The sequence below is a fragment of the Haliotis cracherodii genome, unplaced genomic scaffold (genome assembly GCF_022045235.1).
Source record: "Haliotis cracherodii isolate W230 unplaced genomic scaffold, xgHalCrac1.p SCAF_17, whole genome shotgun sequence".
Lineage (NCBI taxonomy): Eukaryota > Metazoa > Mollusca > Gastropoda > Lepetellida > Haliotidae > Haliotis > Haliotis cracherodii.
Window position 1 is genome coordinate 18,419,050 of NW_027266272.1, and position 62,675 is coordinate 18,481,724.

General features: G+C 40.8%; 4 protein-coding genes across 4 annotated transcripts; 3 read left to right on the plus strand and 1 right to left on the minus strand.

The window, feature by feature from the left end:
• Positions 1-9,750: 9,750 nt before the first annotated feature.
• On the plus strand, positions 9,751-17,376 carry LOC139464483 (carbonic anhydrase 2-like). Its single transcript, XM_071246010.1, has 7 exons — positions 9,751-9,871; positions 11,520-11,684; positions 12,506-12,651; positions 13,620-13,712; positions 14,455-14,521; positions 15,990-16,141; positions 17,266-17,376. The coding sequence occupies exons 1-7, from the start codon at positions 9,751-9,753 to the stop codon at positions 17,374-17,376; spliced, it is 855 nt and encodes a 284-aa protein (XP_071102111.1).
• An 8,148-nt stretch (positions 17,377-25,524) lies between these two features.
• LOC139464659 (uncharacterized) lies at positions 25,525-26,829 on the minus strand. The gene has a single exon (XM_071246181.1). The coding sequence runs from the start codon at positions 26,827-26,829 to the stop codon at positions 25,525-25,527; it is 1,305 nt and encodes a 434-aa protein (XP_071102282.1).
• Positions 26,830-38,960: 12,131 nt separating this feature from the next.
• Positions 38,961-45,077, plus strand: LOC139464484 (carbonic anhydrase 2-like). The gene is made up of 7 exons (XM_071246011.1): positions 38,961-39,081; positions 40,670-40,834; positions 41,246-41,391; positions 42,336-42,428; positions 43,009-43,075; positions 43,757-43,908; positions 44,967-45,077. The coding sequence occupies exons 1-7, from the start codon at positions 38,961-38,963 to the stop codon at positions 45,075-45,077; spliced, it is 855 nt and encodes a 284-aa protein (XP_071102112.1).
• Positions 45,078-51,569: 6,492 nt separating this feature from the next.
• Positions 51,570-60,088, plus strand: LOC139464486 (carbonic anhydrase 2-like). The gene is made up of 7 exons (XM_071246012.1): positions 51,570-51,690; positions 54,618-54,776; positions 56,434-56,579; positions 56,800-56,892; positions 57,986-58,052; positions 59,466-59,617; positions 59,978-60,088. Exons 1-7 carry the CDS (start codon positions 51,570-51,572, stop codon positions 60,086-60,088), a joined length of 849 nt encoding a protein of 282 aa, XP_071102113.1.
• The last annotated feature ends 2,587 nt before the right edge of the window (positions 60,089-62,675 follow it).

Sequence of the window (62,675 nt, forward strand, 5' to 3'; positions counted from 1 at the left end):
CGCGCAAAGCGAAATTAATAAATAATTCAAATATTTATCCGATTAAAACATGGGCACTAGTAGGAGTTGCTGGTATAGCGGCTGTATGGTTCTTTTATAAGACCGGAGAAGAGAAAACGTCACCCCCGATGCAACAACAAGTTCAATTAGAGGTTAGTCCTCATATAATGCTATAAGAAGCATGACTACTCCAGTTACAGACGGTAAAATGTTGGTAAACGCAACTTATCATTCAGCGGTGGTCACCGGCTTGGCCATTGGCTATGCTCGTATGGCTAAAATGATTACTAAAGCCACACCTCCCAAGCTAGATTTTAATAGTTTTGTCATCGGTATGATGGTTCTGGATATTGGATTGTCTATGGCAACGAAGGATATGCTCATCAAACAAGGGCTTATCCCGGAAGACATAATGAAGTAATTAAACATTTGAATATTTTATATTATTGAACATTTGAATATTTTATATTCATATAATATGGCAACAATTGCGATGATGGTCGGTGGAGCTATTGTTAATGCTCTAGCTTTTTCGGGGAGTAATTATTTATTTTCTAGTATGAGGGAATCAAACGCTAAAGAAGTTGAAGAGGAGCGTAAACAACATAATGAAGCAATGGAACAACTCCAAGCAGCCCAGTCACAATATACGCAGCAGAGAATGAAGAGATTAGACTTTATTCATGAAAAACTGCTTCAGAAAGGACATTCAATTCAAACGTTTAAGGATGTCGAATCTGCCATGCACGAATACTTCCTCATTTATGGGAAAAAACTCGACCCAATACCGAGACCAACAATGAGTCAGATTTATACACCGTCAGAGGAACAAAAGAACCGCGAGGTCACATTTGTGATTATGGGATTATCTGCTCTATTGATTTTCAGCTATACAATAGCTACGCAGTGACAGCTGTGGCTATGCATCACTACTGTAGCTGTGATTTGCATTTAGACAAATGATATGATAGATGTATAAACCATGAATAATTGCAAGTTTACACTCATGGGTAAGACGACTCTATGTAATCGACGCTGTGTTGATATTATTTACTGCGGCATACACAATTATTACATCAGACGCGGAAACATAAACTATACATGTTCTGTATGCGGGATAGGGGTCAAAGGTCGTTATTGTTTATGTAAGAAACACGGTGCTGATAGGGTCAGGAACCAGATTATTTATGCTAGGAAGAGAGATTACATCAATGAGAGGAATAGGTTGGGGAGAATACGTATTTAGATATATGAAAACAACCAATTAGACATTTGTCTCATTTTGCATATACCATTCAACCACAATGGTTTTTGTCAGAGAGTTAAAAGCTATGGCAAAGCAACGTGGTCTACGTGGATATTCTCGAATGAGAAAAGCTGAATTGATTACCTTACTCGGTTTGGAATACAACAAACCCCAGACTGTTAGAGAACTCAAAGCTCGAGCGAGAAACAGTGGGCTGAGAGGTTATTCTCGAATGAGAAGAGATGAATTGATTGCTTTACTAGATAATAATGATGATGATGATGATATTCAACAAGAATTAATATTTGTACTCACATCCGCCGGCGTTGGTAAATAGCTAAGAGCTTGGAAGATGGATATTAATTCCAACATGGAAGTTAACGATATTAAGCCCATCATATCCAGCAAAATTAACGAGGAGTTAGATGATTTACATAGTATAAAATACCAGCTGACGATTAAAATGTTATTGAGTAAAAGTAACACAGACGATAGCATCGAATATACCGAACCATACTTCCGTAGCAATCAAGAAGTTATAACCGAATCCGATACTATAAACGCATCATTAGATACATCAATTCAGAGGATACAGGAAACTTTAGAACGCTGGACTAATAGAGGTTCGGGTTGGGGTGTGGATAGAATCGATAGTTTATATTTAGATATAGCAAATTATATGCCCTTCAAAGGTGGATCTTATATAGATTTACCCCCGTATTATAAGAAGAAAAAAGCCATAATTAACGTAAAAAATAAATCAGATGACTGTTTAAGAATGATGATAAGATCTGCATTGTTCCCCGTAGACAAGCATCCGGAAAGACGTTCTAGCAATCCCCAAAACGATGGACTCAACTTCGATGGTATAGACGAACCTACACCAATATCACAAATTGATAAGGTGGAAAAGCAAAATAATTTAGCTATAAATGTTTTCGGACATTCTAAAGGAATTGTTGTACACAGGATAAGCTCCGCTCCGGAACATATTCCTAGAATCAGTTCATTTTTGATCGAAAAAGATGGAAAATATCATTATACGTGGATAAAGAGTTTAAACAGGCTATTATACGATCAAACAAAACATGCTAGAAAGAAATATTTCTGCGAAAGATGCCTACATGGGTTCAGCAGACAAGATCTATTAGAAGAGCATAAAGAAGACTGTAGAGGTGTTGGACAGACCGCTATCAGGATCGATATGCCTAAAGAGGGGAAAAATATATTAAAATTTGAACATTATTGTAATCAAATGCCAGTGCCGTACGTAATTTACGCCGACTTCGAAGCGCTTATCAAACCCATAGAAAATACCAACCAAGATAATAATCAAGGTAGTAGTTTTACGTACAAAACTCAAGAACATATTCCTTGTGGGTTTGGATATATAGTTGTAAGGTATGATGGGAAAACAAACACTCCTGTGATTTACAGAGGTCCCGATGCAGCGGGAAAGTTCCTAGAATATCTACAAAACGAGGAGAGAATAATCAGGGAAAAATTATCATGTAAGAAACCCATGTGTATGACTAGGGATGATTGGAGGGCTCATAAGAAGTCAACGAGTTGTCACGTTTGTAATAAACCCCTGGATGGGGATTCCGTAAGAGATCATTGCCACGTCACGGGTAATTATCGGGGAGCCGCTCATAACGAGTGTAACTTGAAACTAAAAATGAATTCTCAAACAATACCCATCCCCGTTGTGTTTCATAACCTTAGGGGATACGATTTACATCTCATTATGCAAGCTATCTCAAAGACCGACGGCAGTTTAACGTGCATTCCTAACAATATGGAAAAATACATATCGTTCTCGTTGACTAAACCTATACATTATAGGGACAAGGATGGGAAATCTAGAATAAAGCAAAGTAATGGGCTTAGATTCATAGACTCCGTACAGTTTCTGTTATCTTCCATGGACAATTTAGCTAATGCGAACAATCCCGATGACTTCGCGGTAACAAATCAATATACCGATAAGATAACTCGTCATTTGTTGCTGAGAAAAGGTGTATATCCTTACGAATATATAGATGATTGGTCTAGATTCGACGAAACTAAACTACCACCCCTCGAATCATTCTATAGTAACTTAACAGAATCTAAAATAACAGATACCGATTATGAACACGCTCTGACGGTCTGGGATAAATTAGGTTGTAAGAATTTAGGTGATTATCACGATCTGTACTTAAAAACCAATGTACTGTTACTCGCCGATATATTCGAAATATTTAGAAAGACGTGTTTAAAACAATACGGCTTGGACCCGGCATGGTACTATTCCAGTCCCAGACTATCGTGGGATGCATTGTTGAAGAAGACCGGTGTAGAACTAAAACTACTCACAGATTACGATATGCACTTGTTTATTGAGAACGGATTAAGAGGTGGTATATCGATGGCAGCGAAAAGGTATTCTAAGGCTAATAATAAATTAGTGGAAGGATATGATCCGAGTAAACTTGACACGCACTTATCATATCTCGACGTTAACAATTTGTACGGATGGGCTATGAGTCAACCTTTACCCACGGGTGGTTTTGAATAGGTCAATGAGGTCAATAATATCAATGTGAATGATATCCATAATATCCATAATAATGATGCGAATAAAGGGTACATACTAGAAGTTGACTTGGAATATCCAAGTTCGTTACATAAAGATCATAACAGTTATCCGCTAGCTCCCGAAAGATTAATGGTTAATAAAGATTGGATGTCGGAATATCAACGTTCATTGATGGGTAATAGTAGGTTAGCTAACGTAGAAAAACTCGTACCAAATTTGATGGATAAGACAAAATATATAGTTCACTACAGAAATCTCCAGTTGTATCTATCGTTAGGTATGAAACTAAAGAAAATACACAGAGTTCTAAAGTTTGATCAAAGCCCTTGGATGGAGTCCTATATAAGGCTGAACACAGATTTAAGAAAGATAGCGATTTCGAAAAGAATCTGTATAAGCTCATGAATAACTCAGTAAAACTATGGAGAATCTAAGGAAGCGTGTTGATGTTAAATTAGTCAGATCTAATGAGGAAGAAAGACTCAGGAAACTTATAGCCAGTCCGGCTTTTAACAGAAGCAAGATATTCGATAACGACTTAGCCGCGTTGCATATGCAGAAAAGTAATATAAAATTCAACAGACCGGTGTACGTCGGTATGAGTATTCTCGACTTGTCAAAACACTTAATGTATGACTTTTATTACAAGGAACTTAAGAAGGAATACGGCGATAGATGCGAGGTGTTATATACCGACACAGATTCTTTGTTGATGGAAATACAAACCGAGGATGTGTATAAAGATATGGCAGAAAAAATAGATATGTACGACACGAGCGATTACCCAAAAGATAATCCACTGCACAGCGTAGTAAATAAAAAGGTGTTAGGTAAGATGAAGGATGAATGTGCTGGGACCCCTATAGCGGAGTATGTAGGATTAAGACCTAAGATGTATTCTATAAAAAAGTCCGATAATGGAGAGATAAGAAAAGCTAAGGGTGTTAAGAAGTATGTTGTGAAAAAGCATATCAAACACGAACAGTATAAAGAATCATTATTCAACGGTAGAACGTTCAAACATGAGATGAACTCTTTAAGAAGTTACGATCATAGGATATATGGATTAAGAATGAACAAGACATCATTATCCCCCTTAGATACAAAGAGATGGATTGATAATGATGGTGTAACTACCTATGCTTATGGTTATGGTGGTAATACCGTACCGTCGGGAACTATGAACAATTCTTCTCGTACAAATGCCCTACCCGGTCCATCTTGAAGATAATAAAGAATAGGCTCTCCTTCTTTCGTAACCAATCGACTAATGTTATACGTCTTAAGGGACCATATGGGATCGGTTGCGCGACGTAGGCCTCCCTCGAGTTCACCGGGCTGGTATAAATATCTTACCCTTACTCTATCCGAAAGTTTTCGTTCTTTGCCTCTCCTCGGTGCTGAAGATTCGGAAGTCACGGATTTCATTTTAATCGCATCGGATGGCTTCTTCCCTATTAATCTCGTTACTTCATTATTCAGCGCTGATACAACGGCTGATAATCGTGTCACCCATTCGGTTGATCTCAATCGCTCAGATTTCATTTCGATCCCATACTGATAGCCAAACAAACGTTCCGGTAATGTCCTGTTAAATCTTTCAACGATAGCTTGACTGCGGTGGGCCTCTCTTTCACCAGGGACGAATCGTTGAATCGCATAATCATTTTGGCATAAAAGATTCCCCCTGTAGTGGTGGTATAGGTATATAAATCCGGCTCCAGTGGAAGTGGTCCAGAACCATCATTACCTATACTACTGAAGGACATTAAGAACTGAAACACACAAGGAAAAATATTTATGGATGTCAACGGAGGAACACAGCGTTTCGGAGTATATACTTTCTCCTTCATCAGGTGAATATTATTAAATGCTATGAAACAGAGAACATATATCTGTACCTGTAAGAACAACAAAAGTAAAAAGATAGCAAAGAAGGAATCTCAACAAGAGAAGCCAACAGATAATTGGCGCTGATTACCCCGCCTCCCGTTTGCCCATTGTCCATTTCCCATTACCAATCATTCATAAGTTAAGTTTTGGCTTTAATTTGTCCATCGATAATCAACCATCAATGTCTATTATCTCAACCCTAAAAGTACGAGAATATGTAGTTTACTGAGAAAGAGTTATCCAAATTAATATAATAAGTGTTACTGTTGACCACTTTCTTAATGGCATTGTGGGTTCAAAGCTTTCGGCCATAGAAGTCGTGCCATTTTTCACTTGTCAGAGGAGTACACAAAGTATATGTCATCTGGACTAACATTTTTGGTTCGGTGGCTGGGTTAGATCGCTGACTTTGTGTGCTTGCGATTGGGTGCCTCACTCACAGTGTGGGTTCAAATCCCGGGCGGAGAAAGTACGAGAATCTGTTCTTCACTCAAAAAGTGTTATCCTAATTATAACATTTGCTGTCAAGAAAGCACAATAAATGTATATTCGGCTAGGATGGGTAATAATATCACAGACATTTACGAATATTGATGATGACTTGGAGGAGCTTCGTAACGCACGTCTTCTCAATTCAGGGATTGGTAAATCAAAATGTGTGTGCGCGTGCGTGCGTGCATGCGTGCGTGTGTAAATGTGGGCCTGTTGGATGTCACATAAAACATTCATCTAGAGCGGGTTGGTAGTTCGAGTTGGATTAGCATGTTAACTATATGATCTCCTTGAGGCAGAGAATGCCGCGCATGAATGTATTGATGAGATTCCTAGGTACATGTACATGGGGCCTTTTCGTCCCCAGGAATACCCACAGTGGAAACTTCAATGGGGATAGGGTGTACACAATGTGCTACCTGGTAGATTGTGTGTAATCAAACCGGACAACGTTGGTCTTTGACTGATTGTGGCGTAAAACACAATTATTCCTTTACTTATATCGGCAATTGAATGTTAGTCTTAATTGTTATTGATGAACAAGTAATATATTTTTAAAGAAATCAAACAGTGACATAAGAACTACAACTCTATGTGAGCACGAGTAGCTCTATTGGAATGAGATGAATAAGTCTTAAAGAGTTGTAAGCTTCTTCACAACCGTGTAACTATGAATTGACTTTATTGGGTAATCAAAAAAGAGATAGGACCTAAAATAGCCAAATTTCATACGATTTCACTTGTCCACCATCTTGGATGCAAGGCGAAAACATTTCAGCGCTTTTGAAGCCACTGAGAATGCCCCCTGCAGAGTTGGACGAACATTCTGCGGTAGCGCGGCTGAGTTGAGCAGAGGCTATCAGCAGTATTTCCTGTCCAGGTTATTTAGGTCCGTTGTTTGTTTGTTTGTTTATGTGTGTGTGTGTGTGTGTGTGTGTGTGTGTGTGTGTGTGTGTGCGTGCGTGCGTGCGTGCGTCCGTGCGTGCGTGCGTGCGTGCGTGCGTGCGTGCGTGTGTGGGGGGGGGGGGGGGGGGGGGCGTGGGGGTAAGAGTGGGGGGATAGATGATAGATTTAGCAACAAATAAGGTCATCTTGAGTGGGACGGTATTCGGTGATGGCATAGCATATGAACTATGATTCTCTTTAGGCAGAAAATGAGGATCCACGATGTTCGACCTGGTAGAAGTGTGTAATCAAACCTAACAGCATTGTTGTTTTGACTGACAGTAGCGTCAAAACAAACTCATTCATGTACTTGAACTGAAAGTTCATCTTAATTGTTATGGATAGTCACGGAGCCATTATCCAGAGAACAGGGTGTCATTAGATAGAAATAAAGTAATAATAAGATTACCAGAAAAACGGGATATAACACCCAAGTCAATAAACTTCGCTCATTAACACCAGAGTAAGTCAGTACAAGATTGAAAACTGCCCCATAATTATGTATGACATGCTTGAGTAATTAAAATGAAGAGCAAAACTGATGAAAGTTACCAATAAAGGTGTATAAGTGTTATATCGTCACTGCATAAATAATGAGTGTTTGTCTTTAGTATTAACATTCAAATACGTTATATCTGTTTTAGCGATATTGTCTTCGTTCCACCCGTTAGTCAGCGTTTGTCGTACTATCTCGTACTATAATTGTATTTCTGAAGACATCCCGATACAGTTTTTACGATGCATCACGTCTGCACTAGCGCTTGATAACAGCCTTGTGTTTGGGTGTTTCAGTGGTTTAAATCGCTGCTCTTGATATTGTTGATTAAACTTTGATAGGTATTACTGTGAACAATATAATGTTATATGAGAGGATGACTTTAGAGCGGTAACATACTAATAGTATATAGGATGACATAAATAGAACAATGAGTAGTTCGTACAGATTAGTGTATAGGCAACATTTAATAATTAAAATAATTAAATACAACAACTCCCCTTTTAAGTCCATTTTCCTGATTTATAAGTAAATGCAAGAACACAATCGACCGGAATACAATGTACTGTATAGTTCTTGTCCACTTCCATATGACTATATTGCATACAATAAGCTTTCGGGTCTTTAGATTTGGTTGGCAGCCTAGATATCCATAGAATAGTTTCCCCTCGGAATCTCCCATATCACTGGGGCTCCTCTTCAATTTAAATGGAGTTACTTGTTTCGATTCCGAACCTTCACGTGATTGTGTTTATGAATCATTGTCAAATAGTGGTGACATTAAATCTAGGAAACAATACGCGAAATCGCGCATGCACAGAACTTAACGGTCAAGGCATTAAGTAATCCGCATGCGCAGAACGGTTGATTCCAGTACTTCCGCTAAGCGCTTCGAGTCCAGCGTCAAACGCGGGCCTGTAATCTAACACGCGAGGACTGACCAATGAAATCTGAGAAGAAGAAATACCGGGAGACGCTGTTGCTCGATTGACAATGTCAATCAAGAAAGGGAGGAGCTTAACGGTATCGTTCGTCTCCCAGTAATTTCCGATGTCAAATGACGACGTTATTTGGACGGGAAAACGATGATTTGAAAACGTCCAAATAACGTCGTTTTTCCGTCCAATGACCATATACGGAAAAAAACGACGTTTTCGTGTTTGCAGTGCATGATGCCATATTACCTAGAGACAAGCGACTACACAGCTTATTAAAAGGCTCCATATTTACTATAGACACGGGACTATTTAGCTTATTTGATGATGCCATATTACCTAGAGACAAGCGACTACACAGCTTATTTAATGACGCCATATTTACTATAGACACGGGACTATTTAGCTTATTTGATGATGCCATATTACCTAGAGATAAGCGACTACACAGCTTATTTAATGACGCCATATTAACTAGCGACAACGGACTGTGTAGCATATTTAATGACGCCATATTACCTAGAGACAAGCGACTACACAGCTTATTTAATGACGCCATAATTACTATAGACACGGGACTATTTAGCTTATTTGATGATGCCATATTACCTAGAGACAAGCGACTACACAGCTTATTTAATGACGCCATAATTACTATAGACACGGGACTATTTAGCTTATTTGATGATGCCATATTAACTAGCGACAACGGATTGTGTAGCATATTTGATGACGCCATATTAACTGGAGACAATTTACATTGCTTCTGATGTTGGAATACATTTCTCTGCACGAAATTGCACAGCAATCTTTTGCTGCAGTTGCAAAAATGCAGACGTCTAAATCATATTTGCTGCACTGAGAAAAATAGCAAGGTGATTGTTGATTTACAAGTCTAGTCTTACCTTCAAATAAATATGTACGAATTCGGATCGCCTCTACCTGTTGACCCGAAAAATGTATATTTCGTGAAATTTGATCTAAGAATATAAACGGTTTGATAAATGAGTCATATTTCATGAGGATATTATTTCACAATCTACTCAAGTCAGCCAAATGTATAACCAATCTGTTGCAGAATCCATATTCCCAACTCTCTGTTGTATATATACCCCTGCCTGCACCGTGCTACTCCATTAGACACAGACACTGACGAGTAAAGATGCTGATTCTGATTGTTGTCCTGGTTGTCGCGACCAACGTCTATGTGGCTGCCGAGAGCGCCCTGTGCCCTGTACCTCAACATAAAGTGCATTTCGACTACCACATTGGATCGGAGGATGGTAAGTTGATTTCATCCGACAATATTCTTGTAAGGTAGACTAATTCAACAATGACTTAAATTATACATTCTGATTGGTCTGCCAGCCGTATCACATCGACGTTAGGCCATGATTCATCTTCCCGAGGCAAGAGACTTAACTGACTGTAAAAGTCCAGGCTCGCTGACTTGGTTGATGCATGTCATCGATCCCAATTGCGTGGATCGATGGCCATGATGTCAATCACTGGATTGTCTGGTCCAGACTCGATTATTTTACAGACCGCCGTCATATAGCCGGAATATTGCTGAGTGCGGCGTTAAACAACAAACAAACAAAACAAAAAATCAAATCCCAGATTCGCCCTGATTATTTTCGTGATTTCTCCTCACCATACCCGTGCTGGTGGGTTTCACCAAAGTGGTAAACGTCTAGGACCTTCATTAATTAGGGTTTCCTCCCGCATCCAACTGATACGCTGTGATATGACTGACATACTGTTTTATATGGGGTCTTATATATTGGTCTTCAGCAACGGGATCGAGTGGTCAGGCTCGCTGACATGGTTAATGCATGTCATCGTATCCCAAATGTGTAGATTGGTGGTGTTGATGTCAATCACTGGACCGTCTGGTCCAGATGCGATCATTTACAGACCGCTGTCAAATAGATAAAATATTGCTGAGTGGGGCGTTAAACAACAAACAAACAAACAAACAAACAAACCAAACTCACATTCCGTTGGAAATGAGCAGAACACGCTTACCCTTTTCGCGAACACCTGGTGTTAACACTAATTTTCAGTGACCCATTCATATGATTGTTCTTTACTTATGAACCGCCACCGTGGTCTAGTGGCAGAGCGTCCGCCCGGAGAGCGGAAGGTCCGATGTTCGATCCCGGCCGCGTCATACCAAAAGACCTTAAAAGATGGTACTTGTTGTTACCCTGTCTGGCGCTCGGCATTAAGGGGCTAAAACAAGTACTGGTCAGCTATACTGTGTCTAAATGGGGTATTCATGTTAAACTGCGGCATGGTATCTCAGTGTGCTAGCACTATAAATCGGCATCAGTCCGGACTAGTACAAGCAGCCACACGTACATGCACGTCGCTATATATGTGCAATTGTCTTGGACGCGACGTTAAACCCCATTTCACCTCACCTTACCTCTTTACTTATGAGCAGCAGAAACTCTGAACTTATACACAGCAGACGTAATTCCAACTTATAATATCGTTTTTAGTTTCAACAAAATCTGTAAATGCGCTATTGTGTCACTGGATTGTCTGGTTTGATGATTGGCAACCGTTGTCGCATGGTTGGAGTACTGCTGTGCTGTATCAGGCAACACACACTGACTTACTTTCTGATGCACATTGTGTGAGTGGCGGGTGCTTCCGTAAGGGCAGGACATGCTTACCCTTTTCGCGAACACTCGGTGTCATCACTGATTTTCAGTGATCCATTCGTATAATATTCATCACCAGTTTGTCTTTTACGCCCAATGGAATCTGTTTCTGCGAATAATCTGATTATTCTCGGGCGTGGACGTTTTGAATAACTCTTTTAGGTAAGTAGTACTTTCCAGTGATAGGAACGTCATTTATTCCGTTGCAACATAGTTTTTTAATTCTATAGATTAAAGCCACACTTCTCCCTATTTTCAGATCCTAATCACTGGTCCGAACTGGACAAGGACACCCGCTGCTGTGACGGGTCTAAACAGTCTCCCATCAACATCAGGACTCAAGGAGCAAAGTGTGCCAAGCTAGGCCGCATCCAGTACGAACCCAAACCACAAGGACAAATATCTGGCAATCTGAAAAGAAATGGTACGAATTCATATTTATTTTCGCCCATCAGTTTGGCGACAATTATTATCCCGTAAACACCTCTTGTGACACCACAATATGTTGATATCCAGATAATGTTATATGACCTCCATTGTCAGGTGTATTACTTATATATCTCCATTCTATTATCACATATACAACGAATAAACAAACAAATCTTTTCCTGAGAGACATTTTGTGCTAAATTAGATATAAAAGCGGTGTCCTCGGTATTTGAAAGTGATTCATAAACAGATGTTCATGATGTAATTTAAAAATGAAACTATTGTGGCGAATGGATTCAGGGTATTTATGAGAACAGGATAGAGATAAAATACACTAGATAATCGAGGATGTCTTTCTCAAAGCTCTAACACGCATTTGACGGCAGGCCATGGTGCGAGTCTTGCCTCGTACGAAAATAACACATTTTTTCCTGAGAGACATTTTGTATTTATGAGAACAGGATAGAGATAAAATACACTAGATAATCGAGGATGTCTTTCTCAAAGCTCTAACACGCATTTGACGGCAGGCCATGGTGCGAGTCTTGCCTCCTTCGAAAATAACACATTTTTTCCTGAGAGACATTTTGTGCTAAATTAGATATAGAAGCGGTGGAGATGCTGACGTTACTTTCTCGAACGCCTTGTGTCCTCGCTATTTGATAGTGATTCATAAACAGGTGCTCATGATATAATTTAAAAATGAAAATATTGTGGCGAAAGGATTCAGGGTATTTATGAGAACAGGATAGAGATAAAATACACTAGATAATCGAGGATGTCTTTCTCAAAGCTCTAACACTCATTTGACTGCAGGCCATGGTGCGAGTCTTGCCTTCTTCGCAAAAAATCGCCTCGTGACGAAGGACATGCCTTTCACTGACGGCGAGTACGTCCTGGACTCAATGCACTTCCACTCTCCCTCGGAACATCTCGTCAACGGCAAGCACTACGATGGGGAGGTAAGGGCACACCAATTCCGATTGTTGTACTTTTAACTATCTGTTTCATTGAACATTTGCTTGTTAACCATCTTGACATAATCTCTTCATAACATACTGTTCAATCCAGTGGGGTAGTCGAGTGGTTTAAAAATACTCGTCTCGCAGAATTCCTGTGTTCGATTAGCCACAGAGCACAATGCATGAAACCTATTTCTGATGTCCGCTGCCTATATACTATTGAAATATTGCTAAATGCGGCGTAACACAGTAGTTACCCACTCCTCTAATCAAGAGAAGCGGTTTAGGCCGAGAACATTTTAAGTAACCTGCAGCTTTGTCTCATGGTCGTGAAAGTCTGTTACAGGTTCAACTGTGTTAGAATTAAGGATTATTGTATTCACCAACACTGACCGCCAGACCAATTAAATCTCCTCTTACGACAGCAGGGGGCACGGGTGGCCCAGTCGTCTAAGGCGCCGCGATTCGCTGTGCAGAGTTGCGTCCCCTGGACACGCCAGAAACTTATGATTGAGGGTTCGAATCCCGGTTCGCCCCGTTTGTTTCTAGGTTTGTCAGCACCATGCCCGTGCTCGTAGGTTTCACCGGAGTGCTAAACGTCTGAGACCTGCATCACTTCGGGCTTTCCTCCCACATCAAGCTGACACGCCGTGATATAACTGGAATAATGTTAAAAGCGGCGTTAAACCCAACTCACTCACTCACTCACTTACGACAGCATACGTTGCTGGGAACCAATAGTCTTACCCGGAATATCTTCCGACCAGAGATGTTACTATACGAAGAGTCAATGAGATATATCTCCTTGTTTAATTCTTCCTGCGCACTTTTGGCAACGGTCGACACCAAACAAAATGTTGCGCTGAGCTAACGCAGATTCCTTTCGATTGATACATGTCTTATGTCAGTTTGGGTGTATGCACATTTATTTCATGATATATAAGCAACATACATCGTCGTGGTTGTAGTTGCATCTGGTTCACTACAAGAAGGAGTATGGGAGTGTTGGGGCGGCTGTAGACAAGGAAGACGGCTTGGCAGTCATTGGGGTGTTCCTGGAGGTAAGATGTTTCAACTATCCCTCCAACTTCCCCCTCGACCACGACAAACTCAGCGTGTATGTGTTACACCCAATCTGTGCAACTGCCCATTGCGTGCATTGGGCAGGCCGTTTGACCAATGCGTGCAATGGGCAGTACAGCTTGACCAATGGGCAGTTGCACAGATTGGGTGTAACATATGCTCTGTTAGCATCGGAATATAACTTTAACTCCGAATTAAAGAAATAAATGTTCGTTAAAGGATTATGTCTGTGAATGTGCAGGCATGTGGACTTCTGCGGCATCCTTTACCCCGTCTCGAATGTAAGTCCGAAATTTGGATAATTTAATTTTCATTTGTCAGCTGGTTGCTCAGTTTGAATAGTTTACATTTACTTGAATGGAAAACTGCGCACAATTATAGAGGAAAGGTATCGTATCACTGCATACTTTTGTATAATATGCTGGGTTTTGTTTCCACAAATGTCTTGTTCAACGTTTACTATAGGGCTGTATTACATCAGAAATACACACATTATTGCACTCGTCGATGCATCCCTTAGTCAAATAGATTTTCAAATAAAATAAATAAAAACACTGAAATGAGACCCGGCTCAATTATTGAAGCAGAACATTGTCAATAGTACCATTTAGTATGTGATATATCTAATGGCATTCATATAAATTGAGGTCAATTTAACCTTGACAAGTAGTGATATTGTTTGTGTCGCGCGACGGTCTCATTCCGATAACCTTCCCGCAGGTAACAGGGGCGTCGGAAGATACTGCTTTCAACAGGTTTGTGGAAGGAGTGGCGAAACTGAAAGGCGGTAGGTATATGGCACAAGGGACATAGTAAGATTTCATCTAGCGTTATTCAAGGCTGTGTGTTGTTTAAAGCCGCACTCAGCAATAATCCAGGTATATGACGGCAGTCTGTAAATAATCGAGACTAGACCAGACAATCCAGTGATTGATATCATGGGCATCGATTTGGATACGATGACATGCATCAACCATGTCAGCGAGCCTGACCACCCGATCCCGTTAATCGCCTTTAACAACAAGCACAGTCGCCTGTAACGGCAAGCATGGGTTGCTGAAGACATATTCTACCCGGATCTTCATGGGTACATATACAACGGTTTATGGTGGTTGTATCCAATGAGGCCTTTCATAAGGTTTTTTAGTGAGTGAGTGAGTGAGTGAGTTGGGTTTTAACGCCGCTTTTAACAGTATTCCAGTTATATCACTGCGTGTCCGCTTAATGTGGGAGGAAAGCCTGAAGTGATGCAGGTCTCAGACATTTACCACTTCGGTGAAACCCACGAGCCCTGTTATGGTGCTGACAAACCTAGAAACATAATCGGGGTGAACCGGGATTCGAACCCACAATCATAGATTTCTGGCGTTCCAAGGGACGCAATTCTGCACTGCGAATCGCGGCGCCTTAGACAAGTGGGCCACCCGTGCCCCCAAAAGGTTTTTTAGCGACAATGGTATGAGATTAATAGTCAAAGGCATGATAGCATCAAATGATAAGCAAACCTCTCTTATTTTTTCTTTTCGAATACACATGATGTGTGCTTGTTTGCGAAACGCCACATTGAGCAGTATTCCATTAATGGTACATGTAAATTAGCAATGTGAATACACAAACATCAAGTGTATATTCAAATATCTATCACTGTATGGGCTAAATCCTTAGTACACGATAAGTAAGCTTCAAGTGGATTTCTCTGAGAATATGTATTACCGATTTCATAAAACTGGCCTTAGGAGCAATATATATTACTGTTATTTTATATTATCTTGCCAAGCGTTGCTTAAAGCGTTTGCTCATGCCGCTAATGACTAGAGTTCGATCCCGTAAAGATCCGGGGTAGAATAGGTCTTCAGCAACCCATGCTTGCCGTAAAAGGCGACTATGCTTGTCGTAAAAGGCGACTAACGGGATCGGGTGGTCAGGCTCGCTGACTTGGTTGATACATGGCATCGATCCCAATTGCTTGGATTGATGCTCGTGATGTCAATCACTGGATTGTCTGGTCCACACTGGATTATTTACAGACCGCCGTCATATAGCTGGAATATTGCTGAGAGCGGCGTTAAACAACAAACAAACCAAACCAAACCAAACCTTACAAGGGTAAATGTTGGAAGCCCATTTCTGGCACTAAAAGCAGCGTAAGATCACACTTGTCTACTGTCCGTTGATCGTGATAATATATTGTGAAACAGAGATGCCTGATGACATCTTCTCCAGTATTGTGATGTACTTCTGTTACCATGGTGTAGATGGAGCCGAGGAAATTAGCCTGGACCCCCGCGAGCTGCTTATTCTTGATGACGATTACTTCACCTACAAGGGTTCGCTTACCACTCCACCCTGTTCGGAGTCTGTCCGATGGGTTGTTATGGAACTGCCTGTTCTCATCACAAAAGATAGGGTAAGATTTCTTTTGTTGGACCAGACAATGATGAACAACGATCCATGCCTTCGGTGTGGATGACATGTAGTCAATCAAGCCTGACCACCCGATTCAATAAGTCGCCTCTTGCGAGAAACAGGTGTTACTGGCGACGAATTATAAACCTGAATTCCCCGTGTTGGCGAATGTTGATTTGAAACATTTCGTTAAAAAGTTATTAAGGGATATGTAAGCCTGTTGCGTGTCATTGGCTTCATGATATTTACAGCTGATCGATTCCAACCTTGTTTTCATAATATTCAAAATAATTGGAACACTTAAAACATTAAATTAAATTCCACTCTGTTTTGTCGGAGGTTAAACATTGACATTTTAGTACAGGTTCATCTTCGAAATCTTTCACTCAGTTCAACAGTTCAAAATAGATCTCAACACCAATTGTACTGTCAATGCAGGAGTGAGGGAATGAGGTTTGAACAAAATAACAATTATATAACCTTGTGCCAACTAATGTGGAAGGAAAGCCTAAAGTCACAGAGGTCGAAGACATGTACCACGTTGATAATGCTGACAATTGAATGGTCACAATCAGGGTTAAAATGGGATTCAGACCCACAACGATCGGATGGGGGTGTGGTCTAGGGGCGCAACCCGCTCCCAAGACGTCCTGATTAACAAATTGATAGGCCCCTGTCGCGGGGATCGATACATATCTATAGTCTGGAAGGTAATTTAAGGTACCGACGTTTACTACAACATCTGAAAAACTGAGACGCCCAACGCTGACACCGTATTCGTGCGTGCGTGATCCCCGTGCACCCTTTCGAGTTGAGTTGATTAGTTCAACTGTGTCATATGGCCCTGTGACGCAGGGGTAGCATTATGCAGATGGCTGTTACAATGAATGCTCGTTCCACCGTGACGAACAGGTCTGGTTGTTGATGAAATATAGTGATAGCTAAATAGACAGATTTTTTATTCATGCACCGATTGTCTTTAAATGTAATACCCTGTTATGTATGACTGGAGTAGGTCCGATAGTTTTTCAGATATTGTAGTAAACGTCGGTACCTTAAATTACCTTCCAGACTTTACACCAGTCGATGGTGATTCTAACCTGATACATTGTTGCTTTCTTGTAGCTTCGCGTGCTGAGGGATGTTCCAGTCAGTGACGGTAAACCCCTCTACGTTGATACAAACGTCAGACCACATCAACCGCTCAACGGCCGCCCCGTCTACCTCTCATGCTGATGGACACGGCCGGCGTCTGTGAATTGTAACGACACCTAGAACCGACCATTGAATTATTTATAATCATGTCCTCAATTCAAATAAACAACTGTCAAGAACATTGAACACGTGTTTCTCTATTCTGTTTAACAAGAACCAGCATGGACATACGACGTGGGCAACTGTGCTTGTCGTAAGAGGCGACTAACGGGATCGGGTGGTCAGGCTCGCTGACTTGGTTGATGCATGTCATCGATCCCAACATGTGTCAATCACTGGATTGTGTGGCCCAGACTCGATTATTTGCAGACCGCCGTCATATAGATGGAATATTTCTGAGTGCGGCGTTAAACAACAAACAAACAATGCAACGTGGAAGCATGGTGACCTCATCATAATTAATTTGCGTGGCTCGATGCTCAAGGTGCCTGGTCCAGACTCATTTAAAACATCGCCGACATAGGAGACTAAATGGATTCGTTGTCAGGATCGGTGACCTGGTTGATTGTATGTTATCATATACCAGTTGCTTGCAATCTGTGTTCATGGTGGCATTGGCTGGATTGTCTGGCCCTGACTCGATTATTTATAGAAAGCCGTATATATCACGAATATTGCTGAGTGCTGCGTTAAACGACAACTTTTACGTCGCATGACGCTCTTTGAAATCTTCTTTGAAAGAGCATGCACGATTGTACCTAAAACGACTTGGCAAGTTAAAATCATCCCTCTTGCCATACAGTCTTTATGCTAACTTCATGACCTAAATGGGGCGGTCGGGTAGCCTAGTGGTTAAAGCGTTCGCTCGTCACGCCGAAGACCCGGGTTCGATTCCCGACATGGGTACAATGTGTGAAGCCCATTTCTGGTGTCCCCAGCCGTGATGTTGCTGTAATATTGCTAAAAGCGGCGTAAAACCATACTCACTCATGATCTAAATATGAAACAGATGAGGCGATTTCACTGGTCTCTTTTATTTCTAGCTCAGGTTGGTACATGAGTCGAAGGGAATTGGCTATTTGACCATTAGTGAACGATATCAGATGACCGATATACCTGAATCATCTTGGCCAAAGTCCCTCCTCTTATCCATGGGGATGCCTATTATTTGCCTTAATGTCCCATCTCCCGATTTCTCATACTCTGTATCTATGAGGAAGTCCAGAAGGCCTTGGCATCTACAAACACGTTACACACGTATTTTAGTTGAAATATTATATTGAAACAATTATTGATCAGCTGCAGTTTGGGCCGCAGGGCCATTCAATGACTAAAGCATCAACAAAAGGTATATTTTACAGGCGCTTCATGAAGTCGAACTCTTTAACTGTTTTATAAATTCTTGCGACCACATGAAAATGAGAGAGTCAATGAGTTGGGTTTAACGTCGCTTTAAACAGTATTCCAGTTATGTCACGGCGTGTCAGCTTAATGTGGAAGGCCTTAAATATGGAGGTCTCAGACGTGTACCACTTGGGTGAAACCCACGAGCACGGGTATGGTGCTGACAGACGTATAGTCCGGTAATTAAAGGTTTATTTTTCATGAAGGTTCAACAAAATTGACGGAAAAGGTTTTTTAACACATTTCACTGCCTTGATAGGTCTACTTTAAAAAAAATAATAGTTTACCAAAATTTGACTTGGGGAAACACCCAAAATAGGTCAAATCCATGATGGCCGCCATCAATACAAACGAAAATCGAAAAAGTAAAAAAAAAAGAATCAATCAAAATCTAAACATGGATGATGACTCTATTTATAATCAACTTCATAAGATTAAGACAGGGGAATATATATTTAACAATTTTAAAGTGAAATCTTACACAGAAATAAATTACGGCTGCCCGAAATGTGAAAAAAATGCAATTGTTCCATATCGGACTACAAAATACTTAACACGGGGAATAAAAGAGGGAATAACCCTGCAATACTACAGTTTACAAGTCAAACTTACTATCAATTTAAATGTCTAAAGTTCAAGACAGTCTTTATATTCACACTCATATTCTGGACATGAAGAGACGATTATTCAGTAATGTCATGACTTGGTCCATTTGAAAATGTCATCCCTTTGCATTGTCCACATGCTGAGGTACATTGTAGACAATTTTTTTCTGCATGAGCATGTGTTTTCATCACACTTTCCAGTGCAATTGTATCTGATTATTTTCAACAGAAATTTAGGAGTGACAGCTTGGTGCCTTGTGATTGGTTTCAATATAGTGCCCTTGTTGCTCTTGTGAAACGTCCAGCCCCATTCTGTCGCATCCATATTGTTGCCCAGCCAGGTCTGCACTTGGAGTCAGACTCGTTGGCTGGGCAATCTGGCAGCATCTGATGTCGGTGGAAGGTGTCGAAGGGGTAGGTAATTTGAGCTTGATACATACCTTCTCAGTGAATTTTGTCACACGTTCAGAATTCAAATCCAAGCCAGGCATACAGCCGCAGAGGATTGCAAGTGCCTGATTACCAGCCTGCTCGATTTCTGCATGGTTTCCACCTGTCACCATGAAAACCTTTGAATATTCCTGAGACCATCTCTATGCCATACGGCCTCAATGTTGTGTCGGTCCCTGACAATGCATGTACAAAGAGCAAAGAATGGCTGAGATTAGGATCAAGGATCATCTGTAGGATGAAGATGTCAGTGATCTTTGTACTTGTCTGAAGAAAGATGGCTTCATGGTATCGGGTCTGAAGTGATATTGCAACAGGATGAGAAGGTCGGTGTCATTCCCTACCACTACCACAGGCTGTGTTTGAGCCAATGCACAGGCATTGAAATGTCATTGTCAGCATCTCTGGATGTGTGTTTAATCTGAAAACCCACCTTTTTCGATTTTTTACCCCAACAGAGTGATGAATTTCTGTTTGTTTCTTTCATTTGCCAGAAGGGCTTTTTCTTCATTTTCAGAATCAAGTCTGGTGTGAAATCCACATCCACTCCAATCTCACTTCCAGTTCTTCTCTGATGGGTCTCATCCTTGGTAAAAAAACACCACAATAACCATCAAACACGATCGATAAGAGCATTGCAGAAGTGGTTCCTCAAGAAATGAGCCTGCACAGCTTGTGACACAGATTTGCCGGACAACATCTGATCTGTACTACCCTCTGAATATACTTGAGTGATGATCTCCTTTAACCCAGATCCAGCCATCAGATTCCCAACTGTACCCACAAAACTCATCTAAGTATGGAATCCCCCCTAAAACCAGGGCTATTTGATGCAAGGGGCTCTCAGCTGCCCGTGATTCGATGATCATGTATGCAATTCACCAAAGTTGCTGGTTGATTGTAATAACCGGTGTGATTCCATGTCGTCTGGCATATTTGGAAATATACTCCAGCGTTGATTCGACACAGGATTCGTCACTTGGTGTCACGTTGATAATCAACAAGAATATCTCAGAGCTCTTCCTGGGGTATGGAATGTCAGAATGGAGCAACTGCATGCAACCGGAACACAGTGGTCAACACACACAGAAGTGGCGCACTCCACAAATGATCTAGTTTGCTATTCTTTTCATCAAGACAGAAGTCACCAATTGGTGAATAGATAATGTTCGCCAGCACTGCCTTTGGATTTCTTTGTGAGAATGGTTTGACACTGTTGATTTTTTTAACATCATCCAAGTCCACCTTAACTCTTGGTACCCTCCGTCTCACCATCTCGCCCATGGCATGGATTGAGCCAGTCCCATCAAACCTTTTGCTGGCATGATCTATATAACCAGCCTGGTATTGCACGAATGTATCTGCAATGTCTCTGATTAGGTGAACACCATGAGTGGTCACCGAGAATTTTCTAAATTTACGAGGAGCTGAAACCGAGTTGGCTTATCATATCCACTAAATTACGATGACCATATATGTGTTATAGTGTGATACTTTGTCAAACTTGTCGAGGAGGCAGAAATGATGGGGAGTGAGTGAGTGAGTTTAAGTTTAACGTCACATCGGCAATATTTCAGCCATATCGTGACGAAACAAAAGTTGACATGAACAATATATTTTAAACTGCATACAATTCTGCCGACGAAGGGCAGTATAATAACTAGAATATCACAGATGTACATAAAACTAGTCAGAGAGCATGTAAAAAGAGATTAACATTTTACAACACAACATAAAAACAGGCTATAGATCACCAACAACTGAAGGTAGATCACCACGCCAGGGTCCATGGGGACTTACAGTACTTTTGCTACCTGCATGGACCCCAGTGGGATTTACATCATCCCTTCAGTGGTTGGCGATTATTGGCAGAGTTAGCCTCACGTCTTAAAATGACACATATTCTACGATTAAAAACACGGTAGTACTAAATTTACCTTGAAAGAAGTGGAACTTATGTACCCTCTCAGGAGGACAATAATTTTACAGTACTTTAACCCCCCTCGAGGATACAGCCACTAACATTCTCAGTTGCTAATTTAATCTACCAATCATAAAACATTTATATTTCACAAAACACAATCAAAATTTTGCACACAACTCTATTTCTTTTAAAAAACCAATGATTAAACGAGAATCGATACTGCTAAAAAGATCCTTAATAGATGACGATTTGAAATATTTATCCCTTGTGATAGAAAAATCAACACAATCAAGCAGGACATGCTTGACGGTGATTCTCTCATCACAAGGGATACAAAATGGAGGATCCTCACCTTTTAAAAGATATTCGTGTGTATACCTGCTATGGCCAATACGACATCGTCGCATAATGACCTCTTCAAATCTGGACTGACAGCCCAAGTAGGTGTAACCAATATTTGGTTTAATTTCATGTAATTTATTGATACCTACTTGGGAGTCCCACTTCTTTTGCATCAGATCACAAATATAAGATCTGATTACAGGTTTAAAATCAGTGTATGGGATAAGAAGTGGTGTCACAGATTTGTTGAATGCTGCTTTTGCAGCAGCATCAGCCATTGAGTTGCCTTTGATGCCCACATGACTGGGCAACCAACAAAAGACGATGTCGTATTGGCCAGTAGCAAGTTCATTAAATAATTCAATAATTTTGATTAAAAGTGGATGTTGACATGAGATGTTATGGATAGCCTGCAAGCAAGAAAGAGAATCGGAAAATAGGATAAACTTCTGATATTTTGACTGTTTACTGATATACTGTAAAGCTGTTAAAATGGCATTGGCCTCAGCTGTGAAAATAGAACTAGTATCGGGTAATCTGGAGGAGATAGTCCTGGATCCAATGACAGTGGCGCTAGCAACAGCGCCACTATCCTTGGATCCATCAGTAAATATAGATTTGTAAGTATTATATGTGTTTCTTAATTCATTATATTTTTGTTGATAAATAAGTGGATTTGTTTCCGATTTCTTTAATTTAGTTAATGACAGATCCACCTCTGGCTTTACTAACTGCCAAGGTGGAGAAGACAAAAGCTGCGTGGGGGCTATAGCATCAAGATTAATTTTAGCGGCAGAAATATCAGACTGAAGTCTTATTCCAAGTGGGGGGAGAACCGATGATTTTTTATTATAGAGATTTTCATAAAGTGGGTTAAAAACACAGTCATATGCAGGATTCGAGTTATTAGAGCGTAATTTAGTGACATATTGTAAGGATAATTTAATTCGGCGTTGTTTGAGGGATGGTTCATCAGCCTCAACGTACAGACTGTCAATAGGAGAAGTTCGGAAAGATCCAAGACAGAGTCTCAGACCTTGATGGTGGATAGAGTCCAAAAGTTTAAGATTACTTTTGCAGGCTCCACCATAGATGATGGAGCCATAATCAAGTTTAGAGCGAATAAGTGCTCTGTACAGTTGAAGGAGGGTTTTCTGATCCCCTCCCCACTTGGAATTTGAAACAACTTTTAGGAGATCAAGGGCCTTCAGGCATTTATTTTTCAAATATTTTATGTGAGGTAAAAACGTTAAATGTTGGTCAAACATAAGACCCAAGAACTTAGCCTCTTTTACTACTTTAATCGGAGTGCTATCTAAAATTAAATCAGGGTCTTTATGGGGTTTGTATTTCCTACAAAAGTGGATACAATTTGTTTTGGATTTAGAAAATTTAAAACCATTTTCTAAACACCATTTATTTATCTTATTTAGACATAATTGTAATTGTCTTTCGATAGTATGCATGTTTTTACCACGACATGATATGTTAAAATCATCCACGAATAAAGATCCATCAATGGAGTCATTTAAAACCTTAGAGAGACTATTTATCTTAATACTAAATAGTGTAACAGACAAAATACTGCCCTGTGGGACACCCTGATCCTGATGATAATGATCAGACAGGGTTGAGCCCCCACACGGACTTGAAATTGTCTGTCAGTTAAAAATCTGGATATGAATTGAGGCAAACGGCCTCTCAATCCAAAATCATGTAAATCTTTTAAAATCCCGTGTTTCCAGGTAGTGTCATACGCCTTTTCCAAGTCGAAAAAGATAGACACTGCATGCTGGTTATTAATTATTGCATTTTTTACAAATGACTCTAACCGAACTAAATGGTCAACAGTACTTCGATTCTTTCTAAAACCACACTGAATATTTGTAAGTAAATTATTAGATTCCAAGTACCATGTTAATCTATTGTTGACCATACGTTCCATGGTTTTGCAAACACAGCTGGTCAGTGAAATGGGTCTATAATTTGATGGATCAGTATGATCTCGTCCAGGTTTTGGTATGGGTACAACTATGGCATCACGCCAGGAAGAAGGAAACTCACCTGAAGTCCAGATATCATCAAAAATTAACAGAAGGGTTTCTAGACACGGTTCTGGTAAATGCTTCAGGAGTTGATAGTGTATACCATCAGCTCCTGTAGCAGTATCGTGAGCCTGATCAAGAGCAGTATGAAGCTCATGGATTGAAAATACTTCATTATAATCTTCCCCATTATCTGATTTAAAATTAATAGTTTTCTTTTCCTGCTGTTTTTGGTATATTTGGAATTTAGGTACATAGTTTGAGGAGGAAGAATGTTTTGCTAACGTTGCACCAAGTTTATTTGCAATATCCGATTTGTTAGTTAATAGGTCATCCCCATTCTTAAGGTGGTGGACGCTAGATTTGGAACCCTTACCTTTAATTTTCTGTATCATATTCCATACCTTAGACATGGGCGTCCGTGAATTTATTTTTGAAACATAATCACGCCAAGATTGGCGTTTATTATGTTTAAAAGTACGCCTGGCTTTAGCATTTGAAATTTTAAATTGATTCAAATTATGGACCATCGGATGGCGACGGAAATAACGCTCAGCCTTTTTCCGTGCCTTCCTAGCTTGCCTGCAGTCATTGTTAAACCATGGTTTACGGATGTCTGGATTTGCAGAGGACTTTGGAATACAATCATCAGCTATTTTGTACAGTTCATCAGTGAACACCGTAATAGAATCAGGAACATCAACAAAAAGGCCAGGATGTAATTTGCTCGTACACAGTAATTGGAACAAAGGCCAGTTAGCCTTTGTGAAGTTCCATCGTGATGATGGAGGAACGTCAGTTGGAATTATTGTTTGAAGAATAGTCGGGAAATGGTCACTTCCACAAAGGTCGTCGTGGACTGACCATTCGAATTCATTCAACAGATCGGAGTTGGTAAGTGATAAATCAAGAGAAGAATATGTGCCTGTTCCAGGATGTAAATAAGTTTTAGAGTTATCATTAAAGATGCATAAATCGTTGTTCGAAATGAAATCTTCTAATATCTTACCTTTACTGTTCGTGTCAGCACTACCCCAAAGTGGATTATGCCCATTCAAATCGCCCATAATGATACAGGGCTTGGGGAGCTGGTCATAGAGTGCCTGAAGATCAGTTTGGTGAAGAGTAGAAGATGGAGGTACATAAAGCGATCACAATGTGAAAACAATGTTGAGGCTTAAACGGACTGCAACAGCTTGAAGTGGAGTATTAAGTGGAACAGGGCTATGTATGACACCCTGCCTCACCAACACTGACGATCCTCCAGTAGCCCTAGGTCCTGGAGGAGAAAAGAAGTTATATGCATCATATTGCCTCAAATTGATTTTATCATTATCTTTAAAATACGTTTCTTGTAAACAAAATGCTGATGGTTTAAAATCCTGTATCAATAACTGTAAATCATTAAAATTATTCTTTAGTCCCCTGCAATTCCACTGAATAAGAGTATTGGAGCCATTCATGGAGGCTCAACTGGAGTTCTTGAGTGAGAGGGAGGTCCACTCCCACGAACCGGGAGTGAGGGACTGACCTCCATCGCTAGAGGCTCAAATGGATTATGAACCTCTACTGTGGTGTCAGCAAGAGAAGGCAATTCCAAGTGCTGGAGAGCCCTTATCTTTTTTAACTTCTTTTTTTCTGTTTTAGTCAGATGGGCTTCGCCCTGAATGTTTTTGGTGATTTTCACATGGCTGGGTTCTGATGGAGTTACCGTTTTCTGAGTTTGCAGAATCTGAGGTGCTGATGGTAGATGGTCTGTCTGGGAAGCTGAAGTAGATTTCATAGATTGAGATGTCTGTGCATCGTCGATGGTAAACTGGTCTTCTTTTACCCAAGAGATCAAAGTCTGGCAGGATGTAGAGGCTGTAGTAACTTTGAGAACTGGCGGCGGAGAAGAGACTGCAGCTGAATAAGTGATATTTGCGGGTGATTTTGATGGAAGTTGTACCAATTGTTTGGCAGCAGAGTAAGAAATATTTTGCGTGTGCTTCAGTTTTAAGATCTGTGATTCTGATACGAACACTGGACATGATTTGGATGAGGCCACATGCTCCCCGTCGCAGTTGGCACACTTGACATCATCTGTGCACTCGGAACCTTCGTGAATTCCACTGCAACGGAAGCATCTGGCCTTGCGAGTGCAAGTTTTTGCCCCGTGTCCAAACTGTTGACACTCGTAACACCGGAGAGGATTTGGAACATAAACCTCCACTCCGATGTTAAAGTAACCGGCTTTAATGGAATTTGGTATTTTAGCAAGACAAAAAGTAAAAAGATACGTGTTAGTGGGGATAAATTTTCCATCTTCTGATTTTCTGCTGAACCGCTTAACAGCAGTGACCCCTTGATGTTTCAATTCAGCAGCAATCTCTTCTTCTGCCATGTCAGAAAGACAGCGTGCGCGGTCCCTGACAATGCCTCTACTTGAATTCAGTGTCCTCTGCACCGAAACAACAACCTGGGTGTTAACAAACTGCTGTAGACCCAGCAGATTGACAGATTGTTGTCTCCGTGCACATTCCACAAGGATGGAACCAGAACGAAGACGTGTAACATTGGTAACTTCTCCACAGGCACTCTGAATGCCTTTCGAGATAGCGAAAGGATTTAGTTTTAAAGGATTGCCATCAGCAGATGCGATGACAATGAATCTCGGCCAAGAATCTGCAATCTCAGTTGATGTTTCTTCTTCGTCAGACGTTATAGAATCGACATGACGACGTTTATTTGTTTTGAAAGAACCAGATAGATTGTGGTGAGCCATGGTGTTATGTAGTGATTCGGCACCCCTGCTCCCCACCCGCCATCGAGTGTCAACAAGGACGATGTCACAGTGGAAGCCAACCTGCAACACCAGGGATACAGAGGTGTTATACTCCAGAAAATATAGACTTGAAAAGCTATGAGATCAAAAAGAATAAGCGTCAGGCTGGTTCGGCCCATAACACTTTCCCCAAGAAACACAGAATTCAGAGGTCTCTATCTCCAGATTGGCCCATGAGCCACCGCCTTCTGGCATACGACTCTAGGCAAACAGGAACAAAACAATGATTTTGATAACAAAGTTTAGCATGCGATTGTATTCTTAATAATATAGCCATGTATTTCATGCTAGGGCATGACGTGACCAGCCGATTGATAGAATCGGGCCAATTCTACCACCCGTCTAGGCGAAGTAAGGGTCGAAGTGGTGTGTTGGGCAATAGGAACACTTGTTCCTGGCTCCAATGCCCTCAACCACCAGAATCCCGTCCTCCGCCGACACAGGGGCGCAACCCACGGCAAACGGGTTGCCCAATTTGGTCGCCTTTTACGACCAGCAATGGGGTGCTGTGGACAAATTCTACCCCGAGTCCACACGGGGGAAGAGCTATTAGCGTTACCCAGCACTCACCACGGGGAGGTTGCTCTTCACGAGTGCCAAATGATGGGGACATTTCGAATGCATTATTGCCTGACCCAATGACGCAGCTCAGCTCTTGATGATAGCTTGAAGGAGGATGCGTAATGCATGTGGGAGGTAATCAAGATTGGTGTCAATCAATGCCATCTGCTCATTGTCGAGATACACATCAACATGTTTCGACATGGTCTCTACCTGTGTATGAATGTATCCTCCTCCAACTTTAATCAAACTGTACATGTCGGATTTGTCCACCTTTGCAACATTTTCATATGCCGTAAGAGATGCAATGTTAGGTTGTTGCCTGATAAGTTATGAATACCTTGTTCCCATAGTGATTCATGACTTCCCTTTTCAGCTGAGATGTAGTGTGTAGTTGATCATGACTCAGTGCACTTATTGACTTCATAATGTGATGCAAATTGTCCAAAGGAATCGTTTCATCATCATTCTCTTCCAAGTAATAAATGGCAATCTTAAATGCTGTCATCTAGGACATACACTTCAGTCGACCAAGTCTCCGTTTCTTTGGTGGAGCCTCCCCATGTTCAATATAAGCTGCAGGTATACTTGTCCCTCTCCGAAAATTCTTATCACAAGCATGGTGATTGATAGCTTCTTCAGCTGGTAGATTGTATATGGGCACAATACTTGACTGTACCATCTTGGTCCAATCATCTTGCCTGTTGACACAGTATGTTGCAGACATATGTTGAGTAACTGAAGAGCCATCGCACGGCTGAAGTACACTTCTATATGGATGTTTGTACAAGTACCACATAGAAAACAGCGAGTTTTAAAATTTAAGGCTTAAACATATGATCAAAAGGTTTCAGCTACTTTGATTGCCTTTGGATTTTTATGCATACTTCGACACTGTCTGTGTACCAACAGGCTACAGTTGTATATGATGTCTGGTGCATCGAATTTACAGCAGCATTTTGCTGTCAACTTCACATAATCCCGGGGTTTGTCCAGGTTAACTGATTCCATACATAGCAAACAAGTCGCCATCTGTGATCTACATAGGACACCTTCAGTTGAGAATAGTCACCTGCGAATAGTAACAGTTGATAGAAATATGGTTGACATGTGTCCAGATACAAATGTTGCTTTTCCGATTATAGCAAATGATTTTTGAGCTAAATGTCTTGATTATATCTTCTGAATTAACTTTTAATAAAGTTTCTGAGAAGCTAATACCATTTGAGAAAAATAACTGCTTCCCGGAGTTTGGATTATCTCCCTTGATTTTCCTTTAAACAAATGTTAATGTTAATTTTAAGGCTCTGTTTTAAATTTTATATTTATATTTGTTCATATTTTCATCAGTTATTCCTCTCTAGAGCCAATCAACTATATATTATACAAGTTTTCATTTTAGCTATAAAAGAAAAATAGCTTATACATACCTTTATGTTCTTGCGGTCTATCTTTAAAACATTGTATGCTCGGCCGCCATTTTGAAGAAGGGAATACTTTGGGTTTTTTCAATTATATTTGTTTCCAACTTGATTTTTTATGTGAAGACAATAAACTGCATGACTTTATATGCAAAACGTCAACATTATAATAAATCGGTTCATGTTCTGCAAGAATTACTGATATTAACAAATGTATGTACTTTTTCGTCATTTTGAAGCATTATTTTAAATTTCTATGTGAATTTTCCTTTCAAAATTGTTATTTATACATTCCTTTGCATTTATCCTGGCAAGCTAATATAGATAGACTCATCATAAATGGGTTTTTTGTTATTGGTTCCACGTTTATGACTATTATTACTTTTGTTGGCGGCCATCTTGGATTTGACCTATTTCCGGATGGTTCCCCATGTCCGATTTTGGTAAACTATTTTTTATTTCAATGTATAGGTGCCAAGGCACCAGAATCCAGCAATAAACCTTTTCCGTCAATTTTGTTGAACCTGGACCTTTTAATTACTGGACTAGTAGAAACATAATCGGGGCGAACCGGGATTCGAACCCACAATCATAGTTTTCTGACGTGCCCAAGGGACGCAACTCTGAACAGCGAATTAAGGCGTCTTAGGCGACTGGGCCGCCCGTGACCCACATTTAAATGATCTTATTTAATGACAACCGTCAAACAACATACATGTACTTCAAAACAAGATCCCTGGGTTGGAGTGTTGACGAAAATACAATTTTGGCACAGAATATTTGAAATGATCTTGACAAATATTTATCGCAGCACACGACATCAAGCAATCTAAACACCAGGGAAAAGTTAATCACTGCCTCGTCTGTATTTCTATGTATTTCGAGATTCCATGCATCTACACACGTTTGAGTGAGTGAGAGAGTTGGGTTTAACGCCGCTTTTAACAGTATTCCAGTTATATCACGGCGTGTCCGCTTAATGTGGGAGGAAAGTCCGAAGCGATGCAGGTCTCGGACGTTTACCACTTCGGTGAAACCCACGAGCACGGGTATGGTGCTGACAAACCTAGAAACATAATCGGGGCGAACCGGGATTCGAGCCCACAATCATAGGTTTCTGGCGTGCCCAAGGGACGTAACTCTGCACAGCGAATCTCGGCGCCTTAGACGACTGGGCCAAAACTCCATCTGAAACACATCTGATGTTTTGTGTTGGTTTGGTGTTTTAACGCCGCACTCATTAATATTCCACCTACATGACCACGACCAAACAGGCTCGGTGACGTTGTTAGCTGCGTGTCATCGTAACCAACGACACGGACCGTTGTACATAATATCGATCTCAGATCTCTTTGGCAACCAGACTCGATTATACCCGCCGTCACACAGCTAAAATATTGCGTTAAACAGCATAAAACAGGCCAAAATACGAGAAGTAATGGGCACTTTGTGCTATTCGAAGGACCGTCTTGCGATGCCTTTCTGGAGGAAAGTAGCCTGTAGCAAGAACAGGCATAATCGTGTTTAGTATTTTATTTGTTACTGGCCATTTATAACGTTTTCAGAATTATACTGCTGAGTGTGAATAGGCCGACACCTACACGATCCACGGCATAATCCAACTGAGTTAACACAGTAATACTCCAAATACGTCAAAAGTTGAAACGTATGAATTTAATTCCATCCAACGGTCCACCTTTAGAATTCAGGCGTCCGTTCCACAAAATGATCGTAGCGTTAAGGTTATGGCAACTCATATACTTTAACTTAGACCAACGACTGTCGTTGCGCTACCGTGCGATCGCCTTGTGGAACGGGGCCTTGCACCTCAAAGTTTACAATTACGTCACAATACCCGATGACGTAATTTGTGGAATTTTGGTGCAAGATCCTACGGCGAAACAATGCCATGTGACGTCAACCTAGCAACAAGGTTGCTGGGGTCATCGAGTGTGCATAAGCTCCTCTCAGTGATCTATCATCTCAACACGCAATGTCGTTGAATAAGCCAAGGGATGTTGAGAGCTTTCAATATTTGTTCTTGAAACGTGTTCTGAGAGTACATAAGTACGGTGGCCTATAAGGGACATGGAGTCTGTTTTTCAATATTTTGATGTTAACTTACTTTTATCTTAACCTTTAGCAAATTTACACAATCTGCCATACAAATATGTGATAAATCATGTATAAAAACATCCGAAAACATAGAAAATGTACTTTTAAGTAGGTTTTGAGCCACTGAAATGTGAAATGAAAATGTCAAAAACTAAAATGGAAATGTCAAAAACCAAAACGAAAAGGTCAAAAACTAAAATGAAAATGTCAAAAACACAAACGAAAACGTCCAAAACTAAAATGAATACACAGAAAACTATTTCCACCGCGGTGTAAATAGTTTTCACCTCGGTGTAAATATTATCACCGCGGTGGAAATAGTTTTCTGTATTTTCATTTTAGTTTTTGACATTTTCGATTTGTGTTTTTGACATTTTCATTTTAGTTTTTGACATTTTCGTTTCGTTTTTCAGCGATTCAATATCTTCTTTACACATGATTTATCACATATTTGTATGACAAATCGTTTTAATCTGCAAAAGGTTACGATAAATGTAAGTGAAATATCAAAATATGGAAAAACAGACTCCATGTCCCTTATGGGCCACCGTACATAAGCACGCGTTTTGGTATTACACAATGTGTAATACCGCTGTATGTTTATTAAACGGGTGATCTCTTCACGGGCAAGTAATAATCAATATCTGAATATTGGCTGAAATGTATGACGTTACAGCACGGGCTTGTCTTCAGTGTGTTTACTTCAGTGTGCCTTGAGTTGATTATGAAATATGAAACAACCGGTCCAAAAATAACCCTGCCCTCAGTTCATGTATGATTGCCTATAAATACGACGGGAAATGTCAAAACCCATGTAGATACTGATTTCAGCAGCCATGCGAAGAATAAGTCGCCCTCGCCCAAAGTTGCATAGTCATCAACGCATACATTTTTCAACCTGTAAACTGCTAACTAAATGTATGACATGCTACATTTTGAAAGATACAGATGTTCCCAAAATCAGGACTGGCAAGGGTGACCATCTATACATGTTTCAATTTGCTCGAAAATTGGTGGGCAATTATGCTGTACTGAAAAAATATATACACTTCAAAAACAAAAAAAGAAAGAAACGCAAAACGGATATTTTTGGCCATAAAAGCAAATTTGTACGGTTCAGGGTTTTTGATTGCCTGACATCTGCGTCAATCGAACAGTGCCAGTTCAACAACATGCCAGCCAAGATTAACAGAAGTACAAAGAAACATTGTCATAGGCCGCTTGCAGGCAGGGGAATCCCGATCAGCTGTAGCTAAGGTTTTCAATGTAGCGCCCAGCACCATCAAAAGGCTATGGGATTGGTTTCAACAGCATGGGTCAACACGTGATCGGGCAAGGTCGGGACGACCAAGAGTAAGCATCACCGCCCAAGATCGCTACATCCGACTGTGCCACATACGTGAAAGGACGACCACAGCCACCTCAACCGCATCCGAAATACCCGGACTGCACAGAATCTCCGACCAGACCATACGAAACCGTTTGAAAGCAGCAGGTCAACGCGTCGTATTGACCCGAAAAACATCGTCAACAACGACTGCATTGGTGTCGTGAACACAGGGTATGGCCTCAACTGCGATGGACGAATCAAGATTTCTTCTCCGTCGAGGGGATCGAAGAGCACGGGTCTATAGACGTCGGGGAAAACGTTACGCCGCACACTGCGTACAGTAAATGGACAGGTTTGGTGGGGGTAGCGTTATGATGTGGGCGGCTATCTCTCATCATGGCAAGACAGGTTTGGTCCATGTGCATGTCAATCTTACGGCTCAACGATACAGCAACGAAATTATCCTACCACATGTCCTCCCAATTGCAGCCAACGACAACAGTGTATTCCAACAGGACAACGATCGACCGCATACAGCACGGATCACAAGAGCCTGTCTACACAACAACAACGTTGATGCTCTCCCCTGGTCCTCCAGATCCCCAGATTTGAACCCGCTAGAGCACCTGTGGGATGAATTGGATAGACGGCTATGTCGACGTCAACCACAACCCCAGACGTTGCCACAGTTGGCTTTTGGGTTGCAGGCCGAGTGAGCTACCATTCCCCAGGATTTGATTCGCATACTCCTCTTTTCCATGGGCAGGAGATGTCAGGCCGCTATCGATTCCAACGGGGGACATACGCGTTATTGATGGTAGCTGACCTTAACATTGGACTTATCCTATGTATTGATAACTGAAATGACTACAATCACCAAGTGTACTCTCCACAACATTTTGGCTCAATACCTTGAACGGTTCCTCGTATAAAAGAGTATATATACTGAACCGCAAAAGAAACGTCACCCCAAGTAACATTGCATGAAAAGTTGTCATTTAAATATTTGGGTATTTTTTGTCAAAGTTTCTTAAATTTAACATTACCTTGTCCGGAAAAATGAAATTTGATGATAAAAAAACAAAGCAGATGACAATAAAACCGATCACACAAACGCATCAAGGCAACGGCCATGGTAGCCCAATGCACGTGAGTTCCGTGCAAATTGAAATGCACATGCGATCCCCCATTTCTTGCCCTATAAAAATCCACCCAGATCGGATAACATTCATTCGTTATTGAATTACTACCACATGCCAAGATTGACAAGAAATCAGCGACACGAAGCCCCTGGATGATTGCACGCTGGTCAATAATTGCAAGTAGCCAATACATTTCAAGTCCCCGCAAGGACCATATACAGGCTCCAGCAACGGCACCAGACCACCAACACTATAGATGACCGACCACGTAGTGGAAGACCAAGGGTCACCACCCGACATCAGGATCGTCAGATTATGCGACAGCATCTTGATCAAGATCACTTTGTTGCCGTTGCGGAAACTATTCGACAGACCATGGGGACATACCAGCGACACATTAGTGCGGACACCGTGCGTGGACGATTGACGAGCAGACACCATGCACTGTCACAGGCCACACCGAGGACCCATTCTGACACCACGTCATCGCCGGGACCGTCTTCAGTGGGTAACACAGCACCAGTATTGTCGCCACAAGCAGTGGAGAAGAGTCCTCTTCTTAGACGAGAGCCGTTACTGTCTCTCAACAGCAGATGGCAGAGAGAGAGAGTCTGGCGACACCTTGGGGAACAATATTCGGATGCTTGTGTTGTTGCGAGAGACTCTTGGGGTGGTCCGAGCATCATGGTGTGGGGTGGATTTGGTCTTGCACAGAGGGTCGGCCATGTGGTCTTCCAGAACATCGGTCAAGGGAGAGGCAATGGTGTCAGCTGCTCGGTACACTGATCAAGTCTTGAGACCACACGCCATACCTCATTTTGCACGTCGCCGCAACCACGAGTTTCATCATGATAACGCCCATGCCCACACTGTGGGAGCAACAGGACACGTCCTCCAGCAGAATGGCATCGGAACCATGCAGTGGCCTGCCCTCAGTCCCGATTTAAATCCGATTGAGCCCCTGTGGGACGAGATTCGAAGACGGCTGAATGACGTCCGACCAAGTCCGATAACTGCAGCTGAGCTGTGTCAGGCGTTCCTCAGAGTGTGGGCTCAAGTGCCTATGGCCTTCATCAACCGCCTCATCCATTCTATGTATCGACGTTGCACGGCAGTCATCAATGCACATGGCGGACACACGAGATACTGACTTGTGATGCCATTTTCTCAGAGGCTGGTGCTGTGTTTCACTTTAAGATCATTTGAAACTTAAATTTCAACCTTGATGATCAGTTTTGCAAGTTTCATCTTTTTAATATGTCTTAAAGTATGTTTACAATGTTTGGACAAATAAGGTTTCTCATATATCTATCAATAGTGACGTTTCTTTTGCCGTTCAGTTTGTATTGAAAAAAAACCCCATAATATATTCATATTGAGTGCTGCTCGATTAAACAAAACGTAAAACGTTATTATTAACATGCTAATTTCCCCATACACAATGGGAACATTAAACGCTCTTTGTAAATTTAAGGCAACATAATCCATCATATTGAGTTGGAATAATCAATTCACCTGTACAAACTTTGAATAATACAGTTCCATGTATTTTCATTATAGCGCTTCTTTGCCACGGTGGGATACCCTGTTATTTTCGCCTGGTAAGATCACATCACATCGTCAAATTGATAGTGATTCATAAACATGATTTGTTTGTGATTTATGGTCGCACTTAGCAATATTCCAGCTTTTGTACCCTGGTGTGTAAATCATTGAGTCTGTACCAGTCAATCCAGTGACTGACACCATGAGCATCGATCAACGTATTAAGGATACAATGGCATGTATCAACCAAGTCGCTGAGCCTGACCACCGCTCCAGTTAGTCGCATCATAGGGAAAAAAACAAAAGTTTGATGTACCTATATTCCTACCAGGGAGCCCCACGAGTGTTTAATTTGATATTGAATAAGTCCCGCTGCTGACTTAAAATGAGCAAATCACCTGTACAAACTTCGTCCATTTGCGAAATGTATATTGGACAAAATGTCGAAGAAAACTTAAAAATTCATAAATTCATAAAGTCATAAATTGGTGAGCTTAAATAAAGTATCGAAAAAATGTGTCATTGATTTCCAGCCTACACTGAACGTCCAAAATCATATCGACCAGCCTCGTCCACACCTGACTCACTTACCTTTTGTCGTGTTGCTTTCATTTATGAGCGACAACATCATCCATGAAGAAGCTGTTGTCTAGATCATGGGTAAGGTTCCTTCTATATAATATGTAAGCAGGTGTTTGCCTGAAATCTAGGAACTCTTTTAGCAGCAATGTATAGATCCTTGCTTATTATACATAGAAAAAGATAGATCGTTTATCATATATAAGTTAATCAATCGTATCCATGCACAAAACCATACTCTATTTTTGTAATCTTCTGTAATTTTGAATGCCACCTACGTTTTTGAGAGTATTCATAATGAAGTATGTGAGTGATCGGTTCTCCTTAAATATTCAATACATATGTAGCATGGTATCCTTGCGCTCATGTTTAAAGACGTATCAATAGATTATTCAAATTATATTACCTGAACAATGTTCCACTCGTGTTACTCCGATATACCTTCGTTAAACCCAATACCCTGAAACCTACGACTGTAAATAAACTATGTAACCAACTCGCGATATATGCACAACAGCAGTAGAAATATCCACAATCGAATCTCTAAAGATAATATTAACGGTATTTGTTCTACACTACTGCCTAGTGCTAAACTACATCGACAATAAGATACAAATGGGTCAGATAGAGTTATGCATAACCCAGCATAACTTGAATTAATACTGCACGTGGAAACACTTTATTCATCTTGATTATCAAGAGATATATCTGGGCTCTCCTGTGTGTGAGTTGTGTTTTGGGGTGATCCGAAGCATGGAAAGGGGAATCCCAGAGGGAGTCCACCATGTCAACTGATAATGAAATAAAGTATAATCGAACGACGCATGGACTTGGATTTTTATTATTCCAGACAAGGTGATTGAGTGAAAAAAGTCGGACATTCAGGGGCATCCTACAACTATTCAGGGGCTTATATTTAATACGATTAATTTAATTATTAAACATACGTTGGTGATTGTGACGTGTTATTCAGAGGCATTGTGGCTTATCTGACCATGATATGTTAACGAGAGACAATGTGGCCTATCTGACCATGAAACGTTATCTGGAGACAATGTGGCTTATCTGACCATGATATGTTAACGAAAGACAATGTGGCTTATCTGACAATGATACGTTATCTTGAGATAATGTGGCTTATCTGACCTTGATATTTTAAGTTGATGATATTGTGAGTTATCTGACCATGATATGTTAACGAGCAACAATGTGGCTTATCTGACCATGATATATTAAGTAGAGATGTTGTGGCTTATCTGACCATGATATGTTAAGTAGAGATACTGTGGCTTATCTGACCATGACATGTGAACTAGAGACAATGTGGCTTATCTGACCATGATATGTTAACTTGGGATATTGTGGCTTATCTGACCATGATATGTTAACTAGGGATATTGTGGCTTATCTGACCATGTTAAGTTAAGTAGAGATATTGTGGCTCATCTGACCATGATATGTTAAGTAGAGATATTGTGGCTTATCTGACCATGATATGTTAACTGGGGATATTGTGGCTTATCTGACCTGATATGTTAACCAGAGACAATGAGGCTTATCTTGCCATGACATCTTAACTGGAAACACTGTGGCTAATCTCACCATCATACTTTTGTTAACGAGAGACAATGAGGCTTATCTGATGACCATATGTTAACGAGAGACAGTGTGGTCATCATCATCTTCTTCTGATGATGATGATAGGCTAACAAGTGTTTGTGTAGCTCATTTGATGATTTCTTATTAAGTACAGACAAGAGTCAATGCAGCATCTTTGATGATGCCATATTAACTAGAGCCAAGGAGCCAAGAAGCATATTTGATGATGCCATATTGACTAGAGCCAAGGAACTAAAACATTTTTGATGATGCCATATTCACTAGGGACAAGATCAATGTAGCATATTTGGTGATGCCATATTAACTAGGGACAAGGAACCAATAAGCATATTTGATGATGCCACATAAACGAGAGACAAGGATCAATGTAGCATATTTGATGATGCCATATTGACCAGAGCCAAGGAACTAAAACATTTTTGATGATGCCATATTAACTAGAGACAAGGAACTAAGAATCATATTTGATGATGCCATATTGAATAGAGCCAAGGAACAAAAACATTTTTGATGATGCCATATTCACTAGGGACAAGATCAATGTAGCATATTTGATGATGCCATATTAACTAGGGACAAGGAACCAATAAGCATATTTGATGATGCCATATTAACTAGGGACAAGGAACCAAGAAGCATATTTGATGATGCCACATAAACGAGAGACAAGGATCAATGTAGCATATTTGATGATGCCATATTGACCAGAGCCAAGGAACTAAGAAGCATTTTTGATGATGCCATATTAACTAGGGACAAGGAACCAAGAAGCATATTTGATGATGCCATATATTGACTAGAGAAAATGGACTATGTAGTAAATTTGTCGATGCCAGTTTGAATGGAGATAGGGAACACAAAAAAGCATATTTGATGATGCAATATATAAACTAAAGACAAGAATCAATGCAGCATCTTTGATAATGCTATATCAACTGGAGGAAAGGAGTCAAGAAGCATATTTGATGATGTATATCTGACTAGGGACAAGACGCCAAGAAGCATATTTGATGATGCCACATTAGCTAGGGACAAGGATCAATGTAGCATATTTGATGATGTCATAATAACAAGAGACAATGAACTAAGAAGCATATTTGATGATGCCATATTGACTAGAGAAAATGGACTATATAGCAAATATGGCGATGACAGTTTGTATGGAGATAAGGAACAAAAAAGCATATTTGATGATGCCATATATTGACTGGAGAAAACTGACTGAGTAGCAAAGTTGATGACTATGTACATGATGACTATGTAGCTTATGAGATGAGACTATAGTGCAATTTACATTGCTTTTGGAACTGAAATAAACATTTTGTTGCACGAAATTGCATAGAAATATTTAGGATTGAGAACCCCATTTCTTCTGCTGCATTGGCAAAACTGTAAACGTCTAAATCACATTTGCTACACTGATAAAAATAGCAAGGTAAGTGGTTCCGTGGCTTGTTGTAATACTCATGATCCTGAAAGGCATGTGATATGCCAGTGCAGCCTTACCTTCAAATAAATATGGACGACATCACATTACCTATACCTGTGAACCGGATATACCAGCATTTCGTGATTTAAGAATATAAACAGTTTGATTAATGAGTCTTATATGCTATGTGGATGTTATTTCACTATTTACTCAGATCAGTCTAACATACAACCCATCTGTTGCAGAGTTTATATTACCCACTATCTGGTATATATATACCCCTGCCTGCACCGTGCTACTCCATTCTACACAGACACTGACGAGTAAAGATGCTGATTCCGATTGTTGTCCTGGTTGTCGCGACCAACGTCTATGTGGCTGCCGAGAGCGCCCTGTGCCCTGTACCTCAACATAAAGTGCATTTCGACTACCACATTGGATCGGAGGATGGTAAGTTGATTTCATCCGACAATATTCTTGTAAGGTAGACTAATTCAACAATGACTTAAATCATGCATTCTGATCGGTCTGCCAGTGTTATCATATCGACGTGGGGCCATGACATTACTCATGACCGCATCACTGCAAAAGAATATGTTTACGTAAAAGCAATTCTTTCACAAACCCAACGTTCTAGTCACAACTACGTAGCTTGACATCTACTCCTCAGAGCGTCACAATGCTTGGGCGTCCTTGTCTGGAGAACCTTAGCGCCATCATAGTCTTTTAAGACTAAACATCGCAAGGGTCGCAACACTTTCTCAATGGATGGCTGTTTGAATGTGTACAGGATATCTGATCTGGAGTATTTCATTGTCTCACATTGAAGAAGGTTAAATATTGTGAAAATTGTGGTTTGGGTATACGAATGACAACACACGTGAGTTGTAACACATCGGCCTTTGATCCTTGCATTTTCGACCAATAAACCTTGTGTTTGAAAATAAACACCACCAATGCAACATCACTCATCATTCGCGTTTATTTTCTCACTTGGTCATGGTACAATGGAGATGTCCCTGACTTTTTAATTTAAAGATTTCGAACTTCACAGGTCTGGATCGACTGCAAATATTACAATTGGTTCAATTATCCGAAGCATTAAAAATAGGTGAGGTGAGGTGAAATGGGGTTTAACGTCGCGTCCAAGATTATTGCACTTATATAGCGACGTGCATGTACGTGTGTGTGTTTGTGTGGCTGCTTGTACTAGTCCGGACTGTTGCCGATTTATAGTGCTAGCCAACTGAGATACCATGCCGCAGTTTAACATGAATATCCCACTCAGACACAGTATACTGACTCCGAGCCGACCAGTCCTTGTTTTAGCCCCTTAATGCCGAGCGCCATACAGGGTAACAACAAGTACCATCTTTTGGTATGACGCCATTAAAAATAGATGTTGACGGATATGCAGTATATGTAATGACACTGAGGTGTTCCTAATATAGATTATATGCAGAGTTGAATTGCTTGTTGATACATTAAATATATTATAGCGTCATATATGTGCCTCAAAATTGTTTTTTCGGTTCGAATCTCAGATTATTTTCGTTTGTCCTTACCATACCCGTACTCGTGGGATTCACCAAAGAGGTAAACGTCTCGGACCTTAATTGATTAGGGTTTCCTCCCGCATCCAGCGGATACGCTGTGATATAACTGGAATAATGTTAAAAGCGGCGTTAAACCAAACTTACTCACTCACTTACGACAGCGTTGCTGGGGACCAATAGTCTTACCCGGAATACCAAATTCGCTATTGGTAGTGGTCTGCAGCAACCGATGTTTGTTGTAAGAGGCGAGTAACAGGATCGAGTGGTCAGGCTCGCTGACTTGGTTGGTGCGTGTTCTCATATCCCAATTGCATAGATCGATGCTCATGATGTCAATCACTGAACTGTCTGGTCCAGACGCGATTATTTACAGACCGCTATCATATTGCTGAGGAATGTCATTTACCGCGTTGCAGCAACGTTTTTAATTCTATAGCTTTAAGCTTCTATAGCTTTAAGCCACACTTTCTCCCTATGTTCAGATCCTAATCACTGGTTCGATCTGGACAAGGACACCCACTGCTGTGACGGGTCTAAACAGTCTCCCATTGACATCAGGACTCAAGGAGCAAAGTGTGCCAAGCTGGGCCGCATCCAGTACGAACCCAAACCACAAGGACAAATATCTGGCAATCTGAAAAGAAATGGTAAGAATTCATATTTATTTGTTTAAGCTACTTATCAAACGACAATTATAATTCCGTAAACACCTCTTGTGACGCCACAATATGTTGCTATCCAGATAATGTAAAAGGGCTCCATATTCAAGTGTGTTACTTGTATATCTCCATTCCGTTATGCTACATACCCTTTATTCTATTCCCTACCATTGCTTATTTTGGATTCGATTCGTATTGCCTGATGCTGAAAACAAACAAATTACTCCCTTGAGAGACATTCTCGGCTAAATTAGATATAGGGCGGTGAAGCGATACTTCCCCGATGTAGCTACATTGTGCCGAATTGGGCCAGGGTTGTTATCAGAATAAGATGTAGATATAATGCACTGTATAACCGAGGATGTCTTTGTCAAAGCCCTAACACCCATTTGACTGCAGGCCATGGTGCGAGTCTTGCCTTCTTCGCAAAAAATCGCCTCGTGACGAAGGACATGCCTTTCACTGACGGCGAGTACGTCCTGGACTCAATGCACTTCCACTCTCCCTCGGAACATCTCGTCAACGGCAAGCACTACGATGGGGAGGTAAGGGCACACCAATTCCGATTGTTGTACTTTTAACTATCTTTTCAGAAGTGAAGTGATGGCGATTTCAATGTAATAAGAAAATAAAAAAGGTCCAAATCAAGTGGGGTAGTCGAGTGGTTTAAACATATTCGTCTGGCAGAATTCGATTACTCACATAGCACAATGCATGAAACCTATGTCTGATTTCCGCTGCCGTTATACTGTTGAAATATTGCTAAAGATGGCATAAAACAGTAGTCACTCACTCTTCTAATCAAAGGAAGCCGCTCTATTACCCTGAAAACATTTTCAGAAGTGAAGAGATGGCGATTGCAATGTAGTAAGAAAATAAAAAGGCTTATTGAAATGACATCAAGTGTTTCATTGAACATTTGCTTGTTCACCATCTTCACATCGTGATTTGTTTGAATGTTCAATTGAACCTCTTCATAACATACTGTCCAAGTCCAGTGGGTTGCCGAGTGGTCTCGCCGAATGCGAAAGAACATTTTCAAGAATGTGCCACTTTGTCTGTCCTCATGCTCGGGAATGTCTGGTTCGATTCCCGACATGGGTACAATGTGTGAAGCCAATTTCTGGTGTCCTCCGCCATGATATTGCTTGAATATTGCTAAAAGCAGCGTAAAACCATACTCACTCACTCACTCGTGAATGTCAGGTTCATCTGTTTCACAATTTTGAACAATTTTATTCACCAATACTGACCGCCAGACCCATTTAATCGCCTAGGTTGCTTGGGACCTATATCCTTACTCGGAATATCTCTCGATCAGAGATGATATTATACGAGGAGTCAGTAACATGTATCTCCTCGTTTTATTTAATACCAATGTATGCTATGCTAACGCAGATTCCTTTTTTGATTGATTCATGTCATATGTCAGTTTGGGCACATTTATTTTATGATGCTATATAAGAAATATACATTGTCGTGGTTGTAGTTGCATATGGTTCACTACAAGAAGGAGTATGGCAGTGTTGGGGCGGCTGTAGGCAAGGAAGACGGCTTGGCAGTCATTGGAGTGTTCCTGGAGGTAAGATGTTTGAACTCACCCTGGACCATGACAAACTCTGCATGTGTGCATTGTTAGCATCAACTCCGATTAAAAGAAAAAGCATGTTCATAAAAAAATAAACCTCTGTCTGTGAATGTGCAGGCATGTTGAATTCTGAGGCATGCTTTTCCCATGTCTCGAAAGTTTGACATTTGGATATGCTCATTTGTCAGCTGGTTGCTCAGTTTGAATATTTTACATATACTTGATTTGAAAACTGCACACTATTTTAGAGGAAAGCTATCGTGTCACTGCAACTTGTTTTGTATGCATACGCTGTAGGTTTTTTCCACTGATGTCTTGTTTCAACGTTAACTATAGTGTTGTATTATGAGAAATACATACATTATTGTTTTCGTCAAATAGATTTTCATATAAAATAAATAAGAGCATTAAAATGTCACCCGGTCCTTTCATTGAAACAGAACATGTAGTTAATAATCCCATTTAGTATGTTATATATTTAATGGTATTAAAATAATTTGAGGCCAATGTAACTGAAGAAGTAGTGTTATTGTTTGTATCGTGACACAGTCTCATTCCGATAACCTTCCCGCAGGTAACAGGGGCGTCGGAAGATACTGCTTTCAACAGGTTTGTGGAAGGAGTGGCGAAACTGAAAGGCGGTAGGTATATGGCACAAGGGACATATTAAGATTTGATCTGGCGTTAATCACGTCTAGCGGTTTGTAAACGGTTTATGGTGGTTGTATTCAATGGGGCATTTGTAAGTTTTTTTTAGCCACAATGGTATGAGATTAATCTGAAAGGAATGTTAGCATTCTCTAAAACACATCATGTCTTTGTTCATTCAGCAATATTCCATGTATGTTACATGTAAATAAGCAATTGAATACACAAACATCAAGTCAAAAGGTAATATAGAGGAATTATAATCAAATATCTATCACTGCATGGGCTAAATCCTTAGTACACGATTTGTAAGTTTCAAATGGATATCTCTGAAAATATGTATTCCCGATTTAAAACGTCATAAAATGGGCTTAGCTGTTCCACATCCATAGGAACTATATATTATTGTGTTTTTTCCCTGATCATATCAACTTTCAGAGCGTTGCTTAAAGCGTTGGCCCGGGCCGCTGATGACCCGGGTTTAATACTCATGTGGGGAAAGTTTGGAAGCCCATTTCTGGTGTCCTTCGGCGTGATAATCCTGGAATATTGCTAAAAGACTCGTAAAACCACATTCACTTTCCATCGTGATAATATATTGTGAAACAGAGATGACTGATGATATAGACTTATCTTCTTCAGTATTGTGATGTACTTCTGTTGCCATGATGTAGATGAACCTGAAGAAATGAGTCTGGACCCCCGCGAGCTGCTGATTCTTGATGACGATTACTTCACCTACAAGGGTTCGCTTACCACCCCACCCTGTTCGGAGTCTGTCCGATGGGTTGTTATGGAACTGCCTATTCTCATCACAAAAGATAGGGTAAGATTTCTTTTGTTTTGCGTGTTATCTAACGCTTCACACAGCAATATTCCCGCTGTGTGATGGTGACCTGTAAATAATCGAGTACAGAATCAAGGACCAGACAATGATGAACAACGATCCTCGCCTTCGGTTTGGATGACATGTTGACAATCAAGCCTGACCACCCGATTCAATAAGTCGCCTCTTGCGAGAAACAGGTGTTACCGGCGACCAATTATAACCCTGAATCCCCCTTGTTGGCGAATGTTCATTTGAAACATTTCGTTAAAAAGTTAATAAGGGATATGTAAGCCTGTTGCGTGTCATTGGCTTCATGATATCTATAGCTGATCGATTTCAACCTTGTTTCGTAATATTCAAAATAATTGGAACACTTAAAACATTATTAAATTCCACTCTGTTTAGTTGGAGGTTAAACATTGACCAATATATGTTGCTGGAGACCATTTATGACCCTGAATCCCCATGGCGGCTCAGAGTAAGAATCCTAATGTTGATTTGAAACATTTCGTTAATTACAAGACGGACACGTAAGCCCGTGGCGTATCATTGGCTTCATTGTATTTACAACAGATCCCTCACAACGTTGTTTCATATTAATCAATATAATTGGAACACTTAAAACATTATTAAACGCCACTCTGTTTTCTCAGAGGTTAAACATTGAAATTTTATTACAGGTAAATCTTCGAAATATTTCACTCAGTTACACAGTTCAAAATAGACCTCAACACCAAGTGTCCTGTCAATGCGGGAGTGAGGGAGTGAGGTTTGAACAAAATAACAATTATATAACCTTGTGCCAACAAATGTGGAAGGAAAGTCACAGAGGTCGAAGACATGTACCACGTTTATAATGCTGACAATTGAATGGTCACAATCAAGGATAAATGGGATTCAGACCCACAACGATCGGATGGTGGTGTGGTCAAGGGGCGCAACCCGCTCCAAAGACGTCCTGATTAACAAATTGATAGGCCCCTGTCGCAGGGATCGATACATATCCACATCAGTCGATGGTGATTCTAACCTGATACATTGTTGCTTTCTTATAGCTTCGCGTGCTGAGGGATGTTCCAGTCAGTGACGGTAAACCCCTCTATGTTGATACAAACGTCAGACCACATCAACCGCTCAACGGCCGCCCCGTCTACCTCTCATGCTGATGGACACGACGTCTGTGTATTGAAACGAGACCTAAAACCTACCATTGAATTATTCATAATCATGTACCCAGCTCAAATAAAAAACTGTCACGAACAATGAACACGTGTTTCTCTATTCTGTTTAACAAGAACCAGCCTTGTTATACTAAGTGGAAGCTTGGTGACCCCATCATAACCCATTTGCGTGCCTCAATGCTCATGGTGTCAGTCGCTTTATTGTCTGGTCCAGATTCATTTAACTGAATGGATTGGTTGTCAGGGTCGGTGACCTGGTTGATTGTATGTCATCATATACCAGTTGCTTGCATCTGTTTTTATGGTGGCATTGACTGGATTGTTTGGTCAAGACTCAAATAGCTATAGAACGCCGTAATATATCAAGATTATTGTTGATTTCGGCGTCCAAAAACAACTTTTGAGTCGTATTACGCTCAATGAAATTTTTGTGAGAAAGAGCATGCACAATTGCTCCTTAAAATTTGTGAAATGTGGACACTAAAGGCTGGAGCTGCTGGAATATAAGCTCCATGCAGGGAAGGGCTTCATGGTCACTGAATTTGTATGCAAAAAGCTAAATAAGAAACAGATGAGGCGGTTACACTGGTCTCTTTTATCTATTTCTTCGGTTGGTTGGGGCAGTCGGGTAGCCTAGTGGTTAAAGCGTTCGCTCGTCACGCCGAAGACCCGGGTTCGATTCCCGACATGGGTACAATATGTGAAGCCCATTACTGGTGTCCCCCGCCGTGATATTGCTGGAATATTGCTAAAAGCGGCGTAAAACCATACTCACTTACTCACTCTTCGGTTGGTAAAGTTTGGGCAACAGAGCAAGTCAATGATCAAAGCATTACCAAAAGGTATATTTTACAGGCTCTTCCAGAAGTTTTAACTGTTCAATGTATTCTTCACATGTAAATGAGTAAGTGGGATTCAACGCCGCTTTTAACAGCTTTTCCAGTTATGTCAGGGCGTGTCAGCTTAATGTGGGAGGAGGAATGCCAGATGTGATTCAGGTCTCAGACGTTTACCACTTTGGTGAAACCCACAAGATCGAGTATGGTGCTGACAGACCTGGAAATATAATCAGGACGAGGTCATAATCATAGGATTATGACCTGCCCAAGGGACGCAACTCCGAACAGAGAATTAAGGCGTCTTAGGCGACTGGTGAACCCGTGCCCCACGTGTAAATGATCTTGAAGCTCATTTTATGACAACCATCATACGGCATACTTCACAACAAGACCTCTGATTTGAGGGGTTGGTGAATGTACATATTTGGCACAGAACATTTAAAATAAACTTGACAAATATTTACCGCAGCACACGACATCAAGCAATCTAAACATCGGGAGAAACACTAATGACTATACCTCTTCTGTAGGTAGGGTTTGGAAACATTTACCCACGTTTTGAAAACACCTGTTGACACATGAGTCGATGGTGTATGTTTGTTCGGTGTTTTAACGCCGCAATCAGCAATATGCCAGCAACATGATCATAACCAAACATAACTGTGACTAATATTATGAGCAACGATTAACGCCGTAGGGGTACGATGACAAGCAATCAGGAATTCTTGGAATGGCATATGATACACATAGAGAAGAGAATATATGGATGTCACTTCTTTTTTTATGAAGAAAATAATCCTCACAATGAAGAAGTTGACATCCGTAAATTCTCTTCCTCAAGTCACCAAGCCCAGCTGCAGCTATCTTATGCATTAAGTCGTCTCTTACGACCAACAAGGCTGCTTGGGAACATATTTAGTTCCAGTCAGGCTCGCGTTTCAGTCTGAACATGATGGCTCGCGTTTCAGTCTGAACATGATGGCTCGCGTTTCAGTCTGAACATGATGGCTCGCGTTTCAGTCTGAATAGGATGGTTCGCGTTTCAGTCTGAATAGGATGGCTCGCGTTTCAGCCTGAACATGATGGCTCCCGTTTCAGCCTGAATATGATGGCTCCCGTTTCAGTCTGAACATGATGGCTCGCGTTTCAGCCTGAATATGATGGCTCGCGTTTCAGTCTGAACATGATGGCTCGCGTTTCAGTCTGAACATGATGGCTCGCGTTTCAGTCTGAATATGATGGCTCGCGTTTCAGTCTGAACATGATGGCTCGCGTTTCAGTCTGAACATGATGGTTCGCGTTTCAGCCTGAACATGATGGCTCGCGTTTCAGTCTGAACATGATGGCTCGCGTTTCAGTCTGAACATGATGGCTCGTGTTTCAGTCTGAACATGATGGCTCGCGTTTCAGTCTGAACATGAAGGCTCGCGTTTCAGTCTGAATAGGATGGTTCGCGTTTCAGTCTGAATAGGATGGCTCGCGTTTCAGCATGAACATGGTGGCTCCCGTTTCAGCCTGAATAATATGATGGCTCCCGTTTCAGTCTGAACATGATGGCTCGCGTTTCAGCCTGAATATGATGGCTCGCGTTTCAGTCTGAACATGATGGCTCGCGTTTCAGTCTGAACATGATGGCTCGCGTTTCAGTCTGAATAGGATGGCTCGCGTTTCAGTCTGAATAGGGTGGTTCTCGTTTCAGCCTGAATATGATGGCTCGCGTTTCAGTCTGAATAGGATGGCTCGCGTTTCAGTCTGAATAGGATGGCTCGCGTTTCAGTCTGAACATAATAGCTCGAGTTTCAGTCTGAACTGTATGGCTCGCGTTTCAGCCTGAACATGGTGTCCCCTACCGTGATATTGTTGGAATATTGTTAAAAACGGCGTAAAACCTCACTCACTCACTCCCTCACTCACTCCTTTGCATACTATGATTACCATTACTTTCGAAATAAAACAAAATGCAAAATGCCAAACATTTCACTACAAAGTCGGGTTGTTGTTTGTTTTTATAGCATCTTTATGACATCATGATTCCACGTTTTCACAACCCAGTACAGTTCCGCGTGGACAGGCGTGTCAGGGAATGTTCTTTCCATGTTAAAAGTAAATTTAATATACGTTTAATTGACATCAAGTACAGGTTTAGTTTTGATGCAATGGGTGATTTGATGTACTATATATATATATATTTGACTGGTTCTTGTTGAAATGTAATTATAATACAGTCAAACACCGTTTTGTCGAAGTTGAAGTGATGCTTACTTCGAGTTATCCGAATTCGACAAAGCCGAAAAATGATGAGTAAAGGACTACGCGGCTTATACTTCGAGACAACTAAAAGTTCGACACATCAAACTATGTAATTATGATATATCCAAATTGAATGTAAAAAAATAAACATTTGGAAATCTTCTCGCCTGGAAAACCATTTTGTTGTATACAATGGGATTATTCGGGAGACCAAAAACGTACTATTGAATAGAAAAAGTATTTATGATAAAGAATGGAATGCAGGTTTTATCCGTATCAGACAATTATTCAATGAGAAAGGACAGTTTTACCAACGTGAAACGATGTCCAGAAGATATCATGGTATGAATATAACAACTAGAAAATATAATTTGAATGTAAATGCAGTAAGGATAGGTTAAATTAAACTGGATCTAGGCCCCTGGTCAGAATAACAAGGTTACGCTTTAATTAGATTTCAATACTGGTTAAAAATGTGAAAAAACGGTATTCGTTATATTATAATAATAATATTAATAATAATTATAATAATAATAATAATAATAATAATAATTATAAACCCTTTTATGTTAAGGCACTAACTTCAACGATAGAGAATACGTTTCGTCCCACAGTCCATGAAAGCCATTTCTATGTCATTTCAATTGACACAATATTCGCGTATACAATTTGAGTGCACGAGTGTAAGTTTATTTGAGTAAATGATAGGGTAATAAACCGGCTACCTGTACGTAATAATACTTTGCTGATCCCATATTAAGTTTGATAAAAGATCATTTTGTTAGACACGTCAAAATGCATTGCCATATGGTGACAGATAAACAACATAACGAACATAGGTGAAGCAGGTTTAGTACTTATCATTTGCAGGTCTGGTGTAGCCAGGAAGCTGTAATCATTTTCCAAACTGCTCACATTTCCATTTTCATTATTTTCAAAAACTAATGAAATTTGAGTTAGCTGCACCAGGATAACATGGACTTAAGATTACATAGTTACAGTGAGTGAGTGCGTGAACGCTTTTCACGTCCCAGCGTTATGGGTTTTCGGACGTTTAAGACGCTACTCACAAGAACAACTGTAATTCCTCTCACTCACTCTCATCTAAGTATTTATAATGTCTGTGTGACGCCACATCCCTCGTTTTAGCGCGAGTAATCGGGATACACATGGGCGTCCGAAAACGTATTGTGTCCGAAAACTATGATTCGATAACTAGAATTAGACATCAAAGTCAGTTACTTTTTTCTGTAAGAGTGATTGAGTGAGTGAGTATGGTTTTACGCCGCTTTTAGCAATTTCCCTGCAATATCACGGCGGGGGACACCAGAAATGGGCTTCACACATTGTACCCATGTCGGGAATCGAACCCGGTTCTTCGGCGTGACGAGCGAACGCTTTAACCACTAGGCTACCCGACCGCCCCACATAGTTACAGAGCTGAGGTTCCTTTCGTCTCCACGGATGGATGAGATTTTCTTCTTTTATGACACAGGACTGGTTGGGTGGCCAAGTGGTTAAAGTGTTTGCTCGTCCGGGGAAGACTCGGGTTCGATTCCCACCCAACATGGTGCAAAGTATGCAGGAATATAGCCAAAAGCGTCGTTACAAAATATTCCCTCACTCCTATGAGTGAGTGAGTGAGTGAGTTATGTTTAATGCCGCGTTTAACAGTATTTCGGTTATATCACGGCGTGTCAGCTTAATGTGTGAGGAAAGCCTGAAGTGATGCAGATTACAAACCTAGAAACATAATCGGGGCGAATCGGGATTCGGACCCACAATCATAGGTTTCTGGCGTACCCAAGGGACGCGACTCTGCACAGCGAATTGCGGCGCCTTAGACGATTGGGCCACCCGTGCCCCCCTATGACACAGTGATAACTGAAGACACGTTGAACTCTTTATCATAACACCCTATCATTTTCGCAAGTACGATGTAAGGAGCGTAAGGTTGGTTTGTTTGTTTGTTGTTTAACGCCGCACTCAGCAATGTTCCAGCTATATGATGGTGGTCTGTAAATAATCGAGTCTGGACCAGACAATCCAGTGATTAATATCATGAGCATCGATCCACGCAATTGGGATCAATGACATGCATCAACCAAGTCAGCGAGACTGACCACCAGATCCCGTTAGTCCCTTTTACGACAAGCATAGTCACCTTTTACGGCAAGTATGGGTTGCTGAAGACCTATTCTACCCCGGAATCTTCACAGGTCAAGGAGCGTAAGGAACATTTCATCTGTCCTGTAAACACTACACCGTTTAAATTCCAGGTTGGAGTAGGTCTCCATCTACCTTTCCTTGTAGGGAGCGACTTGCTGGATCGGATGGTCAGGCTAGGGTGGTTGCGGTCATCGTACCCCTAAGACGTAGGGCGATGCTCATAATATCGATCACTGACGAATCTGTCAAACAAATGATAGCTGCAATATTGTTGTGTACGACATTAAACAATAAAAATAGAAGAAATATAATCAAAATAATGGTAGAGGTATCCATTTGACGAGTTGGAATTACTGGATTGGCTTCCCGAAGAAGTGTATATCAACCTAACTTATGCTTATAAGAAGAGGCTAAGTGAATCTGGTCATCGGTGACTTGGCTGCTTGGATCTCACCGTATCCCAGTTGCGTGCCCATGCTGTCAATCACTGGATGGTCTTGTCATCATTCACAGGCCGCCTTCCTATTGCTTGAATACTTTTGTTTGTTTTTTTGTTTGTTTGTTTGTTTGTGTATTTGTTGTTTAACGCCGCACTCAGCAATGTTCCAGCTATATGACGGCGATCTGTAAATAATCGAGTCTAGACCAGACGATCCAGTGATTGACATCATGAGCATCGATCTACGCAATTGGGAAACGATGACATGCATCAACCAAGTCAGCGAGCCTGACCACTGGATCCCGTTATAACGACAAGTACATGTATAGTCGCCTTGTGCAGCAAGCATGGGTCGCTGAAGACCTATTCCACCCCGGGTCTTCACGGGTCGCTGGAATACTGCTGAGTGTGGCCTCAAGGAATAAACATACAACATGTCATCACAAGGACTACGTACTAAAAGGAAACGAGTTTCTTCCCCAAAATGTTGACGCTTTTCTTATATGATCTCTTATAATATGTTACATGTGTACAATGTATTATTTACAAATATTGTTCATATACGTTTATGTTAATTTTGCACGAAGAGTAAGATACAATCAAAACGGCTTAATCGATTAAACTAACATTTTATTAGTTGAGTATCTTTGTAATCTACGCAACTGCAGTCACGGGTTTTAAACCCACCTGTTGAATAGGTGGTATTAGTTTCTAACATCCTACTATTTAAAGGTATGCTCGCCCCATGCTATTCCATCCGGCAGACACTGACGAAGAAAGATGCTGATTTCGATTGTTGTCGTGGTTGTTGCAGCCAACGTCTACGTGGCTGCCGAAGATGCTCTGTGTCCCATCCCGAGGCATCATATACACTTCGGCTACCATGAAGGCTCGGGGGATGGTGAGTTAGATTTATCGACAGTCGTAAAGCCTCAGTCACACAGACAATGCGACCGCGATGCAACCTCTTGGCGACTGATTTCCTTTGCGATCGCTGAGACCGGTGCAACTATTTCTGCCCATATTTGGAATTAGGGTATGATCGCAGATCAATCAGCGATAGGTTTTGCAACTTGTCAGTGATTGATCGGCAACTGTTCACCGCAGGTACGCCGAAATGTTTGCAACTGGTTGAGACTCGATCGATGACCAGTCAGCGAATCTTCGGTGACTTGTTGCAACTGAACGGGGACTGGTCCGTGACTAGTTGTCGATCGAGACCTTGTAGCGACCTCAGTGAAACCTTTCAGAGACCCCTGAAACCTTATTGTGATTGTCAAATATTTTGGTCGCCAGGAGGTTGCATCGCGGTCGCATTGTCTGTGTGACTGAAGCTTAAGGTCTTAGAAATAGTTCATTGTTTCAACCACGTTTTGGTTGACAAGTTGCTGTTGAAAATCATTGCTAAATGAATATGGGTATGTTTTGCCCCAGCTGACCTCTACCTTTAATTGAACTCATTCTGTCAAAATAAAACTGACAAAACTCATTCATAATCATGAGAAATCTTTGCTTTTTCCTTTATACTGTTCCGACTGTTCCATAAGCATGTAATTATGAATGACTATCAAATTGTGATGAAAGTGTTCGCGAAAAAGTGAGCGTATCCTGTACAAGCGGTGGTTCCGTCACAAACACATGCAAAGGCAAGTCAAGTGTTCTCCTGAAAGGAAACCAAACACGGGAACATATATTTTGTCAATGACAGGTCAGATTTGGATATGTCTTTCACATGTCAACCATAAAACTTTCTGAAAGCTTTATTAAGACCTTGAATGGCGTCAACCTGATCAAACATCGTTTGATCAAGAGTCGTATGTCGCCCTTTGATATCTTCGTACAAAGAGCATTTTCCAAAAGTTGACAAAATGTAGACACCAAAGCTTGAAGCTGAAGGAATATTGCTCGACTAACGGGAAAGTTGACTATTGGAAAGTTATAGCCACCCCTCTTGTCATACAGACTTGTGCATCATTTTTTGTCACTATTCCCCTTTGGTTGACTTTCCGCTGGGAAAAGGATGTTGCCTACTGATTCTTATCATTAAGAAATCCTTGATTCTTACCATTAAGAAATCCTTGATTCTTACCATTAAGCAATCCCTGATTCTTACCATTAGAAAATCCCTGATTCTTACCATTAAGCAATCCCTGATTCTTACCATTAAGAAATCCTTGATTCTTACCATTAAGAAATCCCTGATTCTTACCATTAGAAAATCCCTGATTCTTACCATTAAGAAATCCTTGATTCTTACCATTAAGAAATCCCTGATTCTTGCCATTAAGAAATCCTTGATTCTTATCATTAAGAAATCCTTGATTCTTACCATTAAGAAATCCTATGTTTTTACCTCTTCAGGGAAGACTAAGGTATGCCTACAGTATGTGTAGAAATTACAATATATAATATAGTATGAGAGGATCAAGTAAACCTAAAGGTTATGTCATGACGTCCTTTGGTGACATATGCAATATACAATAGCTGATCCTTAATTTTATAGTTGTTATATAATGTGGCATGAGAAAGCGAATGTTTTTGTTTATCGAAAAAAGGTATTTACTGGTACACCATTGCTGTTGATCATGAACCTCAGTATCAAAACAGGAGTTGTCTCCTCCTTTTGCAATGGATCCATGACAGACGCTACTCTTCAAGACTGAAAGAGGAATTTGAATACGATTATAGCCACTTTAATTCTAAATATCTAGTATTGTTTACCTAAAAGTAATGTACAAGGGAACGGACCATTTAATATTCTCTTGGGATGGGGGTAGGGATGGGGGAGTATTTTCAACCCCTTATTGGAGGATCGATCCTATATAAACTCCATGCCCGGGAGCCCCCCACCCACGCCCATATTATTGTATATTCTTTTATCACCCACTCCCACCCAGCCAAACCCTACCTCCTTAGCTTTATTAGATTAGTACTGTAAGGTTTTATATTTTTTGGAGTTGAACTTCTTCATTTATTCATAACACTTTTTTTACCCAAATAATATAAAGTGCAACCCCGTGTGCGAAATACGCTTCAGTCGGAAAGCGCAAGTTAAATCTCCTATGATGATGATGATGATGATGATGATGATGAGCCCGGCAATTAACAGAAGTAGGCTCTTAGTAGTATCACACAATAATCTAAAGTAAACTCTACAATGTACGATAACGAACAAGCTATTAGTGGCACTTGCATATACATCTCTCCAGATCGAATCAATTGAGTTGCAGCTTATTCCTATTATTGAAATTCAGCATTGACCAAGCAGCTGGGTTATCTCGTAACCTCAAAAGTATATTAAGCTTACTGGGTGGCCCAGTCGTTTCAGGATCCGCAGTTCGTCATACAGAGCTGCGACTCTTAGGCGTGGTAGAAACCTGTGACATTGGAATCGAATCCCAGTTGTGTTCTCTGTTGATCATATTTGTAACAGTATTATCCTTCTTTTGTCATTTCTTACTCATGTTATCTCACTCATATATGCAATTGTTACTCCTGTTAATCCTCTACTGTTAATCCTCCAGCTATTATATATATATACAGTCTTGCTTGACAACGGTATAAGGCTCTATACCAAAGGCCTTTACGGTAAATAAGGAAGTTGTTATCCATAAATTGTGTCTACTTTGTCATCCGTCAACTTCAAAGCAATACCTATCTAACAACTGAATCCCAGATTTTCCATCATTTCGTTCTTGGTTTGTCCAAACTGTATCCCTCCACGCTCGTGGATTCGCCAAATATGTAAACGTCTGAGATCTGCATCCCGTCTACGCTCTTCCCACAGTCAGTTGACATTTAACTGAAATACCCAATATTTTGTTCCAGATCCTTCTCACTGGCACGATCTTGACATCGACACCAGCTGCTGTGACGGGTCCCAGCAGTCTCCCATCGACATCGAGAGTGACGACGCAGTATGTCACCCTCTGGGCGGCATCGAATATGAACCAAAAGGAGCTGTATCTGGGAATTTGAAAATGAATGGTAATATTTAACATTTATTTACAAGTATTGGATACAAATACCTAAAACCTGGACCTTTCATCAACTTAGGTACGCATAGTTACATTCTTAAGAGTAAATAGTATTTTGCAATAAGTTCATTTCAAGATAATTCACTTACGTAATGTCGGATAGTGCATCAGTATTAGTATTACAGTATAAAAGTATAAATAATCATTCTAATGTAACATTTGAATTTAAATGTTTGAGGGTATTTACTGGTAGAATTCCTATAAACCATGAATTATACAACTCTAAGATACTTATAGTTATACCAAAGCAATGGTCATTGTGACAAAGGGGCGGTCGGGTAGTCTAGTGGTTAAAGCGTTCGCTCGTCACGCCGAAGACCCGGTTTCGATTCCCGACATGGGTACAGCGTGTTAAGCCCATTTCTAGAATTCCCTTGCTGGAATATTGCTAAAAGCGGCGTAAAACTATATCCACTCACTCACTCATTGTGACAAATGACGAATATTTCTGTGAGTAAATTAGCCAAATCGGTGAATTGTGTGACCTATATTTGAACTGTCCACATCTGAGAAACTAAGCTTTCCTCAACGACTGTCTCATGTTCAAATATCAGCCATGTTAATACTTTATTTATGCTATAACTTTCAAAACGATTTCGTACGGTTTTGCTCAGTTTTTAAATCACACAGGTCCGGTGGTTCATAAATGCTCTCACCATACCCAGGCCCTTATAGGTGATGGTTACAATTAAAATGGTCAGAGATGAATTGCATATGATATGTTTAGTTTCCACATATTTGTGCAAAAAAACCTTTGTTGGGTCAAAATGTCTGCTAGAATTCCGAGTTAGAATAGGTCCCAGCAATGTTAGAGTGAGTGAGTGAGTTGGGTTTAACGCCACTTTTAACAATATTCCAGTTATATCACAGCGTGTCAGCTTAATGTGGGAAGAAAGCCCGAAGTGATGCAAGTCTAAGATGTTTACCACTTAGGTGAAACCCACGAGCAAGGGTATGGTGCTGACAAACCTAGAAACATAATCGAGGCAAACCGGCATTCGAACCCACAATCATAGGTTTCTGGCGTGCCAAGGGACGCAACTCTGCACAGCGAAAAGCGGCGCCTTAGACGACTGGATGTTAGACGAACAAATGGATCAGGTTTTCAGGCTCGGAGACATGGTTGATTGCGTGTCATTGTATGCTGGCGGCGTGGATCGTTGCCAACAATATCATAATCACTGTATTGTCTGGCCCAGACGCGATTATTTACAGGCCGCTGTCATATAGCTGGAACATAGCTCAGTGCAGCGTTAAATGACAAACAAATTAAAATATCATTTTTCCTCCCGTAAATTGGCAGTATCAAAGTATTCTGTGCTTAACATTTGGATTTACTGTCAAGTCTCCTTAATCCGACATACTCGTTAATCCGACACAATCATGTGCAACCAACGATGTTGGATTAACGAGACTTGACTGTATTTTACATGCAGGTAAGCAATTTGCTGGTGAACTGTTTTAAGTGGAAGTATGTGTCAATCTTACCAAAGTAATGTTGAACAAAAAACTATTTCTTTCGTTTTCTGACAATTGTGTAGATGTCAACGAGATATTTTAGTGTAATGGTTGAAACTAATCTCTTTGATGTTTTCGTTTTATTGCAGGCCATGGCGCGAGTCTTGCCTTCTTCAAAAATGAACGTCTCGAGACGGAGGACATGCCTTTCACTGACGGCGAGTACGTCTTGGACTCAATGCATTTCCACTCTCCCTCGGAACATCTCGTCGACGGCAAGCACTACGATGGAGAGGTAAGGTTATAATAAATTATTTACCAATCGGAATATTTCGTCAGTTGAGAGGAACTTGTAGTGAATGACTATTTCATGAAACAAACGAAAGAGAAAAATTACATTTCTTATGACCCATATTGTTCATTTTGTTCTCAAAAAGAAAGGGACTCCATAGCGCCTATTTACTTCATTTTAATGTGCTATAACTTAAAAAACATCGTCTTCCGTGTGGTTGTAGTTGCATATGGTTCACTACAAGAAGGAGTATGGGAGTGTTGGGGCGGCTGTAGACAAGGAAGACGGCTTGGCTGTCGTTGGAGTGTTCCTGGAGGTAAGAGGTTTCAGATCCCTTTTCTCGCCTTTTAAAGGTCTAGTGGTAGAGCGTCCGCCCGGAGAGCGGAAGGTCCGGGGTTCGATCCCCGGCCGCGTCATACCAAAAGACGTTAAAAGATGGTACTTGTTGTTACCCTGTCTGGCGCTCAGCATTAAAGGGCTAAAACAAGGACTGGTCGTCTCGGAGTCAGTATACTGTGTCTGAGTGGGGTAATGATGTTAAACTGCGGCATGGTATCTCAGTGAGCTAGCACTATAAATCGGCATCAGTCTGGACTAGTACAAGCAGCCACACACACGTGCATGCATGTCGCTATATAAGTGCAATAATCTTGAAGTTGGACACAAATCAGCCTTTTTGTCAGTAGCCATTCGTATGTACCAGAAGTCCATGACGTGCAAGTTCAAGACAAAAAAAAGAAGTATATGTCTGATACCTACCTAGTCCTTTGCTGTGTAATCAAACGTAGATGTGTCAGCAAACCATGGGACATTAATCCTAACATAAGGTCGACAAAACCCCGGCTATGCTTAAGATAAGAAACAGGAAAACACGATCATTCCACCGCACGTCTTCTGGCTATCTGGAGTGCATGGTTAGTTGTCAATGCCTTCAACGGTTTATCGTCTATGGATGTGTGAACACCCCAAACAGCACCAATGATCGGCCATGCAGTTGACGACCTAGAGTGACCTCATCTTTACAAGACAGACAACTGTGCCGGCAATACCCGCAGAACAGAATACCTTTAAGTGGCATTTTAGAAGCTGCCAATGATGATCCAATTTGTGGACAAGTGCTTGAAAAGAATGTTGTTTTAATTTGCAGTTCAGTATAGAGTGAGTGAGTTAGTGAGTGAGGTTTTACGCCGCTTTTAGCAATATTCCAGCAATATCACGACGGGGGACACCACAAATGTGCTTCACGTTCAGAAGAGAATAAACAATGATGGATTAACTCTCTCACCAGAAAATTAAATCAATTCACTTGGGATAGATACTTTTTTCTCCAAATAATGATTATACCAGTTGAGAACCAGGCAACCAAAATGTAGCCGTTCATAACCGACGGCCTCCTTAACCTTTCCTAGGTGACAGGCGAGTCGCAGGATCATGCCTTCAACAGGTTCGTGGATGGAGTGGCGCATCTGAACGTCGGTAAGTATATCGGGGGGGGGGGGGGGGGGGGGGGGGGGATTTACCCTGTTAGGAATTACCGTGTGAAGATGACAAGATTGTTTTGTTTGTTTGTATCTTGTTGCACGCCGCGCTCAGCAATATTCCAGCTATATGACGGCGGTCTGTAACTAATCGATTCTGGACCAGATAATCCAATGATTGACATCATCAGCATCGATCCACGCAATTTGGATACGATGACATCCATCAACCACGTCAGCAAGACTGACCACCCGATCCCGTTAGTCGCCTCTTACGAAAGGCATGTTCGCCTTTTACGGCAAGCATGGGTGGCTGAATACGATGACAAGAGCTTGTTGCAGAATAATGAATGTGAGCCATACCTTTATAAGTAGAAAAAGTATATTGCTTAATCACTGACACGTTTAAGCGAGAATCACCAGTCTCGATTATCAGACGAAACAGATTCCATTGGGCATAATAGGGATTAAAATAATATGAATGGATCCCTGAAAATCAGTGATGACACCAGGTGTTTGTGAAATGTTTCTGATTAATATAAATGATGCATGCAAACGTAAAAGCGCCAATGAAGCAATAAATGGCTACCTGCTTAGTCGTTTTAAACTTTATACTATACAATAATTATTTGATCGTCAACACTTCCTGGGTTTATATTCGTAGTGTATACAAATTTGTGAAGTTTTATCGATGTACTTATTCTTGAATTTACTTTGAATGTTAAGGCATCATATTTACAGAGATCTTATATGTAACAATACATGAACATTGTAAAGGCACTAAAATGAGTGATATCTTATCTTTTATTTAGTTCACATTCATTATCTATTTCATTTTTATTATTTATTTACAATACATTTTGTCAGTACATGTAGACAGATATAAATTAACTGACAAACAGTTCGGTCTCGAGATGTTGATTCGTTGTATCTGTGTTTCAAATTGAGTCCCCTGGGTGATAATGAGTTATTATTTTCTGAATTTATGTTTCACCGCGTCTTCTACAAGTGACACTTCCGTATGCATGCCTTAATGGGTGTTTTTTTATTAACCATGAAAACAGACATGCCTTCGGGGATAACCTGGATGTATATTTGAAACAACAAACAATCCTGTTCTATACAATTTGATGAAATTTAGATAATTAATTGATGCAGTAAAACGATAGTATGTGACAGTCTTTTAGAAATGACTGATGATGTAGACTGATCATCTTTAGTATTGTATGGTAGTTTTGTTGCTATGGTAAAGGTGAAGCTGAGGATGTGACAGTCTTTTAGAAATGACTGATGATGTAGACTGATCATCTTTAGTATTGTATGGTAGTTTTGTTGCTATGGTAAAGGTGAAGCTGAGGATGTGACAGTCTTTTAGAAATGACTGTTTTGTAGTTTTGTTGCTATGGTAAAGGTGAATCTGAGGAGGTGACTCTGGACCCCAGCGAGCTGCTGCTGCTTGATGACGATTACTACACGTACAAGGGTTCGCTTACCACCCCGCCCTGTTCGGAGTCGGTCCGATGGGTTCTGATGGTTTTGCCTGTTCTCACCACAGAGGATAGGGTAAGCACTTGCGGCATACGCTGTTTCAGGGTGAAATCATATTTCGTGCAAATCGCCCACAGGAAATCATGATACTTGTTATCCGTACGTATTTGATGAATATATCAGTTGCATCTTTCTATACTGACTGAATGGACAATCAGAGGTTTCAAATAATATTTCAAGGTATCAAATGAAACAGGAATGAATTACTCTGTAAATATTGTTTTACGTACATTATGTAATCTAGCTTTAAGCTACTGAACGCGCCATCAATCGAAATATGTAGACTGCATTGTTGTAATTACTTTCCGTCGTGTTGTATCGAAGCATCACTGAAGACCAGAATGATCCTAATCCTGTATACCGTTACTTCCTTAGATCCGCGTGCTGAGGGCTGTTCCAGTTGCCGACGGCGAACCACTCTCAGTCGACACAAACGACAGACCAGCCCAACCGCTGAACAACCGCACCGTTTATCTTTCCTGCTGATAAACACATACATGTATAAATGTTTCAAAGAATATATTGGCCATGAAACAAACCGTGAATGCTTGTGACCACCAGTTGGAATGAATCCACACAGTCATCGACATACGATACGAAGGTTTGGTAACCCGCTGTCATGATAGGCCCAGTAGTAGATGGGGTTGCCTAGTTCGATTCCCGATTCGGTACAATATGTGAAGCCCACACTTAACCTATTATCTTATCCCTGCGTGGGGGGAGGAGATCCATCAATTTGGATCTCTTCCATAATAGATTGCCAGTTGTCCTGTAATCCGGCAACAGGGATTTGTAACGAATATATTAAGGAGAACTGACGCCAGTGAAGCCATTTAATACTGCCATAAATAATCAAACGCTGTATATAAGGACTGAATGCATTGATGTTAAAGGCTGACGACGATCTTCATTTTGTGGCATGTCATTCGATAACATTTGGTTTTTTTAGCAGTGTCAGGTTTAATACTGTTGCAAATAGAGGCGACAATGGATTGCAAGGCTGTACCCGACTAAGTGTACTTTGGTTTTGTCCCGTTGCCAGGATTACAGATGGTGCCGTTGATGCATTAGAGAATAACCTACGAAATACGGGGAATTATGGATTACCTGTGAATTGAGTGGATAAGGTTCCGATCCTTGGCGATTAGGTTATTCTATGTATGTATTACCCTTATTTCACAGTCTTTCTTTCTTTCTTTTTCTTTTTTTGGGGGGTGGGAATGGGGTGGGGGGGGGGGGGGGGGAGGATTTAAATGTAGAAGAATGTCTCGCATCTGGACACGTCAGCTAATGTTGGTGAATCGACGTCAGTAAAACTGTCTCTGACGAACTGAACAACAGATATAATGTCATCTTCATTTATTTGAAACAATGCGTTCCTATAAGGACCAGTTGCCTCCATAAGAACGAAAACAATCGCGAAACAATTTCCGTGAACTAACCTATCAGCGTGAAGCAAAATGTATGATGGTCAGTGAAAATTACTGAACATAATTTATATAATATATTACATAATTGTTTCAGCCACCAAACGCAGGGCTCTTTCTAAATAAGTCTCTGCTCTTCCTAATAAGAAAAACTAAAAAGTTCACATAACTCATAACATCTTACGAGTGAGTGACTGAGTATAGTTTTACGCCGCTGTTAGCGATATTCCAGCATTATCATGGCGGGGGACACCGGAAATTGGCTTCACACATTGTACCCATGTCGGGAATCGAACCCGGGTCTTCGGCGTGACGAGCGAACACTTTAACCACCAGGCTATCCGACCGCCCCTAGCAACTTACGAAATGTATATACGTGTTTCTCTCTTTGGTCAGTATGTGCTGCTTTGGAACATATAGAAATACATGAATGAATAAATGATATTGAAAGCTTTGCTGTTTCCATGTTCTCTCTTTCTTAATGACCGGATCTACGTCCCTTGGGCACGCCAGAAACCTATGATTGTGGGTTCGATTCCCGGTTCGCCCCGATTATGTTTCTATGTTTGTCAGCACCATACCCGTGCTCCTGGGTTTCACCGAAGTGGTAAACGTCTGAGACCAGCATCACTTCGGGCTTTTCTCTCACATTAAGCTGACACGCCGCGATATAACTGGAATAATGTTAAAAGCGGCGTTAAACCCATCTCATGATCACTTACTCGCTCACTAATGCCCGGATCAGTTTTCATTGCATTCGTGACCAACTCGTGTTATTCCGGGACAAGCCGAATAGCGACTCGTGCCCCTCTCGTGGCCATTTTTGCGACCGGGTTCCGTCTTAGCGCAAACGGGCATACCTAAAACAACATTGTCAACTCGTTGCGTAATGGTTCACGCATTTTCCCCATATATTATTTATATTTTAGATGCAATTTAAAGCACATCGGGACGTGCAGAATTATACAGTATGATTGAATACATTAAACTGTGTCTTTGGTATATTTTTAGATGCAAGACATATGTAAAATCAAAAATTATTTCTGAGGGATTATATGACGAAGAACTTGAAATCATACGCGCATTCTGATTGGTTTGTCGTATTTTCGCACATAACATTCATCGATAGGGGGACGAGTCTTCTTGCAGGTTACGGAAAGGGGCGAGTGTTGACGAATGTTTTCATTGCCTACGTACACATGGATTCTTCCTGTGCATTTTGGCAATAACCATGAAGCAAAATGAGTGTCTGGGATGGTGTAATGGTTACCAAGTTACGTCGATCATGTAAGCAGACAATGAGTTGCCTGATTATCCACAGGCTACCGCGGTATGCTGGGAATATAGCCGACAAATTCTTATTATATACATCGCAAAAATATCAAATCCTGCTTCTATTAATTACAGTGTGAACACAAGGAAACAAATAGGGACAGAAGTGTCACTTTGATTGACTAGATATCTAACATTGTCAAATGGTGCAATATAACAATCCGCTGGTAAAAGGGAAGTATATGGAATACTGTAAGGGACATTCTCGCGATCTCGCATTCTCGCGAGATTTGGCCAAAATCTCGCGTTCTCGCGATCTCGCATTCTCGTGTTTTGGGCATATTTACCTCGTTTCCAAAGGTCAAGATCGCGAG

Excerpts from the sequence above, each read along its gene's own strand:
- LOC139464484 (XM_071246011.1), top strand. The coding sequence starts at position 38,961 with ATGCTGATTCCGATTGTTGTCCTGGTTGTCGCGACCAACGTCTATGTG. Across the intron at positions 40,835-41,245 it reads TGGCAATCTGAAAAGAAATG|GCCATGGTGCGAGTCTTGCC; the intron begins GTAAGAATTCAT and ends ATTTGACTGCAG. Across the intron at positions 43,909-44,966 it reads TTCTCATCACAAAAGATAGG|CTTCGCGTGCTGAGGGATGT; the intron begins GTAAGATTTCTT and ends GCTTTCTTATAG.
- LOC139464659 (XM_071246181.1), bottom strand. The coding sequence starts at position 26,829 with ATGGCTCACCACAATCTATCTGGTTCTTTCAAAACAAATAAACGTCGT.
- LOC139464486 (XM_071246012.1), top strand. The coding sequence starts at position 51,570 with ATGCTGATTTCGATTGTTGTCGTGGTTGTTGCAGCCAACGTCTACGTG. Across the intron at positions 51,691-54,617 it reads CCATGAAGGCTCGGGGGATG|ATCCTTCTCACTGGCACGAT; the intron begins GTGAGTTAGATT and ends ATTTTGTTCCAG. Across the intron at positions 54,777-56,433 it reads TGGGAATTTGAAAATGAATG|GCCATGGCGCGAGTCTTGCC; the intron begins GTAATATTTAAC and ends GTTTTATTGCAG.
- LOC139464483 (XM_071246010.1), top strand. The coding sequence starts at position 9,751 with ATGCTGATTCTGATTGTTGTCCTGGTTGTCGCGACCAACGTCTATGTG. Across the intron at positions 9,872-11,519 it reads CCACATTGGATCGGAGGATG|ATCCTAATCACTGGTCCGAA; the intron begins GTAAGTTGATTT and ends CCCTATTTTCAG. Across the intron at positions 16,142-17,265 it reads TTCTCATCACAAAAGATAGG|CTTCGCGTGCTGAGGGATGT; the intron begins GTAAGATTTCTT and ends GCTTTCTTGTAG.